Source organism: Phacochoerus africanus, chromosome 1 (assembly GCF_016906955.1).
Source record: "Phacochoerus africanus isolate WHEZ1 chromosome 1, ROS_Pafr_v1, whole genome shotgun sequence".
NCBI lineage: Eukaryota > Metazoa > Chordata > Mammalia > Artiodactyla > Suidae > Phacochoerus > Phacochoerus africanus.
In genome coordinates, this window is record NC_062544.1 from 9,253,122 (window position 1) to 9,325,210 (window position 72,089).

The following is a 72,089-nucleotide window of genomic DNA, read 5'->3' on the forward strand; positions in this document are numbered from 1 at the left end:
AGTCAGAGGTAATGTCTAAGCCAACCATGCTTTTGTAAAATTTTAATTATCTATTGTTGACAATCTGCATCATACCTTTGCAGCTATGTTCATGATTCTCCATTGCTTCCTACCCCATAGTTTGAGTTAGATTTACAGAAATTCTTTAAGGCCAGGCATGATAAGTATTTCACATCCCAGTGCCAGCCTATTCAAGAAATATTCCCTGAATGCCTATATTCCAGGCAGCATTCTAGTGCTGTGAATAGAGGAGTAAATGACAGAGTCTCTACCCTTATTTTCTATTGAGGCAGGTAGACCAACGAACTCAAAAATATGACATAATTAAGATGTGATAAGTATTTCAAATAAAACCAAAGCAAGATAAGGAGGATGGGTAATGAAGAGAGATTATTGGTCAGGGGAAGCTCTTCTAAAATGTGATATTTCAGTAGAGATCTGCATGAAGCAAAGATGTGAGCCAGCAAAACACCTGGGAGAAATATGTTACAGGGAGATAGGACAAGTACAAAGGCCATGAGATAGGAATGAGATGAAAGAAGGCCACTGTAATGTAGGTGCAGTATGACTGGGAGCAAGTGAGATAGCTGTTAGCATCACATTCTATGTAGGGCCTCTGTAAGCCATGCAGTAGTATTGAGTTTTGTTCTCAGTGTGTTGGAATGTCAGTAGATTTTGAACAGGTTGGGACTTTTTTAAAGCATCCAATCAACTAGCACTGAATCTCCTGTGTAGAATTGTCTATGGGAGACAAAATTGGAATCAAGCAAACCAGCTAAGAAGCTGTTTGATAAAGCAAGGGAGGAGGGCTTGGGTTAGAGTGGTAGTGAAGAAATGTTGGGGAGGTAGCTGGGAGGTGAGAATAGTGTCTAGGGAGCCAGTGAAGACAATATCTCAGTAAAGAGGAGAATCAAATCAGTCAGTGCTGTGGAAAAGAAGAGCAAAAGGATTCTTGGTAATTGACACCTGAAGTCATTGCTGAGTTTAATAAATGTGGTTTCCCTAGAGCAGTGGACAAAAAAGCTTGACTGGAGTGATTTCAAGAAAAAGTAAAGACAAAGCAGAGACAGAGCCTAAGGGAATGTAGATTCTGATGGAATTTTTCTGTGCAAGAGAAACAGATAAATGGAGGGAAAGTGTACAGGGTGCAAAAATGATTATTTAGTGAATCTAAAATTTGAAAAAACAACAAAGAGGGGCTGGATTTATTTATAATTACTGGTCACTTATGCTAATCTTAAATGGACCCTGGAGACTGTCTTTCCTCTCTATTCCTTTAACCTCTCACTATTCCCATGGGCGAGAAAGACCACCCCCATGGATCAGGGATGAACTGGACCCCAAGGAGCAGCCAGACCACCTTGGTAATTGGCAGAGGTTCTAGAAGGAAGCCTAAAGGAGAAACCGTAGCATCTGCGTGCTGGGCAAAGTCTCTCTTGTCCTCTCGTTTAGGGTCTCTTCCTCGTGTTCTCATCCTTTCTTGGCCATGATACTCCTTTCTCCTATTTTGGGTTTCTGCCCAGTGCTTTAGAATTTCACTTTTCAGAAAGCCAGTTGTCCTGACCAGAACTCTTAACTGCAGATAAAAAGAGAGAGAGACACACAGACACACACACACATACACACACACACACAGAGAGAGAGAGAGAGAGAGAGAAATCAAAACAATAAAATTCAAGCATAAACTAATCCCGATTGGTTTAGGTAAAAATGATGAATCAGTGTTTTCCTTTTCTTCCAATTTTTTTACCATCAAAGAAATGACCTTACAGTTCTGTTGTGGCTCAGTGGGTTAAGGATCTGGCATTGTCATTCTTGCACCTCAGGTTGCACTGTGGCGTGGGTTCAGTCTCTGGCCTGAACTTCCGCATGTCGTGGATATGGCCAAAAAGAAAAATAAGACATTAAAAAATAGGATTAACTCGTGGACCTAAGAGGAAATGTCCCTCCAAAATCCAGCTTATTACCTGCTTTTTTTTGTAATTTTTTTTTGTAAATAAAGTTTAATTGGATCACAGCTGTGCTAATTTATTTACCTGTTGTCAACAGTCCCTTTCATGCTCCCATGACAGCATTGATTGGTTGTGAAAGAAAGTGTATGGATGTAAAAGGCTAAAATCTTTGCCATATGGCCCTTGACAGAAAAAATTTGCTGATCCACTAGCCTATACTAATTTCCTAAACTGTGCCCTCAGTAATAGTACCATGGTGGGATACAATGACCACACAGACATGAAAACTCCAAATAAAACAAAGTTAAGCAAATCTCTTGAGTGTAGAACCCGAGAGACCCTTAAAATGTCACAATAAAGGTGAATCTCTAAAAGGGGAATAAAATGTACTTTGCTGGTTTAAGAATGGAATCTTACAGGACTTAGGAGGCCGTTATGGTTCTGATTCCTAAAAATGCCCAAATTCTGACCTGAAAGACACCTCTTTTTTCCATAAGTTCCTTTGACAAGTAAGTATCTATAAGGAAAAATGGAATAAGAACAAAATGCCACTTTATTAATAGCTGCTAATACTCCAGCGGAGGGCTGTCCTGTAAACGACCATAGTGAAGCATACGATTTACATCTTAAGGCACACAAGGGGCTTCCTATCCTCTGCCGATCTAAATCTTGGATTATTACCATCTCACGCCAGGCTCACGGATAAAGGAGGTTGAAGAGAAGGGGTAGGGAGCGGTATGCCGGATACTGCTGCAACCAAGTTACGTTTATTGCTGGGATCAGCAAAGAGTTGAAATGTGAGGTCCAACAACCATGGTGAGACACACAGCAGAAGAACACTTGGGGAAAAGGAACTTGTCAGGGCCAGGCCAAACAGAGGGTCCACTCTTCATTGGCTGAATTCTTTCCAGGAAAGAAGAGAGGTCTTTATTCTTACTGGGTTCTGCGGTCGTTATAGGGCATTAGAGCTCCCTCTTCTGATCTGTCAACTTTAAAGTTTTCATTTATTGTTTTACAGTCTCCATTTGAATCAAGATTTTTCTCTGAAAGCATCACTGGTCAAGAGTCAGATTTTTCAGTTCTAGAGGCCTTTTGTCCCTCAAGCCTAGTGGCTTTTCCTTGGTGTGATATCTCATGTTGGAGGGAAAGTGCACAGATTGGAGACCTACTGAGGTCCCATGTGAGTAACTAAGAGAGGTAGGAGGGAAAACTCCCAGATGCTTTTTATCTAAAGTTCTTCCTATGTTATTAAGGTCATAGATGTTGGTGATCATCTGCAGCATTATGTCATCATCAAAGATTTCCAATTAGCCTGGACTGGGTATCTTGGGTAAACGGTCCCATCAGAGGTTGTCTGCTTCTATTCTGGAAAATCTTTAATGCCAGGTCACTAGATAATGTGCAGTTTCAGCCAGGGTTGGGTGCTTTCTTTAGGTGCAAATCCAAGAGTCTCTTCCTTGGAGTTTGGCTGCCCAAGTATTGGTTAGCAATACCTGAGAGGGGCCTTCCCAGAAAGGATGAAGAGAGTTCTTCTGGAGGTGTCTTTTCCACTAGAAGAAATGTACAGGTTGGAAAGCGTGATGGCTCAGGTCTTTGTCTTCTAAGAGGACACCATGAGAAGATTGTCTTCCAAAATAGTTATTTTTAATAGAAGGAAATTAGTCCTTTGCTTATTGGAGTATCTCTCCTTTTCTCCGTTGTGGACCAAAAGAAATAGGAGGCAAGTGCATTGGGCCTCCTGTGACTATCTCAAAGGGTGAAAGATTATAAATTGCAAAAGGGGCGATTCTAAAACTTAGAAGGACCAAAGGCAGTGTTTTGGCCAAGATATTTGGAAGGTCACTGCAGATTTTGCTATTAAGTCTTAACAATGCTATTTACACATTTAACTAAACCAGAACTTTGAGGGTGGCAAATGCAGTGAAACTTTAAAACCAGCCAAACAGCACACACTTGTCAATGTACCTGACCTGTTAAGTGGGTTCTTGGTCACTATGAAGTTTGATAGGAGTTTCTCTAGCAGGGATAAACTTTCCCAAAAAGGCTTTAGCCACAGAAGAGGCAGTAGCCCATCTGTAAGGGAAGGCTTCATGCCAATGAGAAAACTTACAGCCCATGACTAAAACTTATTTATATTCATTAGATAGAAGAAGTTGTATGAAATCCATTTGCCAGACCTCGAATTTTTCATCAGGGAGTTTAAAATTTCCAAGAGCAGTAAGAACAGGTTTTTCCCTGGGTTGTATTTTGGATAAGTGGAACAAGTGCGGAGGGCACTTTCTGCAGCTTTTTGGTGTGTGTTTCCTCACCAGTACTGACTCATGAATGTGACCATTTTGTTAGTACACCAGTAAATTAATGCATGTATACTAGTGAGGGGTGGAAATCTTTGAGTTTCCAGTAGGACTGGGTTGCCTTTTGATCTAAACCAGAGATTTCTCTCTATAAAAACAACAATTGTTGCAGCTCCAATTTTATTTTTCCTTTTCTGAGGCCACTTGTGGGTTTCTTATGCCAGTTTTTTTCTAAATTACCATTTGGGAAAATATCCCTTTGGACCATGACAGAGGTTTGACCTGCCTTTGTTTCCTTTAAGGACAGGATGTCTTGTAGAAATATCAGCAAGAAGACTTCCTTTAGCTTCCAGAGAGTCGAGTTTAGATGGTCCCAAAATCTAATAACAGCTAAAGTGGCAGTAACATCATTGCACCCAGTAATTGCTGCACGTAGCGGTGATTTTATGGTTTATTTCTGCTGGAACTAAGGTAGCCATGTTGCCTTCACAGCATTCCAAAATTATGAGCTACTCTGAGAACATATCTACTATCACTAAAAGGTTGGCAATTTTGCCCTTGGCTGAAGTACAAGTCTGTGTAAGAGTATATAATTCAGCATGTTGGGCTGAAGCAGCCATAGTTAAAGATGCGGCCTCAACAACATCAAAAGCACTTGCAACAGCATACTCAGCACACTATTTGCCATTAGCACCTTTTAAATATGAATCATCATTGAATCATGAAAAGTCAGTGTTATCCAGGGGAATTTCCTTTCAGTCATCATGAGGAGTCAGGAAGTCGTGTGTTGCTGTTGACTGACATAAGGGACCTCCTCGGTGATGGCGGGCGAAAGAGTAGCAGGGCCATGGTTATCACAACACAGAGTTATGAGAGGAGCAGTTAACAAAAGGATTTCATAGGAGGTGAGGTGGTTGAATGAAAAATGTTGAGAATGATAAGAATTCAGGAGAGCTTCTACTGCATGAGGTACAGAAATTGTTAAAGGGAATCCCACAGCAAAATTTTTGGTGGTCTTAACCAAAAGAGCAGTGGCTATACTGCCTAAGCAAGAGGGGTATCCCCATGCCACAGGGTCTGGATACTGGTTATAATACCCCTGTGTGTCAACGTGGGCTCCCATGTTTTGGGGTGGGTACCACACCCTTGCTTTTCATAAACAAAAAGGAAAAGGGGAATATGATAATTGGGATGCCCACCGGCAGGTGAGTTCATCCAACATTCCTTTAAGGCCTTAGAAACTGTGCTGTCCTGATTTTCCCATAAAGTTGTGTTGAGGTGGTTATTATTTTCTAAAACAGAGAGAGATTTGGCCATGATAGATAGAGACATTTGGAACCTAAGTTCAGCAATAACCAACTGTCTGGAGAAAACTTCATGGTTGGTGCTTAGTTTTGGGTTTGGGATACCCAGGATACCATAAAGTTTTTCTGGATCTAGGTGTGGTCCTTGACCTTGTACCAGATGCCCTAAATATAAAACCTGGATTTGGGCAAACTGCTGTTTTTCTTTGCTTACCTTATATTCCTTTAAGACTGACAGCTTTAGGAAGTAGATGATGTCTTCTCTGAAGAGACTTGAGAAGGAGAGCAAAGAAGCAAGTCACTCACATATTGCAACAAAGTAGAGCCCAAGGGAACATGTCAACCAGATCAGCCTTCGGGATTTGTGAGAAATAAAGACTCTCCTTAAAATCCAGAAGCGTTACTGTCCAGGAGAATTTTTTTTTTCTTCCCAAGTGAAGGCAAAAAGTATTGGCTAGCTTCATCAACTGGAATACTAAAGAATGAACTATGTATGTCAATTATAATAATAAGGAATTTATATCTGATGGCAATGGATATTAGTAACCTGTGAAGGTTAGAAAAAAACAGGGTATGGAGGGAAAACAATGCTTGTTGAGTGGAGGTCCTGGACAAATCTCCACCTTCAGCGCTTAGGTTTTCTTGCAGCTAAAATGGGAGTGTTGTAGGGATTAATGCAGGGAAAAATATGAGGCCTTGTGCTTTGTAATATTCTGCTATGGGTTTTATAACTTAATGGGCTTTTTTAACCTATAGGGTGCTGATTAATTCTGGAAAGACGTTGGGAGATCCATCTGAATCTTGATGGGAGGTGCACTGTGAGTTTTGCTCCATTGGAGCTTTTGCCCATAAGGAGGATAGTAGCTGATTCATCAGGAACAAATGATCAGTGCTTCCAGAATCAGCTATAGTGCTATCAGAGGTAGAACACATAAAAGATGTCAGAGGTCATTTAATTCACCTGGTTTGTTACTTTGATGACTACTGTCAGTTTCTAAAATGATTCCCCCCTTTCGTAAGAAATTCTAGCATGATGTTTCTCCAAGAAGTCTTAGACAAATCAATGGATGGGGTGGCACAACTAAGAAGAAAAGGGTGTATCTTTCTCAAAAGGGCTAAAAAAAAAGGGGGGGGGAACTAGATTCAGAGACAGAAATCTCTTGGAGTTCATGAAAGCATCACTGTGTGAACTGTTTGAATATTCTGACCAGAGACTGGTTTGTATTAGTGGAGTTGAGTGTGGCTCCAGTACCAATTAGGACTGGAATATTTTCTTTGAAATATGGAAATATGTTTTTCAAGATGATTAGTAGGGAGGAATGGGAAGAGCCCCTGTAATTCCTTGGAGCCCTGTCATTGGGAATTGAGGGGATGTTGTAAAGGCTAGTTAGAGGGCTGAAGCCACCTGAAGTGCCTAAATTTGTAACCATATCATCACCAGTGTCCCAACTCTGTGCAATAACAGCAGAAACTAGATGGTTTTGTTTTTGTTTAGGGGTCTTTTTTGCCAGGGTTGAAGACTAAGAATGTTGGCTCTCTTCCTTTGAGGTGACTCATCTCCAGCAGAGAAAGCAGGTTTGCCAGACTGACTAAATCTGGAATGAACACAGTTCCCCATTCCATCCTGGTCCTTCTTACTAGAAGGGAAAGATTTTAGTTCAGTATACTAATAAAGAAAGTGTTCAAAGCTACCTGAGTGGAGTCAACATCTGAAGGGAGACTAGACTTTTGTTTTAAAATAATCTAAAGTAAATTGTAATAGTCATGAACAGGTTAATCAGATTTTTATGTGCAAATCTGAATTTTGTTCCAATGCACAGGCTTTGGAAAAGCCCTAGGGATTGCTCTATGAAGTTGCCTGGTGATTATAAGCCTGATCATATAATCAGTTAGTGGGCTGGTTTCCCCACTGTAATTCTAGAGACAGTTTAGGATTTTTCCAATCAGCCGTTTCCTGATCCAATGCCGGGCTGGCTTTCCCTGACAGGCATATAAACTAGCTGATAGAAGTCAGAGAAACCACGTTGGTAAGTTTGAGTGACTATATTCAATTTCCCAGCCCATCTGGAGGATCTTCGGTTCCTTTGAGAAGAAATTTGACTACGGCTCACAGCTCAGCTTTAGTCCAGGAAGGGTAAGAAATTAAGGGTTTAGCCTCTGGATCCTTAGAAAGCTTAATTTGAAAGGGACAATTTCTGACCATTCAGAGGAAAAGGGAGTGGGAGAGTTCCAGAGGAAAGGGGGAATTCAAAAGAGAGTGAGTATGAAGGAATTGAGGGCCTAGAGGAGGCATAGGTGGCATAGAAGGGAAAGGCGAATGTGGCACCAGGATGGAGTATGAGCTTGAGGAGCCAAAGGAGCAGGGCAAGACAGCACGGAGGGCAAGCCTGAGACAGAGACTTCCAGATCTATTTTATCTTTCTTGAATCATTTGTGTGTCTCAGTTACTCTGAAAATCTGCATTTGCAGAGAGGTAATTTTAGATTCCTGATAAGGTTGGAAAGCCTCAAAATAGCAGTTGAAATAGGTATTCCATTCAGTGCTAGAAATTTTTGAGCTATTGTAATCTAACTCAGTTTGAAGAAAATTAAGCTTGAGAATTTAGAAATTTCCCTATAATGGCCATGGCTAGTTTAAATTGTCTTTGGTCAGGTTGGGTCCATTTAGTTAGAAATGCACATGAGGAAAGGATATGATTTTTAAACATGAAATCTGCCAGACTCCTTGCAGGGGAAACCCTCAAACTACTGAGATAACTGATTCCATTTCTCAGAGTTTTTTCTCTTGAGTAAAAGAGCAATTTTCAGAGGGCTCAAAGAGCTCAATTCAAACAACTTGCAATGCATGCATTCTTCAGGCCTAATACCAGCACGTTCTAAGTTAACAGTTTAGTCTCAGGCAGCTCCTATTCCAAAGGAATGGGCCGATGGCTGAACTGGCCCATCTTCACCAAAGCAGCCCTTGCTCCTGAAGGAATAGCCTGAAGGCATCTCAACCAGCTTCACTGAACCAGACACATCTCAAAATCAGACTGAAATGTCAGTTTAGTACTTGCATACAAAAGAAAACCTTAATCAGAAAGATGAAACCTTAAAGCAGATGCCTAATAAAGCCTGGAGAGCTTCAAAGGCAGAGAGGGTGTGAGCTTGGATCCAGGAGAAAGATGTAGCTTTAAACTCCAGGGATCAGCAAGAAAACTAACGAGCTCAGTGGATTCAAGTCGGGGTACCAAACCTGTTTGCTCATCAGCCCTGGAGCCTTCAAGGGATCTTATCTAGTCCCTGTACAGGTCATCAAAATGTTGGCCTAAAACAAAGAGACTGTCAGATATTTCTCTAGCCAAGATGAGTTTATCCAGGATCAGCAGGGAATTGCAATTCAGGGTCTTCAACCATGGCAAACCACATGCAAGTCTTCACAGAGCACCAGAAGGAGAATACTTTCATAGAGGAGAAAAGAAAGTTGGGACTGCTATAGTTAACATGGCTTTTCATTTTAACAGTTAACATGGCTGCGTCCTTGCCCGTAAAGAAGACTAGAACCCTTCCTCCTCTGGGATTCTAATATCATTGGAGCATATGAGAGCTCCCCCTTTGCTATCCCAACTCTACGTAATTAAGATTACTACTTATTAATTTTTTACAAGGTTTCTTTGTATATTAGGATCAGCAGGGTCATTTTCACAAAGGAAAAAAATACTCGGAAAGGTTTTTAGGGTAGACTCCAGAAATGTCAAAATTCAGTTCTCTGCATTATTTGAATAGACTTTTAGGAGAGTTGTAGCATCTCCTTTTCTGGAAATCACTAGGAACATTAAGGGTCATGTAAGTGACAGAGATCTTGCATGGTTTGCAGACAGGTCGCAAGAGAAATGAAGGCTTACTGGAATAACTAAATGGAGCTGTCTGCAAAGAGAATGAGCTTTCTTGGTGGGTGGCAAACTTACAGAACTAAAAATGTACCAGTGTATGATAAATTGTAGAGGGAGTTAAAATATCTCAACTGTCCTAGGATTCTAAATTTTTAAGTTCTAAAGTGCTAACCAGCTCTTAGATTCTGAGTCTGATATATAATCATTGCATACCATTTTGTTTTGCTGTTTTTCAAAGACAAGGCCGATTTTACATTTTATGTCTATAAAAATAATGTCTATGTCCACTTGGGGGTAGTAAAGTTTTTTTTTTTTTTTTAATATATCCAGGGAGTTTTCAGTATTTCTTCTGCAAATGCATTGGATGTGAGTGAAAATAGTATCAATTAAATGTGATATTTCTTTTATTTTGTTAAGTGACAGTTTCTTCTAGTGCATAAATATATACCATAGGGATTGTGGGCAAACATAGATTTCATTTCCTTTTTTTTCTTTCCTATAATGCCCGGAGGTTTAAAAACCTACAAGTTAAAATTTTATCAGCAATAAATATGCCCAGAAGCTGAATGGTATTTGAGTTAGTTCTATAATGGTGGTCTCACTATTGGTCTCATTATATTCAATTCAATTCAATTCAATTCAATAAGATAGTCTCAAGATGGTTTGAAAATTCCCGAGTTGTAAAGATAAGCTAACACTTGAATTACTCTCCTCCTCTTAAACTATTTCAGGATTTTTATTATTACTATAATAACATAACAAATTACTACAGAATAATGGATGCAAATCAGCTGAGTACCCCTGGCTCAGGATTTGGCAGGAGGCTGTGGTCAAAGTGTCTACAGGCCTGCCGTCATTTTGGGCTTGACTGGGAGTGAATCTGCTTGCAATACCCCTGGCAGCCAGCTTCTCCAGAGAAAGCTAGCTGAGAGAGAAGGAGAACATGCCAGGAGAGAAGCCCGAGTCTTTTCTGTAACCTAATCTTAAAAGTGACACTCTTTCCTATTCCGTTAGTTAGAAGCAAGCCTGTCAAGCCCCACCCACACTCAAGGAGAGGGGGTTACAAAGTCCTCAGGGATGGGGATCCTTCTAGGGTCCGTTTTACAAACTGCCCAACACAGATGAAGATTTTACAAGTGAAAAATTAATGAAGAAAGCCTGCAGTACTTAATCAGATTTCCATTTGATGAGTGTAGTAACCAGAACGTCTTGCCCTGGTGTCGGTAGACAGGGGTTCTGTGCTGACCAGCTGCAGCACGCAGACCCTTAAGTCCTGAATCTTGGTTTCCTCGTCATCAAAGAGAGGCAGTTTGATGATACTCTTTAATTTCCCTTCCCATTTGGATATTCTTTCCCAACAAACAAAATTCTGTTCTCAGGGTGTCCAACTCTCATTGCTTTAGACAAGAGTTTCTCAGCCTCAGACTGTCGACTTTTAGGTCTGATAATTCTTTGTTGCTGTGGGAGGGGGATGCTGTCTTGGACATTGTAGGATGGTGAACAGCATTCCTGGCCTCTGCTCACTAGATGTCAGGAGCAACCTGTTATTTGTGACACTAAAAATGTCTCTGGACAAGGAGGACCCAGATCTAGGCAGGGCTATAACTAAATCCAACATGCAGAAAAGCCCCTTTCCTTTTCTGTAATATTTTCATTTTTTTTTTCCATTAAGAAAAAGAATCTATAAATTAATTAATACTTGAGTGTGACTAACTTACAAGTATTTACAATTTAAAGAAGGGATCTTTTAAGATAGAAATTCAAGGCCTAGAGATGAGAGGGTGTTTCTAGGGACTCTAAGGGGATGGGGTGGAGGGGGGGGACACTATTTGAACTGTATTCTGGGTGTTTTCATGAGCGTATTCGTGGATGATAGTAACAGTTGAATTAGTTTCCTGAGTAAGCAAATTGTCCTCTCTAATGTGAGTGGGCCTCATTCAATCAATTGAAAACCTGAATAGAACAAAAAGGCTGAGTAAGAGGGAAGTTGCCTGCTTGTCTGAAGGAGCTGGTCCACTGGTCTTTTCTTGCCTTTGGGCCAGACTCTCCTGGTTCTCAGGCCTTGAGACCCAGAATCTGTGACTACACAATCGGGGCTCTTGGGTCTCCAGATGGTTTGTTACAGATCCTGAGTCTCTTCAGCCTTCATAATCACATGAACCTCCTTAGGATAAGTCACTTTCTGTCTCTCTTGCTCTTTCTTTCTTTCCTTTTCCTCCCTTCCTTCCTTCCCTCCTTTCTAGCATGGATAGGAGAATTTCACACAATCACAACTTTTCTAAGCATCATATTCTAGGGCTGAGCCCTATGCTGCCCCAGGGCCCTCCCATGGCCATTCTTAACTCCTAAGAACCATTGCCAAGGAGGTTCTCCTTGCCCAAACATTGTCAGGCTCCTTCGAGCTCTCTTTTTGATGAAGCCTCTCTTTGGACCCCATCTTTGTTAGAGTCTAGTTGTAGTAAAGAATCCTGCAAAGTCCGTTTATCCTTCCTACCATTGATATCCAATTAAGCTCTTTCCCTCTATTGTTTATCTAATCAAGTTCCCCTTCCCCTCCCCAACCCTTGATACCTAAGTATGTTCCTCTTAGTAATTTTTTTTGGTCTTTTTTTGTTTGTTTGTTTTTAGGGCCATACCTGCTGCACATGGAAGGCTAGGGGTCGAATCAGAGCTGTAGCTGCTGGCCTATATCAAAGACACAGCAACGCAGATCTGAGCCATGTCTGTGACCTACACCACGGCTCATGGCAATGCCAATCCTTAACCCACTGAGCAAGGCCAGGGATAGAACCCATGTCCTCATGGATACTAGTTGGGTTCATTAACCACTGAGCCATGGTGGGAACTCCCCTCTTAGTAATTTAAATCTACTTCCTCATCCTTACCATTGTCCATAAGTCTCAACATGGTCCTCTTGTAGATGAGCTGAATTCAGTCTCTCCCTTCCACTGCAATAACCTCTATCCCTTATTACAGTGGTCCTGAAAAAAATCTTCCTTACCATTTTAAATAAATATCTGGTGCAACGTTTGGCTTTATTTTATACTACAGTGCAATAATAGCTGCAGTAAATAAAAAATCACAGGGGCTGGATTAAATCTAGATGCTTAGACATTTCTTCAATTTGGGTCCAAGTGTGATTTAGATTCTTTTTTTTTTTCAACTTTTAATATGAACCATGTAACAGTCACCTAGTCATGTTTTAAAGCTACTACCTTCTGTAAGAATAAGTCTGTAATGGAGAATGTAAACTAATTTTACAGCTAATCAAATAGACATAAACCTATTGATGAAATCCTCTTTAATAGGGTTCAAAGACTAATATTACAGGTTTAAGGATTATGCTGTTTTTAGATTATACTTTATTTTCTGAATTAGCCAGGCTGTATGTGCTCCCCATTCTTTCAAATGTAGTGAGATACAGGAGGGGTCATAGGCAAGAGTGTGGGGCAGTTGGTCCTGATACCACTACTGCTACTCACTGTGTTATCTTAGACACTATTTTATTTTGTGCTTTAGGCAGATTGTATAGATTTGTACCTCAGAGCTGGAGGTGTAGACTTAGAACTAGTTAAACCTCACCTTTAACAATTATTAGCTGTGTGACCTTGGACATGTCACTTACCTATTTTATTTCAGTGTATTTTTCTTCTATGAAATGAAGATTGTAATTATGCTCATTTTTTAGGATTGTTCGGAAAGTTAAATCAGATGATAAATATGAAGCTCTTAATACAGTAGCTAGGAAATCGCAGTAAATATGGATACATGAAAGAAACATTAGGTTAGATAATCTTGAAACTCCATTTTCTAAATTTATCTAAATTTCATTAAGTTATATAGGAGTTTAAAACAACCTATATGTCTCCATTCAGCCAGGGTCAAAGTTAAGAATACATAATGTAACATGAATGTAAAGTTCTGTTCAGTCAGTAAACTTGAATAATCATAGATTCTATAGATGAGGACAAGGAGTTATTTGTTACTCAGTCTCTGTGTTTGTAGATCTAACACAATGTGTGCCACTTGATATATATTTAGTACTTACCAGGTTGGGACATTGAATAGAGTATCAATGTAGAACATTTAGTAACAGTTTCCAGGTCATTATTTGTATGAATGGCAGTTTAGTTGTCCTTGTCAAGCCTTAGTTATCTCTTCTGTCAAATGGGGCTTGTTAAAAGGTTTACTTGATGAATATGTAAAGCATGTGGCCCAGTACATGCCTCATAGTAAGCATTCAATAAAACAGCCATATGCAATGTAAATTTGATATCGAGGTTCAGGGATGCAGCTAAACCTCTTTTTCTACATGTACCAGAAATAGTGGAACAATTAATACCCCAGTGGCTTGTCTTATTATTCACCCTTGAGCTTGGTATTGATGCTAGAATGATCACATTAGTTAGATCCTAGGCCTTGTCTTCTAATTCTGAAAGCCAAAAACCAGACATTTAATTCCCCAGATGAAGACTGGCCGAAAGACCTTCAGAAATAATTAATATGCGTGGCCATTTTTAGAAGCCTGGGTACCTTGTGGTTTTTCTGACTGCCCTATCATAATATTGATTAATCTTTCATGTAACAGGGAAACAATCTCTAGTGTATATTTTTGCCTTCATTATTAATGAAATCTTAACCATTGGTGGTAGACTCTTGGGCAGCTTATCTGGAAACAACTGAAAAAAAAATCCTGACACATTTCTTGGGGTAGAGCTCATTTAAATCATCTTACATGTGAATACTGCCAACGAGAGGAACAGTGTCTAAAAACTGTAAACAAAATGAAATGATGTTAAAAAATAGGTCTTCATGAAGCAAATACTCCCATTCCTCTGTGTCATTTTCTGACACTTATTCTAGCACTTCCTAGGTGTCCAACACTGTCTCAAGGGTGTTACAAATAGTATATTAACTTATTTAATCCTCATGTCACCCCTCGGATATATGTCCATTTTATAGGCAGGGAAACTGGGCCACAGAGAGATTAGGTGACCTGCCCAAGGTCACACAGCTAAGCCTGTTACCCCCAGCATTTGAACTCGGGCATCTGGCACCAGTGCTGATGCTCTTGACTTAATGTGTTTGCTTTCCCATCTGCTTTAATGATTTAGTCTAAGTCATAAAGAGTAATCTTTGGAGATCTTAAACTGAGAAGCTTTTTAAAAGATGTCAGTGAAATATAGCCACATGTGGAATCAATGTAGTGTAATGGGGGAACTCAGACTTTGGAGTCAGATGGTTCTGGGTTCTGATTTGCTGTGTTATTTATTAAATGTGTGTCCTTAATCCCAACATTTCAGTTCCTCTGGTAGTGTTACGCCCTACATCCTTTGTGGGGCCAGGGCCTCATGGTGACTGCAGTGTATTTCTGGGCCCCTTAACTTTGGGATTGGCTTTGGACCTACTTGCCATGAGGAGCCCCTACTCCTTGTGGCCACTGTCTCCATCTGCCCCAGTCTGGGTTGAAGAGGAACCAGCCCAGCTAACCTGCAGATATCAGTGAGACGTAAAGACTTAATGCTCTGTGTTGCACTCAGACTTTGTGCTTGCTTGTCCATTTTTCCAAGTGTCAAGTTATTGGTTAAATCTTTTTCAACCACAAAGGGGGAGTAATAGCAACACCTCCCTCTCAGTAAAGCTATGAGAACTTACCAAGCTAAGAGTATAAATGAATGTTATGTGGTAAAACTTATTTCAGTTTCTAAAGAATTGGTAATAAAGTTAGGGTCAATGTTAAAATTTTCAGAGTTCCCATTGTGGCTCAGCGGTAATGAACCCAACTAGTATCCATGGGGATGTGGGTTCAATCCCTGGCCTTACTTTGTGGGTTAAAAATCTGGTGTTGCCATGAGAGGTATATGTCGCAGATGGGGGTCAGATGCTGTGTTGCTGCAGCTGTGGTGTAGGCCAGCCACTACACCTCTGATTCGACACCTAGGCTGGGAACTTCCATATGCCACAGGTGTGGCCCTAAAAAGACCAAAAAAAATCAAATTGTCGCTGTTTACAGACAGAAGCCTGAAATTATGATATTCCTTTTATTGGTATAATATTCAAATAGGCAAGCTTACCCAAGCTTGATTAAGACATATTTTCAAAATATCTATTTTGTAACAAAACACCCGTATCTATGCATTAATGTGGGGTTTTTAACATACAAGTAATTTCATGTTTTTGAAAGGAATGAAGTGCTTTTTTTAAAATTTTTTTAAAAAGAAGCTCAGTGTAACCATTCTAGCCTATTGAATTCTGATATATATTTTTTGCAATGTACATATTTGACTGGCAATAGTATAAGCTGGGTATATCCAACAATTTCTAGGCCATGTTAGGTGAGTGAAAACTTTCAAATACTGACATTATCTAGAACAGTTTTCCAAAGTGTAACACACACACACACACACACACACACAGACACTCACACACACACACACACACACACACATATATATATATATATATATATACATATATATATATATATATATATATAAAACATCGAATTCACATGTGATTTAATGATCTAAAGGGATAAAAAAAAGGAAGGGATTGAAGTTCTCTTCTGGCAGAGCTGGTTAAAGATCTGGGATTGCCACGGCTGTGGCTCAAGTTACTGCTGTGGTGTGGGTTTGATCCTTGGCCTGAGAACTTTAGCCGCAGGCACAACAAAAAGAGAGAGAGAGGAAGTAGATTAGTTAGATGAGCTGGACTTTTGCTTGGCTTGCCTGAACCTATATAACCTCAAGCTTCTTTAAAATGTTTATATTGTACATTTCCACATATTTAAAAGATGATATCTCCAGCCCTGTAGAGAGGATGTGAAAATGTTCCATCATTTTTCAGTGACTCCTGTGGGATATTTAAAAACAGATGTACAGGGAAGATGGGTAGATCTGTTGCTATTTTCTGCATGAGAATTAATGGACAACAGCAAGAGTAATTTTTCTATTCTAGGTTAATTATAAAATGCTGATGAGGCTTTCATGTCATAATTAGTATGCTTTAGCTTATTTGATCTCATACCTCTGGGTCAAAATCTGGTTCACTGATTATTTTTTCAATGAGTTAACCATAGCTTTAAGTGGTCTGTAGTTTTAATGGTGCTGTTGGGAATCTAGTCTACAAACAAATCACATGCATTCCAGTGACATGGCAGATGGCCAGCATATTGATAGTATCGTGTTGATAAGCCAGCTCTCTGATGTGCAGTGTTTGCCAGTTTCTATGGTGTAAATATTTCCACTGTGGCTGATTTCAAGCTAAAAATTGTTTGACAATAGCCTCTCAAATATCCTAAATATGTAACAGTAAACTTTTGCGAGCCAGTGAGGACCAGCAATAGCACACTACTAAATAGCTAATTCTTATACATACTGGACTATTATGTTGAAATAATGAAGTTTTTAATGATCCTGCAGTGCCTTCATTCAGCTACAATTCATTTATTAAGAGAGTATCTTTATGTAAGGCTGTTTAGAATAGTGATTATAATTAAGTGATAGACTACTTTGAAGAGCTAATCAAAGCTTTAAACCTTTTCTACAAGAAAAAAAAGTATATGCTAAGAATTATGAATACAATTTCTTGTACTCCTGAAATTTGTCCATGGCTCTCAGATTAATAATTTCTACAATCTCTCTGGGCCCAGACAAACTAATTTGGCAAGCAACATTTTGAATTCTTTGCTTCAGATCACGGTTTATGAATTACTAGAGAGATCAAAAGCCACTATTTCATTGTGGAAGAGTTAAATTACCAATACTTTATTAATCATGTTTACTATCTGGATTCTTCTATCATTATTCTAAAATTCAAGGATCAGAAAGAATTCATGAGATCATGAGGTCCACTGTTAGCTCAGGGCAATGCCAGATCCTTACCCCACTGAGCGAGGCCAGGGATTGAACCCACAACCTCAAGGTTCCTGGTTGGATTCATTTCCATTGCACCACAACAGGAATTCCCTTTTCCTCCATTTTAATTCTAGGCTTAATTAAACCTATTGCTCTCTAATTTGGTCAGAAACTTTTTTTTAATGTATAGTCCTATAGTACACATATTTGGATTTTTGTGGCACGCTTCACAAATAGATTTAAACAATTCTGTAATGATTTTCAAAAATAATAATTTCTTCTACTAATATATATTTTAAAGGCCAGGTGATACCACAGTGCACATCACAAAATAGGTAGGGAAGATTTGTTGAATGAAATAATTAAATGCTAATTTTTATATATTCATTTTTAAGAGAAAAAAGGTAAATGAAGAGAAAACAAAGAGGCCAAAGTTTTAATCAAATAACCAAATTCCTAGCTTCAATTTTAGTATTACTTCATTTTCTATCCATCTACCTACAACAGAAACATTTTTAGTCCAGGTCATTGGGAGTTGGTGTTAAACATGATGATCCTACTAGACCTTCATTCAAAAGGCGAGAAGGGGACATTTCCCTCATATGTGAGATTTTGTTTCACTGAGCCTTTTCAACTTAATCCTCAAATGACGAGAGAATTATGCTCACCGACATAAACCATCACTAAGAATTCAAATTCATTAAAGCTGGCTTATAACTGACTAGGAGATTTAAAAATATATTGACTCCGAAGATGACTGTTCGGTTAGGTAATGATGGTGTGAGAGACCAGCACTCCCATCTGTAAAAATGGTTCATTAAATGTGAGGAAAATCCGCAGACTAAGTGGTAGAACTTGCATGTTTTAGTGTCAGGAAAGCCGGGGGCTGGGAAGGGCTTTCTCACACCACCTGCGCAGCAGGCATGCCGTTATAATCACCGCTGATTAAACAACAGACTGAAGGTCGTATGTCCCTGTCGGAAACCAAAGCTTAGGTTTTTGGCTCTTTAACATGCTTTCATTTGGAGTTGTTTGGCTCAGCACATTGAAATGTGAAGTCCACTCGCTTACCATATGTTTATTGAACATCTAGCATTGTGGTCAATACATTGTTAGGATTCTAGTAACAGCAGAAAGGAACACAGGATACTTTGTGCTCTTGACAAATTTACATTCTAGCAAAGCAAGAATATAAACTATGGAAATAGAAAGCAGAGTGAAGAAAGCTTAAGGAGATGTAAGCTGATAGGAAAGTCAAATACCACTTCTATTTGAATAAATCAAGCAAGGTTTCATGGAGGAGGTACCACGTTGAGCTGGACGTTGACAGATGTATAGGACAGCAATGGATGGAGATTAGAGCTATAGAGGGCTTTGTGTAAGCAAATATATGCAGCTGGGGAAACTGGGTGGTTTTTCACAAGAGAAAATATTCAATTTGTATAGAATGTATATTATATGTGATTATACAGTGGAAGATAAGTCTAGAAAGTATATTTTACCCATATTATAGGAGTGACAAGTGTTATAAGGGTAACAAAGGATTGAGTAGGGGGAAGTCATGGGTTTGAGACCAGTAGTTACCATTTGACTTGTCTTTGCTCCCAAGCAGAAGACATACCTCTGTCTATTTAAGATATTAGGTCATTAGAAATCCAAGTCTAGGTGAAATTATGAAAACAGCTGAGTTTTTGTTTGGTATGGTTTGACTCTTTGGACCTTCCACCACAGTCTTCTCCCGCTTCCCATTCTTTTCTAAGTGCAACTTGCATCTGATTCCATTCTTGGTGAAGCATGATTGATAATGATTTTGGGATTAGAATGGTAGGAATAATAATTCTGAGGAGCAGTCCTATGTTACCAGGAGGCTCTTAAAATCAAAAGCTTCCAGACTCCAAATAATCATATTATAATGGCACAATATGTGGCAGTTGGCTGAATAGTTTGCTGTGGAAGAACACTGGCAAGAGCCCCTCAAATCATATAAAGTAGAATAGCGTCTCCATGCCTCCCTCTGTGTTACACAGGGACCACTGGTTGTAAGAATGACAGTCTAGCTCAGAATGTGGATAACCAGGGCAAACCATTCCCAGTGGTAGAAATGATTCAAAGTATAGGGGCCATACTTTGCTAGTCATGTTTTTTTTTTCCATAAATAAGTGAAGGGACATGGGGCAGGTATGATAGGGGAAAGATAACTAAAACTCAGGAGGTTCTAGGTTTTAGATTTAGGTTTCAGGTTTAAGTAGCAGTTTTCCCAGCTACTGAAAACAAAACAAAACAAAACAAAAAAAACAAACCTAAATGTGGGTATATAAGTTCTAAGAGTCATTTTTCTGCCTTAATATGATATAAATAGACACAAATTATGAGATATTCCTGCCTGGAGTGTGGATCCATGGGGCAATGTCAACTCCTTGAGAGTTCCTTTCTCAGTGCCTGTCTAGTGCAGACGGCTGTGGGGACGTGAGAGTTGCAGGTGGATGGCCTCCAAGGGAACTGGGGGCCTGCATCTTCAGTCAGCTCCACAAGGTGACATTCTGTCAGGAAGATGTTCCGCTGTGTAGATGGCCCCTGTGGGTTGTCCTGGGAGTGCCGCCGTTGGCAGGAAGGAGAGATCACCATCTGGAAAGCTGCTCGGAAGCGGCGAGAGAATAGGTTGTAGATAATGGGGTTGACAGCTGAGCTCAGGTAGAAGAAGACACCTGGATATGCCCAGGAGGAGAAGCTGAGTGAGAGGCACAACTGGGAAAAGCATAACTATTTAACACAGGTTTCAAATTCCTTTGATTGCCTCTTTTGGAAGTGGTAATTCATACAAGAGTCTAATGGAGAATACAAAATGCTCTGAACACATCCACCACCTGTGTACTGAGGAATCAAACCCAGAAAGATTAAAGTGTCTTGGAAAAATTTAAGCTGGCAAGGAATCTCTGAGATATTCAGCAATTTCCTTTGATCCCCACTTGTTTAATTAAAGAATGTGTTCTCATAGCATTAATGAGAGATGCGTAACTATCAGAGGATATAGAGATGTGTATATCCATTGTAGGTTTTCTTAAATCTATAATTCGAAACTGCAACTAATGGAGGAGGAGTAAATCAATCAAGGCATAGTCTCTTATGAGACTCCTTATAACGGAAATATCTCTTCAAAGAAATGTTCACAATATCCTTCCACACCTAGTCTTTTCCCTCGAGGGCTCTCTTCCCACCTCGTTCCCAAAGTTACGAATATTTGTATTTTGGCATTTGTTTTCTCCACCAAATGCCTTGCACACTGCCCTTTTCTTCATTGCTATACACCTTTCCTTTATTACCATATCCTATTTTATTTCTATGAGGCTAAGATGAACCCAAGGTTGAAAATCAGGGGACTTAGTTTCCGATCTTGGCCTCATCTAGTCTGTGACCTGAGACAGAACTTGCACTTCAACTTATCTTTCTCTGTAAAATGGGTATGAAAATACCATTTGAATCCACCTCCCTAGAGTGTTGTAAGGTTAATGTTGAGATAATATCCACAGAAGGGCCAAGAATAACTAAGAATATAAAATAAGTGATAGGTACTGTGTTCAGTATAGTCATTGTTGTTCTCATTTCTATAGAAAAAAATTGGGCAGGGAGAAGTGCAGGAAGGGGATATTTCTACAGACAGTTAATTTGTTCGATAATTCATTTGAGGTACATTGGAAAGTAGTGGACGAAGACTTTGTTCTCCAAGGACTTGGAACAGTATTATAGAGACAAGGTTGATGCCTAACTTGAGTGAATAAGAAAAGGATAATACTGAACAATACCTGTTAAGGGAGCAAAATATGTGATCTCAACAGCCATGTTCTGGAAATTCACATAAACAGAAGAACTATGATGGTCATGAAAAATTTAATGGGAGTTATTAGATTCTAGCCAGGCCCTGAAGAGGGTAGAAGATACTGGGGAAGAGAGGAGAGAATATTGCAGATAGAAGGCATTGCATGAGCAAATGTGCCGAGGTGGGAGTATTTATCGTGCAAGGGTAATTAATGCATAATGTGCAGAAATTTTTAATTCACCAGTTTGACAAGCATATGGTTTATGAATGAAAATACTATAACTTGAGGGTCAAAAGGCAAGTTGGGGGCATTTTAGGGGTAGTATTTAAGAGGTGTAGACATCATCTGGTATGCAAGGGTGAGGAAGGAGAAGTTATATGTCAACAGGAAAATGTTACTGTAAATGCTATAACTTGGAAATCTTAAAATGGTTGCCTTGCTGCCTTTGGAAAAGTATAGTCAAGTAGTCAGGGCTCATGACCTTGTTTGTTTTCCAATTTATTTAAATACTCCCATTTTTCTCATGACCACAGAGATAAAAGCTATAAACTTTTTTGAGGTTTTGCCCAGAATAATAAATAGTTTAACATGGGGGAAACTCCTAATATCCAGGTATAAGTGGTGCACAAGCCTTGCTGAGTACAAAAAAAAAAAAAGAGATGGTGATAGAAAATAGATAATATATGGTCATCAATAAACAAATGAATACTATTGATTTTGCTCTGTGCACATGTATAGCTTACCTTGCACAGATTGATCTTATCTTTCCTCTCTAATGATGTATTTTGATAACTTAAACAGCCAACAGAACTAGCCAGTTCTATGGCAGAGGGACAGAAGTGGTCTGACTGAGAAAGAGAGACTCCTGTGGCCATTCTCTGCTCCATTTTAGGGGAAAGATTTTGAACCTGAAGTTAGATAACTCAGGCCTGGACCTTGTCTTTACTATCTGCCAACTGAGTGTCTGGACAAGTCAGTTCTCCTTTGTGGAACTGTGATTTTAATCATAAAATGTTGGTGATACCTACTTACAAACTTGTGATGGTTGTCGAAAGATAACCTATAGCATTTTACAGCTTAAAAAGCTCTTTAATAGATAGTATTTTATTTGCTTCTCGCTTTTAGTCCATGGTATGTACGGAGCAGGCATTGCTGTCATTTTACAGCTGAGGAAACTTTGTCAGGAAGGCAGCTATATTTGCATATCACTCAGAAAATTAAGGGTAGGATTGAGATGCAAATCTAGGACCTCTGATTTAGCAGCCTTTCCACCACTATCCACCCTCTTCTGTGGTGTTCTTAACCAACTACATTAAAGTAGCCTAAAAACAGACCTTGATGCCTCATGAATACCTTTTGGCTGGATTTCATGAGGATCTAACACTTGCTGAAGACAATACGAGACTTCAGGGACATGGATGTTTAATAAGAGAACCAATTAAATCACGTGGTCATTGGATGGAAGACCAAAGGAGTCATTCCTCAGACCATTTTCATCATGCTTAAAGTTGAGGTCTTTCATAAAGTAGTATCTAAAATAGTAACATGGTGTATACCTTTTGAACCATTAACAGACCTAATTAATATTGAAATAAAATAAAAATCAAGTGTCTTCATTTTGGCAAGTCCCCATGATAAACACCGATAGAACCTGCTGTGCTAGGCGAGATGAAGAAGCTGCAGTTACATGGACACTTGTGATACAACCAAACAAGCTAAAGTTTTACCTGATACCACATGGATGAGATTGAACACAGCAGCCAGGGATTCTGTCCACTCCTTCACAAAGCTGAAGAACAGCCGATCAACATGGAATGGGGCCCAACAGATAGCAAATACTAAGACCAAGACATCTGAAAAAGGATGATGAATGGGAGAGCAAAAGGCAGTCAAAGCAAGACTGGGTATACAGTCCGTCCATTCTGTCTAATGTTTTCCCCTTCATCTTTGTTAAGTTAAAATTGTTAGGTGCCAACTAGATCTTAAAGAGCCTCTACATAGAATAAGTAAAAATAAGAATGAAGTTTATAGGATACAGCAGTTTTCCATGGGATTGCACAAGATTTCTTATTTAATGTAAGTTTCCCTTAGAATAATTAAAATGGTGTTGAATATATTCCAAGTTCTGAAAACATTCTACTGTGGAGAATAAATTATGTTGCTTGTAGACTGTTGTAAGCACATAAACTGGTTATATGAATAAAATAATTGGGTTCAAACAATTTATAATTCTTTAAAGTTTTAAATTCATACTACAGGTCATAGTTTGTTATTTAGCTTATTTGAGAAAAAATTAGAAGCTTCTATGATTTTAATCATTTAAAATTCTGTAAAGGAACAGGGGAAAGAGAGAAATATCAAACAATCATGAGCGTAATACTGTTTTACAAGCATCTGTAGATTGGGCTGGACATGTGTCTTCTTTAAGCAGCCATAGTACAATATCCCTTTTGGTTTCTTTATGTTTATTTTGACTTGTTATTTTGAAATAATTACAGATTTTCAGGAACTTGCACCTTCCAGTTTTTCACTTTCAGCACCTGAGACAGAGTTGGTGCTACCATAGTTTCTCTATGGGACATTTCATGTCTATAAATATGAATATGTATGTTTTTTTTCATTCCTGAAGTTAAGTTGTACTTTGTTTTCCCGAGACACAGGGCTTGAGATTTGCCTCAAAATAATCTTATAGGGGCTAAGGGAAAGATAGGGATATAGATGAAACACAATCAGCTATGACTTGATCACTTTTGAAGCTGGGCGATAGGTACTTTGGTGTTAATTTTATAGTTCTATGTACTCATGAATAATTTGATGTTTTCTACAGTAAATAGTACATATATTTCATGTACATTAACCATATTCAACTTAAGTTGTTGGCTTGCATAATGCGGTTTCAGGCATATCTGGAAGATTCTTCTGAATTTACCCCCTAAGAAAAAGTCCCTAATCTGTTCAATACTACCTACAATTCCCATTGGATAAAAATGAATTCCTTTTAAAATTAAACCCTCTGTCCCCAAAGGCGAATACTTTACAGTATGTTTATCATTGTGGTTTTAATATTTGTGCACTTCAAGTCTTTTTTTGAGAGATTATGATCAAGGAGAAAGGGGGAGAAATAATAAAGATCCTAGATTTCTTAGTAGGGAAAGCCAGGTGCTAAGAAAGGCTAAGAAATTCCCAGAATATGACTAGGAGAGTCAAAAAGATAAACTTCAGTGACTTCAGGTTTTTTTTTGTTTGTTTTTAGACACCATATAATTACAATATTTCATATGCTCATTAGCCTGGGGGATGTGTTTCTTCCAAACCTCAGGTTTGACAAAGCTCCTTTCTTTCATTGTTCAGTATTTCATTAAATCAGTGCTGGATCACATGTTTTTATAATGTTCTTTTGGGAGAGTGTGGTGCAGTTCCTGGATATTTTTAAAACACCTTATCTGTACAAAGGAATGTTTTATATAAAACCACACAATGTCTAGGTAGAATGACTACTTAAAAGTTTTCCTAACCAGATGTTCTCAATCTGGAATTAAAAGATCCCATGGGATCCAAGCATTGGTATCAGGGGTGCATGGTACTCTGAAATAGATTGTAAGCCATTTGATGTATGTTCATTTGCACATTTTCTGAGTGGAGAATTCAAGGTTTTCATAACAATTTTGAAGAAGACCATAACACAAAATAGGAGGAGGAAAAAAGAGGAGGAAAAAGATAATCAAAAGCTCAGAGTGTGAATGTGATTTACCAAACACAGCACAGGGTGTATTACAATGGATGCACTTTAGTGTGTGATTTTGAGGTTTAAAAACTGAAATTGAAATTGACAAGTCTTAAAAGGTTGAGTAAGCCAAGGAAAAGCCAGAGCATGATATTATGTTTGAGGAGAATTTTGATTCTTATCCCAGAAGAACTTGGTCAATACCAACTGCAACTCCTTTGCTGTAACAAACAAATAAGAAAAAAAAAAAAAAAGAACTCACACATCATTTTAGAGACTGATCTTCTGGATGCTATTTGAATATTTGCAGTTGCTTTATCTGCCTCAAGAGGTTGGTCTTTCTTCAGCTGCAAGGGAAGTAAAAAAGATATTAAGAAATGTAAACATTTTTTTTCTCCTGTTAAGATCTGAGAAGTGTGACTAAGACTCATTTTACATATGAAAAACTAGACTTAAATAAATGTAAGAATTTGGAGTTCCCTTTGTGGCTCAGAAGGTTAAGAGTCCCCCTAGTATCCATGAGGATGTGGGTTTGATCCCTGGCCTTGCTCAGGGGGTTTAGGATATGATGTTGCCATGAGCTGCTGGTGTAGGCCAGCAGCTGCAGCTCAGATTCAACCCCTAGCCTGGGGACTTCCATATGCCTCAGGTGCGGCCCTAAAAAAAGGAAAAAGGAAAAAAAAAAGAGTTTGTAAAATGTATAACAAGTTGGAGGTGGATTTGTATCCAGCTTACCTAAATTAACTGGGTAGATAGTTGTGGCCAAGTTGCAAGTAACCATTTATTATAGACTATTCTGTAGAACCCTAATTCTGAAGTGTATTAATAGATAGTACATGAAAAATGAGAAATGCTGAATTAAAACATTTTATATAGGCTTATTCATTCAGTAAATATTAGATATTTATTCGACTGGTATCTTTCTGCCATGTGGTATGTGGGTGAGTAGAAAGCAAAACTTGTACTCTTTCAACTTCCTGAAGTTTATAGTCGTTATTGTGTCTCTTTTCAGCATCATAAAATGCTAATGGCAATTACAAACCTCACTGGGGCACAGTGTATTACTATCCTGCACTTCCATCTTCCACATCCCACATCTCCCACCCGAGTCTCAAAGGGGGGAGAGCCTCTTTGACGAAAGAACACCCTTCCCAGTCCTTTTCAGGGGAAGACCTGAGCCCACCTTACGAAACACAACTTGGGAAACCCTTCTTTACAAATATTATCCCTAAGGATGCCTATGTTTCTGAGTTGAGATGTTAAAATATACTCAACCTTGTTGGAAGATAATCCTTAAGGCAGCATCTGAAAAGTTCGAGTATCATTATTTCCTGTACCTGCAGTCTTTCTTGTCCAGTTCAAGTCCCACCTACTCAGTCCTGGAAGGCCTTTGTGGCCACAGTAGCCCCCTTTCTTCTTCTTCCTCTGAACTTCCACAGCATTGGAGAGCTACATCATTCATCAAATGGTGGAATTTCTTTCTTTTTTTCTTTTTCTCTCTCTCTCTCTCTTTTTTTTTTTTAATTTAGGGCCACACCTGTGACATGTGGAGGTTCCCAGGCTAGGGGTTGAATTGGAGCTACAGCTGCCGGCCTACACTACAGCCACAGCAACATCAGATCCAAGCCCTGTCTGCTGTGGTGTAGGGCACAGACGTGGCTTGGATCTGGCATGGCTGTGGCTGTGGCTGTGGCCGTCAGCTACAGCTCCGATTTGACTCCTAGCCTGGGAACCTCCATATGCTGCTAGTGAGGCCCTAAAAATTAAAAAAAAAAAATTGACAAGCTGAGGCCATTGGTGGAAGGAAAATTCAAAATTCACCTGTTTCATATAGTCTTGGGGTAGATTAGGATCAGTCTATTGAGGTATAAGGAGACATACTTCAACTTACGCTAAAGAAGAAATTAATGTAGTTATGTGCAATCACGAAATAGACTGCTCTAGTAACCAGTGAGCTTCCTGGACCAGGCTGCATTTTTACAGGATATTTTAGAGAAGGTATTAAAAGTAAAATAACACTTGAAAGAAAGGATCATTAAAAGTTGCCTCCAAAGTTCAACCAACCAATGTCCTGTCTCCCTAAAAACATGTGAACCCCTAAATGTCATGTGGCTTTCAGCATTCCACTGCCCTGAAGTATCCATGTGGATGATGAACAAACCTGACCATCTGTCTCTTGACTATATTGGTGCTCTCTACATATTCCCGTGTCTTCAGAAAATTGAAGGATTAAAGTTCCATGAGATTTGACCCTTCAGAATCACTAGAACTTGGGAAGAAATAGCGGGAAATATTATGCAGTTATTAGGAATAAATAGGATGGAATTAAAGGTGATATTGTTACTATAACAGTAGGACAAAATTATGCAGGTAGAGCACTTAACTCAATGACTGGCACATGATACTCAAAAGCTACCTATTATTGTTTTTAAGGGGATTCTGATTTTAGTCCTGAGTCTACTTGAAAGACATGATAAAACCTGATTTTTCATGAAATAGTTACTTATTTGTATCTGTAGGCCCACTCATGTGGATTACTGAATCTAGAACATCTCATGGTATCATTCACCCACAAGCTGTACTGGTGCTGGTACAGTGAAGCATCCAGATACTCCAAGAAGAAAAACTCTGGTGTTTAAGGTTAGAGCAAGACATCAAACTACAAATCTTCCTAACTCATCTTCAATTAAGTCTACTAAAGTTTCTAATTATTTAAACCATTTTAAAAATTGTCCTTATTTAGAAGATAGTTATTCCATTATTTGATTCTAGTCCATAATGAAGAACAATGAAAGATTATTAAAATCTATCGGTCACTTACTTGGTTGGGTTTAACAGTTCTCATTGGTAATTTCTCCACCCAAAGGGACAGCTTCCTTAAGTAAAATATCAAGCAAATTGTTCACACAATCCTTTTATGAACAGGATTTTTGTGCTTTGTAGTTTGCACTGAAAAGAAAAACCACTACTTGGATTTCAGCTTCCTTAGGTTATAGCGAAACAATTAGCCAACTAGAGGAGGGTAAAAAACAGAAACAGAATATTTATGTATGTTATACATTGTTACAACAGAATTTGAAGGGGTTGAAATAATAGAATGGAATCCAGACAATTTGTCTGGCCAATATTAAATGCTGCCTTAGGAGTTCCCATTGTGCAGCAGAAATGAATATGACTAGTATCCATGATGATGTGGGTTAGATTCCTGGCCTCTTTCACTGGGTTAAGAATCCAGCGTTGCTGTGAGCTGTGGTGTAGGTCACAGATGTGGCTCAGAACCTATGTGGCTGTGGTATAGGGTGGCAGCTGTAGCTCTGATTTGACCCATAGCCTGGGAATCTTGGAACTTCCATATGGCATGATTGTGGCCCTAAAAAAGCCAAAAAAAAAATGCTGCTTTATTTCTTGTTGAATAATTTAATTTCCCTTCAGATATTTTCCAAAGTAGGTATTTATCTGTTAATGACTCCCACCCACCCCTAAACATTTATTCTAAAAGTCAACTTACAAAAAGAAGAGAGAAATTGTCATCACTCCATAGAAAGTCTATAGGAAGTGCAGAAGCCTTCCTACCCCACTCATTTTATCTATGTAAGATAAATGGTGAAGGGGAGAGATGGGGTTGATTACCATTCAGATTGGTACATCATCCTGACCAGTTTTTTATATTGATTAAAATATTCTATCAGCTCTTCATTGATATAATTTGTGGTTCACTTGTATGGCTTTAGAATACCAAGATATAATCATAACTTGGTGTAAATATCTCTACAGCCTAAAAATCTATTTATTAAAAAAAAATCAGTCCAACCCTGTTTGGTATGGCTGAATTCTGCTATGATTCATAATCCATCCTCTTCAGCTCATGCATTAATGCTGCATGGAGGAGGTACAAGGACTAGGTGAGAGCTGCCCAGATGGGAAGGAGCTTGCCCTGGGATTGGCATGTTCAAATCCTGGAGAGCTGCTCAGTGGAGCCTTGTGTCCTGGAATGACGAAGCAGTTCTGAATGCTCAGCTTTGAGCACACACATGGCTCCCCTCCTTCTTCCCTGGTCCTGGGACATCATCAGTCTTGGTTTTCTGCCTTCTGAAGGCAGTGGGTCCCAGATTCAATTTTAGTTTTAGACTTGGCAAGGGAGTCAATAACTTCATACTGATCAGAGTTGCTTGAATCTCTTAAAATTCTTTAGATCAAAAAGGCCCTTTGAAACAATGTTTTCAAGTCTCCTAGGAAGCTGAAGTCTGGCAATAAAGGAACTAAGTTTGACTCATTTATTCATTCATTGAGCTTGTAGTCTAGTTGAAGAGGAGGGGAATTAAGAAACCTATAAGTATAGGATTATAAATTGTGATAAATGCAATGAAAGGAAATAAGTAGGAATGATGAGTATCTACAGAGGGACCAGGTACTTAGAGAATCAGGAGGAGCTTCCTGGAGGATGTATGAGTGAAACATGATTTAAAGGATAAGTGAGAGTGAGAGAGGTAAAAGAGATTGTGGTGGTAGACAGTGGGAGTGTTTCTGGCAAAGATACAGGAAGAGGTGCAAAGCCTTTGAGACCAATGGCACAGACCAATGCCCACTTCTGACTCATAATCTAGAGATCTTTAAATTTCTCTAAGAGTGACATTCTAATCAGATAGTTCCTTTCTTGGTATCCTCTGTGTAATACGTCATTCTTCCTGAGATGGAGATACTATTAGTTGCATTACACACACAAAGCAAACTCAGGTGGTGTCTAAACCACTGTCACTTAGCTTCTGATACAAAGTAACTATAGACTCATGACAACAAAACAAAGTGACACTAAAAGTAATTGCTTGGAAGGGAAACACATGTTTCCCATTGAAAGTTAAATATTTCCTCCCAGTTGACCCCAGAAAAGTGGTTGCTATTGGAAGAGATGATATCGATAAGTTTTATGTGGATTTTTCTCATAGGGCTCATGACATTTGGAATCACACGGAAGCCCTTTTCCTCCAGTGGGATGAACAGAGATTTCTAAAGATACGAGGATTGTGAGCTCATCTAGGGTGACACATGCCTCTGGAAATTACAGGGCCAGCCTTCCAGGAGGAGACTGGTACAATTCTCTGCCTGATTAGATTTACTCCTCTGACCAAACATCTGTGGTACTTAGAACCTACTCTCCCTCCTTAGATTTTGCCACTCACTTTAGGCACAGTGTTTATTTGAAAGGACCGCCTGTGGGACACTTCATTTCTTACACTCACCTTTCTCAGAGATGCACTGAGATATGAATATATTAATTATCACACAGCACATAATATCAGAGTCATCGGCACAGATGATGTGAATGAGATGTCTGCTTTGTTTTTTCCTTTCATTGGTAATTCAAAGTGCTCCCACTCACAGATTTCTTTTTCCCTTTTTAAAGGAACCATAGATTGTTAGAGCTATTAGGAGATTTAGATATGATTTCACGTAACTTTTTCATTTTATAAATGTAAAAACTAATTCAGGGGAGAATCATGTGGCTTGCCTAAAGGCATGTTATATGTGAGCTTCACACTTGGGAGTCTAAATGGTCTCAGGATTATTTTCTATACAAGCTACCTCCTTAAATGGGTATAAAACTGTCACAGAGTTCAGCTCTATGAATTGGGATGCAAAATATACCAGGGAAGAAATTATATAGACTCACTACCATTCTCATCAAAAACAAACAAAAATAACAGCTTCTCTCACATAATTTAGACTCAGAAAAAAGTTTTTTTTTTAAAGAAAGAAATAATTTCGCCACCATGAGCCTAAGAAAGGAATCTCTAATTATAATACATTGCAAACTCTGAGATAAATTTCTAATAATTCCAGCTATTTTTTAATTCACACTCTATTCTACTCTATCTCACATGCTCTGCTCACCTCCCCCTCCTTCAGTCTCCACCTGTTGAAGAGAAGGTCAGGTTGATCTCATTCAAGTCATATTTCTGCATTTTAACCTGATATTTCAACCAAAGGATTGGAGCAACCCCAAGGAAGGGTCTGATTTAAAACTGTTCATCTGTCTTGAAGGATAAAATAGGGAAGGATAGTTTTATACACAGATCAAGTTGGTGAGGAGGGAAATTTCAGTGCAGGCAATAGGAGAGGGCAGGAAAGAGAGAGCAGGGTGTGAATCAGTCTCCCCAGGGGTGTCGACTTTGTGTTGTTTGAAACAGGCTCCACTTCAAAGCTACTGAGTAAGATTTTCCTGGAGGAGGGACCTGCACATCTGTATCCCTAGTAAGGTTTCCAGGTGATTCAGAGGGACACCTAGGTTTGAGAACCCCAAGTATAGAGGGAAAAATAAGAAGGTGAGTTAAAGGAAATGATTTGTCCAATCATTGTTCGTCCAATTTTAAGCCAGTCCTTCAACTTTTCGTTTCCCTCTGAGCACATCTTATTTTTCTCTATGCTCCTTTCCAACACTGAATTTATCTAGTTTTTTTTTTCTTCTGAACTTTGAGTCAGAGAAAAAAAAAAAAGAAGGGGTGCTGCCCTAAGGGTTGCAGCCAGCTTAGATACTCACTTTGAGTCCCATGAGGTAGTAGAGGACAGCGATGACCGTCAGGGGAAGAATGTAGAAGAGGAAGGAGGTGATCTGGATAATGAAACTGTAGATCCACATGGGCTTGATGACTGTACAGGTAGCAGAGCCTGGGATGAAGGACCCGTTGAGGAAGTAGTGGAACTTGATGCCGTGGAGGCTGGTGTTGGGCAGAGAGAAGAGAACAGAGAAGCCCCAGACGAAGCCAAGGATCCTGAGGGCCCGCCGCCGGGTGCTCTCCAGCTTGGCGCGGAACGGGTGGAGGATCGCCACATAGCGCTCCACACTGACTGTGGTGACGCTGAGGATGGAGGCGAAGCACACCGTCTCAAAGAGCGCAGTCTTGAAGTAGCAGCCCACGGACCCAAACAGGAAGGGGTAGTTGCGCCACATCTCATAGACCTCCAGGGGCATGCCAAGAAGCAGGACCAGGAGGTCAGAGACGGCCAAGCTGAAGAGGTAGTAGTTGGTGGGTGTCTTCATAGTCTGGTGCCGAAGAATCACCAGGCACACCAGGATATTGCCAGCGACTCCCACCATAAAAATCAGTGCATACACCACCGTCACCGGGAGGAAGAGGTGGCTGCGCCGAGGCCCACAGAGCAAAGCTAGGTAGTCATCGGTGTTGTTCATATATTCTTTTAAAGGATATTCCAGGTCTTGGTGGTAGATCAAGGAAACATTTGCATGTTTTTCCATCACTGCCATTAAAATACAAGACCTGAGCCTCCTCTGAAATGAGCCTCTAGCCCAAGATGATCCTAAAAGGAAAGAGAAAGCAGGCAGGAAATCACAAGCTCCGTGAAAGAGGCCAGGAGGGGGCTCGGGTTTCTGCAAGTTGGGCTGCTCAGACCTCAGATCCTTTTTGAAGAGCCCCCGAGACAGAAGCTCCGCCTCTCTGCAGGCTGTGGGCCAATGTCTGTGTCAGACTCTCGGCAAGAGGACAGCTGGGTGCCGCGGTGCTGGCTTCCTGTGCTGGGAGCAGGAGAGGCAGGGGAGACGTTTCTCTGAAGTAGAAAGAGCTGGGAAAGCAGAGCTGTCACTAACAGTGACACAAAGTTAAATAAGGTGTAGATACTCTGAGCAGTGCATTTTGCAAAGTTGGGGGAATCTGGGTGGAAATACAGGTTTACGTTGCAGGGTCATGTTTAGAAAAGTACAAATCTCCATTGATCCTTGTCACCTATGTAGTGTGACAAAAATGAGAGATCAATAGATTTCTCAAGTTGATCTTGTTCCATTGGAAATTCAGGACTCCCTGGGGAAAGTGTGATCAATACGCCTTTTTGGTTTTGATTGCATCCAGGATAGAATCCAAAACCTGGAAGAATACTTGCACACGATCTAGCCCTGCCTGCTGTCCGACATGTCCATCTCTTGACAGTGACTTGCTATAGCAAAAGACCTTAGGATTTAGAATCAGGCACATGTGTAGAAATCCTATAAGGCTTTGGGGAAGTTACTCAAACTCTCAAATCCACATTTCCTTATCTGTAAATAGGAGATTCATTTAATTTTATTCAACTGATACTTCTTGAGGATTTACTCTGTGCCTGACAGTGTTTGTTCTAAGCTTTGTGGAAACATCAGTTAATAAGCGAAACAAAGTTTCTGCCTGTATGGAACTTTTCTTGTAGTAGGAAATTTTGAAAATGTACAAACTAATGAATTAATACAATTTCAGATAATTTGTGCTATAAAGAAAAAGGATAAGAGACAATACAAACATAATGTTGGAGACATTTGTTTATCAAGAATGGTCAAAGAAGACATCTCAGGAGATGTCCTTTGGACTGAGTTCTGACTGGTGAAAAAGCAATAAAAAATAGATAAGGGAGTATATTTCCAGCAAAAGTAATAGCAAGTGCAAAGATCCTGAGGCAGTGGAAAGCTCGATGTGTTTCAGAAACATCAAGAAGGCCTGTATAGTTGGAACTGGATGAGTGAACAGGAGGAGAGTGTGAGTGTTTAGAGAGAAAGGACTAGAAGGGACCAAATTATGTAAATTTTTCTAAGATTTGCTGAAGAGTTTGAATCTTATTCTAACTGTGGAAACTTTGGATCTGATTCAAGTTACAGAGAAATCTTTAGAGGGTTTTGAGCAGGAGGTTGCTCCTGGAGGCCATCAGTCTCCTCTGTCTATGGACTGCTCTTGCCTTTGGGTTGGGCAGGCTTCCATATTAATGGGTAGAAAACAGAAATGCGGCATGAACTCATGGTGCACCTTTGTCAGGATAGGTAACTCTGAGCAAGCAAGGGGGTCTCTGTAGCTGTGGCTGAAGTCAGATGACCGAAGGGGTTATGATGTGAGGGTGCTGTCAGCATTTATGAAAATATTTAAAGAAACAATAGCTAATATTTATTGAACACTTATTCTTCCTAGGCACTATTGTAAACATTTTACATATGTTAGCATATGCAGTCTTTAAAGTAATCCTCTGGGTAAGTTCTTTTTTTGAAATCTGTATCACAGGTGAGGAAACAGGCACAAGCTTATGGGGATGGTTGAAGCTTACATAGTGTATCAGTTATTTGGGTTAAGCTTTGTTTGAGTAACACACATTCCCAAAATTTAGTGTGTTTAAATAAATGTTTATTTCTTGCTCATTTGACCTAGGCATTGAGGATTGCCCAGTAGCCTATGTTATACATTGTTCTCACCCTGGGATGCAGGCTCCAACCTATGCTTTCACAGTCCCCAAGGTAAAATTCCCAAGTGGGATTTTGACTCTTAAATTTTCTGTCTAGAGATGACAAACATCTCTTCCATTCACATTTCATGGGCCAAATCCAATTATGTGGCCACTCCTAACCAAGAGGATAAGCAGATTTTTACCATGTGCTTAGGAAGAGAAAAAAAAAAAACAAAATAATTTGGTGAACAGAATTAGTATCTATATATTCTGCCCCTCCAGATACCAAATATTTGGCTTATCTTTCTTGCAGGAAAAATACAGTTCTCCCTGCCCCATTAGAGATCCCTCAATGCTCCTATCCAGGCATAGCTTCAAGTTAAAAGTCCAGGAGCTCTGGGTGGTACATGGTATTCTCTCCATCAAATCTACATGTGGCTCCTCCTACTCTAGAAACCTAGAAACTAAAGGATAAGTTGTCAGCTCCCCATATGGATTGTTCCAGCCTCTAATAATACTAACAGTATTAGTAATAGTAATGGTAATAAAAACAGTTCTCTTATTGCTCACCATCTCACCCCTCGACAAATGCCGTGCATTTTAGAGTTTTTCTTGCAGCAGTACTCACTTCTATTTCCAGCTTTGGGTCAATATATTGGACTACATTATGCTGCAGTAACAAACAAGAGCAAATTTTCAGTGACTTTAAATAACAAAAGCTTATTTCCTTTTTGTGCTCTGTATTGATTGTTACTGGGGAGAGAAAAATTTGTACAACACTATCTTTACTCAGGGTAAATGGAAAATTCTACCATTCAAAATATAGTGATAAAACTTTTGGGAAGGTGTGGCTGTAGGGGTGTGGTTTCTCAAGCCCATCCTTCTGGGAGACTTTGAACACCCTAGACCTGTTCTGGGTATTGAGAATGTACTCAATAAATGGATCATAAATAAAGACACATTGTAGAAACGACTGACTATAAAACAGTCATATTTGTTGAAGGTGCAATTAAAATTGTTACCATCCTGCAAGAAGGTGAAGAATCCGAACGTATTTCCCAGAAACTAAGGAGTAGGAACAGAAGCTTGGTTAAGAGGCATAACACTCCCATTTTCAACTTTGACCTTCTAGGGAGTCAGGAAATGGTCATGTGACCTTGGATAACATCCACAAAACTATAATGTCCAAAACAAGGAGGGTTATCTTCAGGCCTGTTATGCACTATTTAGACCAGACCAAGAGTATTGGCTCTGGTCTTGAGTTCGGCACTTAAAGAGGGACTGGATCAGCTGACATAGTCTACTGAGGACAACTAGGATGGCAGAGAGAGTTGGAGTTACTGTCCTTGCAAAGAGGAAACTTGACCTAGCCATGATTCCTGCCTTCACCTCTTTGAGAGTATATCTTAAAAATTACTCTAGTTAACTTCCTAGGGAAGAGCTGAGAGGAATGGGTTGTCAATATAAGGAGGAATATTTTGAGTATTCAGAACAGACTAAAATAGAAATAGGCCACCCATGTCACTAAAGGCACTTAGTTAAGGCTGAGTGGCCATTTGTTAATATTTTATCAGGTTATGAAAATTAGGATTAGTTTACCTTTGAAATTCCTGCTAAAATTGATTCTTTCATTGCATATATTCCTACTGCTTACTCAGTGTCACCTCTTGGCATCCAATGTGCATCTCAAAGGTAACATGACTAAAGCCAAGTTCATGCATTGCCTTTCCCCTAAAGCTGCACTTACCTTTTTTCTATCAATGGTTTTTATTTTTCCATTATAGCTGATTTACAGTGTCCTGTCAATTTTCTACTGCACAGCAAGGTGACCCAGTCACACATACACGTATACATTCTTTTTTCTCACATTATCATGCTCCATCACAAGTGACCAGACATAGTTCCCAGTGCTGTATGGGACGATCTCACTGCTTATCCTTTCCAAAGGCTATAGTTTGCACATGTCTTATAGTGTCTGTTTAGTGACTGATTGCCATGTGCTTAGTTGCCCACGCTGGAGGGCTGTGTATCATCATTCTTCACCTTTTTCTTTACCCACTATCATCTGATCAATATCCCAATGTTGTCCATTATATCATTATGTCTCAAATCTATGTATATTTTATCCATTATTCCCTATCCTCATGGCTACTTCCTTCTTCCAGGCCACCGTCATCTCTCCACTGGACTTATAGCTGGTGCTCCACTTGTACTACTCCGCTCCCTTTCTAATCCCATCTTACCTCATAGCTAGAATAACGTTTCTAAAATGCATGTGTGATCATGTGTATCTTCCACTTCAAGTCCTTCAAGGGTCTCAGTTACCTTAATGTGACTTACAACGTGATTCATGATCTGTTTCTTTCTATAACTCCTATTCCACACTCTCCTTTTTATCTTGTGCTCTTGCTGGACTATGTTGCTGGCATTTCACCCAGAAAGGTGATCGGGCCTCTATCTGTGTTGTTTCCTCTACTTGAGGTAGCCTTCCCTCCTCTTCCATCTCCCCTCACTCTGTTAGCATGTGTTAGTCATCCAGAATTCAGTTTACTCAACACATTTATGAGAAAATATCACCTATATAGCCAGACGAAGTGAGGTGTCCCTCTTTTGTGCTACTCTTAGCTTCATTGTGCCTTCATCACCATTTTATAGCAGGGGTTAGCGAAAAAGTCCATAAGCCAAATTAATCCTGCCATGTGTTTTGGTAAATAAAGTATTATTAGAGCACCCAATTTATTTTTGTTTTGCCTTTGGCTGCTTTGATGTTACAGTGGCAGAGTTGAGTAGTTGTGACAGGGACCAAATGGCCCACCAAACCTAAAATACTCATTCTTGGGCTTCATATTAGTTGGCCAGGGCTACCATACCAGACTTTACGGCTTCAGCAACAGAAATTTATTGTCTCCCAATTCTGGATGCTAGAAGTCCAAGATCAGGGTAATGTCAGGGTTTGTTTCTTTTGAGGGCTGTAATAATGATTCTGTTCCATGCCTTTCTCCTCTTCTGATGGTTGGCCAGCAGTCTCCAGCATCCATTGGCTTGTAGACACATCACCCTAATCTCTGCCTTGATGGTCACATGGTGTTTTTCCTATGTCCATGTCTGTCTCCAAATGTCCCCTTTTTATAAGGACACCAGTCATACTGGGTTAGAGCCCACCCTTTTGACCTCTTTTTAAAGTGGATAACTTCTATAATCACCTTATCTCTAAATAAATAAGATGACATTGAGAGGTATGAGGGGTTAGGAATTCAACATGAGAATTTTTGAAGGGACAAATTTCAACCCATAACAGGCTCTTTACCCTAAACCCCTGGTGTACAGTATTATACTCAACTATGTATCCCAAAGGGCAAGACCTAGGTCTTGCTAATGATATTATTGCCTGTATTCACCATGATGCTTTGGACAGACTATCACTCAATAAATACACAGTTAATACCTGATTGGAGATACTACCTCGTGACCTAACATCTCATTTTTTACCATATCCTGCTTTATATAATTATTATAATCTGTTTCATGATTCTCATGGGAACTACTGGGCCATGCATTTCAGGGCTGTTTGCCTTCAAGCAGAGTATTCCTATGAACACAACATACTCACCCATAGCTGACAAGCAGTCAGTTCTGGGATTTACATTTTAAAGGACCTCTTGATTTAATTAAAAAAGTAAAATTCCCCACATTCAAGTTATTTGAAGCTGTCAAATTGCTTTCACACAGAAGCACATCCTGATTGTTCTTTTATATAAATTGGCCTGAAGAACAAAGTAAATGGCAATTTTCCACACTAGTGCTATTCACGTAACAAGGTTGCTTAGAGATAACATCATGCAGTGTGCCAGCCACCATGGATGGTATTTTCCATAAAAGTAGACAGGGTTTTTTTTTTGTGTGTGTGTGGGGTTCAGCTGAAGAGACAGACTGATCAACTAATCTCATAAATAATATAAAATTATAGGAAGGTTACACAAGAAAGCTGCTTTAATAACTTAACTACAAGATGTACTCTAGGTCTTAAGATCTGAGAGATGAGAAGAAACTAAAGGGAAGTATTGGGGGGTGGGGGTTGAGAGGAGAGCATTCCAAGTAAAGAAGAGAACATGTGCAAATGTCCTGTGGTGGGAGGGGGCAGCCTAGTACATGAGGAGGAGGTGTGGGAGCCACTGACAGGGGGCTGTGCTGTGAGATGGGGACCATGCAGGGACATATAAGCCATGCCAAGGGCTTTCATCAGTTTTGTTTCAGTTTGCTGTTAAAGAAGCCTTGAGTCATGTCGAGCAGGTGAATGGTATAATCTTCAGAAAAATCTCTTTTGGGTATAGCAAGGAAATTAATGGAGATGGGGGGATGAGGGGTTGCATAGGTTATCCCAGTAGTCCAAATGAGAGATGATGGTCATTTGAACTTAGATGGTATCAGTGGAGATGATGAGAGGAGATAGAGAAAATTAATGTCAACTTGACTGTTAAGTGCCCAAGCCCTCCATTTCCTGACTGTGTGACCTTGAGAAAATGCTTAACCTCTGTGAGTCACTGTTTCCACTTCTGTGGAACTTGGAATCATAACAGAATCTACCTCAAGGTTATTGTGAGTTTACATATGTACCTGGCACATACTAAGTGCTAAGTGTTAGGTATTGTTCAGATTATTTATAGAAGTCGTCATTGTAGTAGTAATAGCTATATTACCAAATTCAGGATGAAGGAAAGTTGGCTCGGATGAAAACATTTCTAATTACTGGATTCATAAAGGGAATTCCTGGGTCAAAAAACAGGATTAAAAATAACTAACCCTAAATAGACTTCTTTGTAACTTCCTTTTGAAACTTTGTAAAGCCTGTATTAGAGAATGAAAAAAAAAAAAGTTAAATTCATCCTTCACATTTTAGTGCTCAAAAAATGCTGTTTAAATTTATAGTTCCCGGAGTTCCCATTGTGATGCAGTGATTAACGAATCTGACCAGGAACCATGAGGTTGCGGGTTCGGTCCCTGGCCTTGCTCAGTGGGTTAAGGATACTGCTTTGCTGTGGCTCTTGTATAGGCTGGTGGCTACAGCTCTGATTAGACCCCTCGCCTGGGAACCTCCATATGCCGCAGGAGAGGCCGTAGGAAAGGCAAAAATAAATAAATAAATAAATAAATAAGTTTATTTATAGTTCCTTAGTAGGTGAGTGAAAGTCCATATGCTCCTCAAACCTTGCCGATAGTTGATATCACAAAACTTTCCTTTCAGGGGTACAATATTGTTTTATATGTGGTTTAAAGTTGACTATTTTTTAATGTTTAATGGCCAGTCTTCATTTTGTCCTTTGAAATGCCTTTTCACACAGTTTGCCAGAGGTAGGTAATAAACAGCAAACCAGACTTTTGCAAACACCATAGAAATAGAGGCTAAAAGTGAACATTTCAGTTAATAGTTAGAGTTTTGAGAAGAGTCAGATGAGGGCAACCAAGACAGTCGGGAGATGAGAAACCGTAAGAATGATGGTACGAAGCCCCAGGGGTGATCAGCCTGGACAAGAGAGCACTTTGGCAGGGTGCAGTGGTGAGAACACCTCTAAAAGACGACCATGGGGAAGACGAAATGAACATTTCCCGTGCTACTTCTTTCACCCAAATAATGATGCTACAAACAGGCAGTGTTAAGTTAAAACAGGGAAGATATTTCTAAGGGTTTTCTGATGCCTCTGAATACAAATAAGGGAAGGTCTTTGAGAGGCAGGGATTTTCTCAGCAGGGAAGTTACTCAAGGGAGAGAGACTGGAGACTGCTCAGAGCGGAAGGAAAGGATTATAAATCAGCCAAGGATGAATGAGCTTCTTCTCAAAGTATCCTCCAGATTAAGAGCATGAACATCACGTGGGAGCTTATTTGAAATGCCGAATTCGGGGTCCAGCTCAGACTTCCTGAATCAGAGTGTACATTTTAACAGGACTCCCAAGAGGTTTGTTGGTATGTTAAGGTGTGAAGAATGCTGGGCTAAATAAACTATAGTTCTTCCTTAATTGGGATGATCCTGTGAGTTTAGGTATTATCTCTAGTGAAGGGGACTTAGGCTTGACGTGAGGATGTTGGAGGAGGTCCCGTGGAGCTGGCAAGTCTTGTAGGTTTTTTCAAACTTCACTCATCACCATACCAAGTTCTCTGCAGTGCCCGATACAGGAAGTGATACAGGAAGAAGTGGGTATTTTTTTTTTAGAGAGTAAATTTTGAACTGTTCACTCTTAGAGTGGAGGAAACCCAGAGATGATCTGATTTGCAACTTTATACAGAAATAACTGAAGATCAGAATGGAGTGCTGGCTTGTCTGTGTTAAAATAAAAATCGATAGTGGTTTTTTTTTTTCATTTTTAGAACTTTATTGAAATATAGTTGATTTACAGTGTTTTGATAATTTCTGCTATGCAAAATATGATTCAGTTATGCACATATCCACTCTTTTTCAGATTCTTTTCCCACATAGCTTATCACAGAATATTGGGTAGTTTTCCCTGTGCTATATAGCAAGTCCCTGTTGGCCAGTCAGCATGCACATGCCAATCCCAAACCTCCAGTCCATCCCTCCCCTGACCCGTCGCCTTAGTAACCATAAATTTCTTTTCAAAGTCTGTGAGTCTGTTTCTGTTGTGCAACTACATTAATCTGTATCCTTTTTGAGGGTTAAAATAAATATTGACAGTTTCTTTACACTTTCATTTCTAACCAAGTTTGTCCTCTCCCTAGCTTGCTATCTATCTCTCTGCTGCTCCTTCTCTTTCTCCTTATCCTCACCTCTAAGACACACACACACACACACACACACACACACACACACACACACACACACTTCTTAAGTTAAACGATTTAATTTCAAATAAATCTGATGGCTGGCTTCAGGGCCGAGAACCAAAACCAAGGTAAGAGGAGACTGTAGTGCCTCAGAAGGAGTCTTTTCCAGGTGCAGTGAAGCAGACTGGAGAGCAGTATGAACAGTCATCGAAGAGGAAAGGAATATAAACCAAGAATGCCAGCGCTTTTCAGCAGAATAGATGCTTTTCATGAGTTCGCCCTCAGGCACTCCAACTGAGCTTAGTCCTTGGTTTCAATAAAGAGTCTAGCATCGTGATTTAGACGAGAGAAGAAAAGGGGGAAGAGCTGAGTAGCAGTCCTAATCTCAGCAGTCGGAGGACCTGTATAACCGGTATATAAACCCCAGTTCCATCATCTAAGGGGTGTTTAGCCTAATAACTTCCTTGGCCAAGTTATTTTTTACATATGTACTCCTTATGCTTCAAAATGTGGATTGTTCTTTTACCACCTATTCACAGGGTTATTTTGAGTTCCACAAATATGTTGGGAAAAAACTTTGTAGCTTCAAAAGATTTTTGCAGTTTCATGGTTCAGCTGTCAGTCTTCTCAATAAAGTCATCAAGAGTGATAATGCAGGGCACTCCTTACTTGAGTCACTATTCTGCTTCCATGGTGAGGTCAGTGATGCCACATAAAGAGCACTCAATCAAGTATGGTTAAATGAATAGATAAACTGTGAAGGGAAGAACAAGGAAGATAGAAGGGCAGCAGCCTAGGAGCCTGTGTGGCATTAGAGTCTTATAACATCAGAGTCTTAGGATAGTCAGGTTTTCTACAGGTTTCTTTCCATCTTGGCATCTGATGTGTCCTTCATAGGTTTTGCTTTTTAGTTAATGACACTAAACTCATCAGTGATGTAGTGAGAAGACCGAGGGCTCTGTGGTCAGGAAGGCCTGGTTTAATTTTGCTGCTTGAAACTATATTACCTTAGGCAAGTTACATACTCTGTCTAAACCTCAAATTTCTCATCAGTAAAGTGGGATTAACAATTCCTAATTCATTAGGATTATTATGAAGATTAAATGGCAAAATGGGTATCAGTAGTTAAGCATAGTGTGTGGAATACAGTAAGCATTCAGTAAATGCTATTTACTACACTAACAAGTCAAGGAGATTGATCTACCAGTACAAATATTTGATCAGTGGCCATTACATTGGTACATGGTCGGCATTCAATAAATGGTTTTAAGTAGAATGCTTAAAAATAATATTGATTTTTGTCTTCAGTCACATGTTAGTTGAAAGCAATGTATAAGTATGTGATTTTCTTACATGGTTGAATTCGGTTTTTTCACTTTTTGTGTTAAAATGTTGATTCAACTTCTGCCTTTGGAAATTACTGAGATTTTTCATTTGTTCTGATCTGTGATTCATTTTTGTAGATGTTATATGAAAATGTGGAAAACTATATATTTTTACATGAGAAAAGTCTGATCTCTGTTAATTTCATCTTGTGAACCACATCAGGTAATTTTCTTTGATGGAGAGCACTAATAATGCTGTAGAAGCAAACACACATGCAGCTTGTTGAGTCGAAGCCTACTGGGCAAGTCACAAAATTGAAGGTAATTCACAGACTTAAACATCCTAGCCTCAAGCAGCAAGGGTACCAGGTCAGCTCTGAAGAGCCAGGCAGTAGAGGCTCATGAACAGCATCTGTGGCACACTGTCATCTGATGCTTAATTCCAACTCTATTGTCTCCCTTTGGATATCTGCTGGAGAGTCACAGTTCCCAAAGAATGAATGAAATTGGCTTAGCATTGATTTCTTGCCTAATTCCGTGATTTACTAGTAGCTGGGCAGAGGGAACCAAACAGGCATTAGTGACAGAGGATGACTCTGACCTGGGAAGGTCACATCTTTATGTCTTTATCTCGTGGTTTCTCTTTGATCTGCCAGATTAAACCATGGGCGTCTCTGGGACTCAGAACAATGAGAACATGGTTAGCTACAGAAGAGAAAATGGCTGGGTTTGGATTCAGGGTATTCTCTTTCCCTAGACTCACTTGTCTACATAAAGGGGGGCCTGAAACCACTCTTAAAATCATTATGTGACCATCACCACTCTTCACTGAGTATTTTATTTAATAATTATTTAAGCTGTTTCTCAAACACTATGCTAGGTAAACTTCTGTCACCATGGAGCTTAGAATCAAGTAGCAGGGCAGTAATTTAAGGAGATAAATAAATTAATGTATGATTGCATTTCGAGTAAATGTGATGAAAGAGAAAGACATTGAGCAGAGAGAACTATGGAGATGTGGTCTTAACTAGCAGGACAAAGAAGTCTCCGATGAGGTACGGATATTGCAGGGTATATAGGAACTGACCAGGTAAAGGATAGTCGGGGCTAAAATTTTAGGCTGAGATGAATATTGAAAGAGCCCATGCCTAGCAGAAGCATGATTTATTTGAGAAACCAAATGAAGGGTCATATGCCTGGAATGCAGAGAGCAAATGAAAGTTGAGTATGAAAAGAGCCTGGGGAGGGCGGTGCAGCCATGCAGGACTTAATGAGTCAGTACAAGTATTCTGGTGTTTAGCTTAAGAGCAGGAAGAATTTATTAGATCATAAAAATGGGAGTGATATGACCAAGTTTACATTTTGAAATAATACCTGCAGTTGCTGTTTGAATGGTTTGAAGGATTAAGAGTGGACGTAGGATGTATCATGAAACAATTACAGGAGTCATTGAGACAAACGAGGTAAGTTAGATTGGTGGAGTAGAAGTAAAGAGAATTGGACAGATTTGGAAGATATTTAAGAAGTAAAACAGACAAACTTGGTGGTTTGGACATAGAGCGTGTAAGAGAAGAGAGTGATCACTGTTGTTCTGAGGTTGGGCTAGTACAATTGAATAGATCACCAGTCAAAATACAGATCCACTGACATTAATAAAGAACAAGAGAATAGGTCTGAATTTAAGGGGAAAATTATGCTTAATTTTAGACATGCTGGCTTTGACAAGCCTTGATGATAGCTGTGTGTAAAAACCCAGAAGGAGTTGGATATAGGTATGTAGAACTCATAAGGATAATCTTAACTACAAATGTCAATGTGTGAGATTTTGTTGGTAGAGGATAATTAAAGCTGTTGGTGTGGGTGAGTTTGCCTAGGGCAAGAGTGCAGATTAGATGGGAATCTAGGTTGGAACTTTGGGAAATTTCAACATGTAATAATAGCAAGATGGAAGATGAGTGTAAAAGATCCTCTAAGGAGTCAAGACACAAACAATCATGACTTTAAGAATATAATCATAATCTGACATAAGGAGTCAGAGGGTAGTAAGGAAATGAGGAATTACTAATAGGCAGTAGTTGTGGAAGGTATTTTGAGAAGTTTAGCTATGAAGGGCAAGGAGAGAGATGAGATCAAGACTACAGGGTAATTCTGAGTTATGGGAATTGTTGCTAGTTCTAATGGAAGTGAACTAGAACAGAAGGGGTCACTTTGAAGGAGCGTGAAGTGGAAGAAAGATGAGAGGGAATATAAAAAGAGCAAAGGAACACTGTGCATGTGATTTCTAAGGAGGTGGGGAGCACACAAATTGTAATTGGGATATTTGATCTTGGCTAAGAGGAAAAGACAGCTCCTCTGTTGTGAGAGAAGGGGAGATGGTTTTCTAGATTTTTTAGCAGAAAGTTGAGGGGCTCTGCCATGCTCTGGTGGCTTCTAGTTTCTTTGTAAAGTACAAATAAATGGTTTTTGCTAAGGAGTCATCAAAGAGGTGACCAGGAGAAGGAGTAGGGTGGAGGAAAGATCAGAGGTCAAGTGGAAGGGGAGGGTGGAGAAGAGCTCAGTTAGGCTTATGGGCAAGTAGGGAACTGAGTTCATAAGTAAAAGTTGAAAGGTTGCTGCGTTAATGAAGGCCAACTTTAGGCTAGTCAGTTAGTCAAATCAACACACTTTTGTTGAGCCACACACGGTGGCTCTCAGGAAAGAGTCATTAGTAAGAAGGAAGACTCTACTACTACTTAGCAGTAGTAGTGACTGGGTGGTAAGTGATGAGGGCTTTTTGGTTCCACAAGAGAACTGTTTTTTTCTCGAAGGCATGGATGTCTTATTAAACTACTCTTTCCTTTATTATGATTTTAACCAATTACACTTGGCTGTTGGATTATAGTTGTAGAGACAGTAGATAAAGTTTGACAAATGAAGATAGAGATTTATCTGAAACGTAATAAAAAACAAACAATGGTGTTTGAATATCATTAAGGGTATTTTAAATCACTGATCATGGAGACTGAAAAAATGAGGGAAATAAATAGAAAAAGGGGGAGTAATGAAAAATTAACGAACTGGTGGTTGTATTGGGAATAGTTGAAGAGGAAAACTGGAAAAACAGGAGATTATGGTTCGAGTGGGATACATAGACGATTTTGGAAATGGAATAGTTATGGTTAAAGGAAAAATCTACAGTATGGTACAAGACATACTTGTACCATGTGGCGTGGAGGTGGTCAACAGAGAAGAGATGGTCATGAAAGAGAATTGTCAGGGTTTTGAGTGAAGGGATACTCTAAATCAGTTACCAAAGTCTTTGAGGAATGAAAGATATGCCTGGAATATCAGCAAAGAGTAGAGGGAAAAATGGTGGATATGACTGCTTGGTTTTCAGCTGGGCTTTTTTTTTTTTTCCTTCTAGGAGTGTCAATCATTCCTAAGCATTTTATATATAATTTATTCTTTAAAAGATTCCCATTAGAGCCATCCATTTTGCAAGAAGGGCAAGTAATGCTCAGAGATTTTGTTACTTTAGGCACAAAACTAATAATTGACAGAACTGAGATGAAAACCCAGGTCTGTCTGGTGGGAATTTTTAAAAATTCAGTTTTCAGTTTTTCAGTTTAGGAAGTAGTAATTTTTGAATTATCTTACTGACTATTCATGAAGAGACAATACAATAGAAACATTGCAACATGTCCATGTAGAGTGGACCCAAGGTAAGGCAAATCAGGAGACATGGAAGCTTCTTCTTTCTGCTGCAAGGCTCCTGACAGTTTTAGAGGTACAGGCTCTGAGATGACTGAGTGTGGTCACACCCAGTGGAATGAGACATAGACTGTGATGGTTTTCTGACAAATTCTTGTCTGGCAGGCATACATTCTGCTGAAAGAAGAGGACAGCAAGTTGAAGTGCCATCAAGGGATTGGTGTAAAGGTTTAAATAAGGAGTAGTATGTTGTATCCAGCTATGGAAACGATGGAGCAGCCACTCCTACAGTTCAGGCAGAAATCAGCAATAGGGAAACTAGGCACCACAGAGCTGTTATTTAGTGTTAGAAGACTCTGGTTATATTAATCTAATGGCTAAATTGTGTCCTAAGTCCTAGAAGTGCTGTCTGAGGAGTCAAAAATGGAGAAACTAGGCAATGCTTACTTATTAGGATTGGCACAAAAGGACATATTAGGCAAAGCAGCAAAGGAAACTTAATGCTTATCATCTGCTCATATGTCAGTCTGTCTGTCTATCCATCCATCTATGCATTTGATGAACACTGGTCTTTGTCTACCAAGTGCAAGGCATTTTGCTGCATGATGGGATAGAAAGATGAAGTAAGAACATTGGGTTTGCCCAGTTGGTACTCCTTTCTCCCATCCCCAGAAGATTTTCTGCTCTTTGATTCCTTTTTGTTTACTGCAAGTGAAGAAATGATAGACTTGCACCCGGCAGAAAAATAAAGCTCCATATACCAACAAATGGTTTCCCGCACACTGGCATATTTAAAATATCAGTGGGAAATGCATATCCCACTCTTAACAAGACACAATTTATAGTAGACTGCAGAGGCCAAGCCTGATGAGAATGCCACAAATCAGCAACAAAAATGGAACATTCAGCTCCTAGTCTTGACATTAGAACTGCACATAATCCATTTACCTCTCCCAGGGAAACCCTTCTAGTAAAGCCAAAGATATAAGCACATTTTCCTTCCCCTTTGCCCTTTAGAACCTCTGCCCTTGTTTATGCCTGGCTCATTATACAACAGCTATCTTCATTACCATCTTATTTTTTTTTACTAATGGGAAATGTTTCCATGGTGATGCTGGAATATAGGCCTGAATGCACACCAACATGAATTTATCTCAGCTTGGAGGCAGTGGATCTGTAATGGGTCATAAATTCTTCTCTCTTCTTCATGTATGAGTATTCAATGAAGGGCTATTGGCATGACTGCAGGTAAGACCTTAGTAGCAAATAGGATGGTTGCAGGTCTTCACATAGCTCTTTCATGAAACTCCCAGATTATCAAAGTCATAGCTCAACTCCTTGAAGAACTGACAATCTTTTGCTCTCTATTGTATAGGAATAGGCTATACTCCAAGTGTCAGACATGCACTGCTGGTAACAAAAGGAGCTGGGAGTATGTGGATAGCTTCCTATAAACACTTTACTGACTCTAAATTTTCAGATTCATAACCTATTCAGAATAGTTAATTGAGCTGTTTGCGTAGAAGATCAAGGGTCATTAGAGCAGGAGAACCCTCAGATATAATGCAAAAACTGATTTTTTTCACTTGTAGATGCGGAAACAAGACCTAGAGATGGAAAGACCCCCTTTAAGGGACCCAGGAACCAAGAAAAAGATAGATTAATGTAGAATGGGAAGCATTTTTTTTTTTCAATCTCTGTCTGATATGCTCTTCCACTAAATTTTTTTCACCAAAGGCTTTGAGAGAACAAACCATTTCTTCCTTGGTCAGAATAAAATTGATGGAGGTGAAAATAAATCCAGAAATCCTCCCCAACATTAAGCTTGATTTAGTCATTAAAGTCACTGACCTAAGCCTTCTAATAGAGTCTGGTTCCCTTTGAAGTGATTACTAATGGACCGGAAGCCTTGAAGAGATGAGTAGTACCAGTGCTCGGAGCAGGCTTCTTAGCACATGTCCCAGTCAAGCTGACAGCAAGATCTCTTACCCTGTTTCTCTTGCTTCTTAGTCTCCAAACCCATTAGCATAGGCATCATTTGATATATTTCTGTCTGTCCCTTCTAGAGCTCAAAGGCTTCTTATAATAAGTCTTGGTGATATCACATCATAGGATGACATCAGAGTATGACTGTAATGATTACAATTTAAACAAAGCCTTATGGGTCCCCTGGGAACACTGGCAAATTTTCTTAATATTCAGGTTGGTTTGGGACTTCGCATTGCCTTTTTACCCACAATCAAATGCTGAAGATCTTAAGAGCTTTCTGCTTAATAAGAAACATAGTGAATATATTTAATTGGGAGTTGGGCTAGAAACCAAGAGTCTTACAAAGAAATGCTAACTCCCTATTGATGAAAATGTTATTTTAACCTCGCTCTGCCTCATTTTCCTCATCTTTGAATCTGGCTCAGAATTGTATGTCCTTTCAGAATTATTATAAGGAAGTGATGAGAAAATGCAGGAGAACGGGTTAGAGGCTTTCATGTTCTCCAGCCTTTACTCCACACCCTGTGTGTGCTGAGACAGTGTGGGGAAAGATATGAGGGACCTTTTTACTGTTGGGGGCGGTTCAGACTGCATCTTCAAAGGGATTTTACATCCCTCTTAAATGTTCCCATTAGTGATTTGAGGTGAACATACAAAAAAACTAGCTTGTTTGTTACCATGCACAGAGTTGGTTTTCTTGAGTTTTAGCCCTGGCTGGCTTTTAAGGGCGTCTGTCTGATCTTGAAGAAGTGATCTTCATAAAATGCAAGAAGAATCATGTCCTTCCCCAACTTGAAATCCTCCGTTAGCTTCCTTTGGCTGTTGGAGTAAATCCTTACCTCTTCCGGTACCACTCGGCCCCTCCTTGCTTCTACATCTTTCTGGGTTCTCATTTTTATTCGGGGCAGTTCAGCAATAAGACTTTTCGAGTTCCCCCAACTTACCTTCCTTTCCTGCCTCCCGGACTTTGCACAGGCAGCTACTTCAGCTTCTAAAATTCTTTCCCCTAAGGACTTGCAAAACTGCCTTTCTCCTATTTCAGTTCTCAGCCTAAATGTCCCTTGCTCAGAGATTTTTTCCTGAACATCCTTCCTAAAAGCAAGTGTATACTACATAATTTTCTGTGACAGTCTTTGGCTTGATACCTTCACAGCGATCTCAATGTGCAGTTTTTTTTTTGTAATAATCACTTTCTTTGTTGTATTTACTTGATTTATCTCACTTTGTCTCCTCTTTGGGGATGTTAAGTTTCATGAAATTAGGAACTATATTTTGTCATCTAGCACAATGACTGGCACCTGACACACATCCAATAAAATTTGCTACTGAACAAATCAGTCAGTAACTCTGAGTCTTAGGTTCATTACAGATGAAAATACACTATATCAGTACCTCTCCTAGTTTTTTTTTTTTTTAATCTACAAATGTGAGAAGATATCCAGCTCTTCCTTTCTGGATATCTCTATCAGACATTTCTTTGTTTTTTCCTTTACATTTTTTTTCTGCTTGCTTGAGCCATGTGTTCAGTTGAGTCTGTAGAATTTACTAAACCAAAAGTTCTAGTGATGAGAACATGCCTGGAAGTGAGGAAATCTGAGTTCCAAACTTAGGGCTTTGCTCTTGATATAATCTTGGGCAAGTTAAATGCCTACTTTTGCATTTCAGTTTTTTTCTATGTGTATAATGAGGAAATTAGAGCAGATAGGCCAAAGAGATCTCTTCCACCTAGAGTATCTTTTTTTTTTTTTTTTTTTTGCCATTTCTTGGGCCGCTCCTGCGGCATATGGAGGTTCCCAGGCTAGGGGTCCAATCGGAGCTGCAGCTGCCGGCCTACGCCAGAGCCACAGCAACTTGGGATTTGAGGCACGTCTGAAACCTACACCACAGCTCACGGCAATGCCAGATCCTTAACCCACTGAGCAAGGGCAAGGACCGAACCCTCAACCTCATGGTTCCTAGTTGGATTCGTTAACCACTGCACCACGATGGGAACTCCCACCTAGAGTATCTTTTATCCTAGGTCGTTGGTTTCCCTTCTGTCAGTTAATCTGGATAGCCTCATAGGCCAATTACTTTTAAAATAGCAATGGTCATCTGAAGTCATGTTTGGGTATATTGGTTAAAAATAGAATTCCTGTTAACAAATTATATTCAGGCTATAAAATTTACAATCCCCGAAGAAGAAGCCAAGCTTCAAAATGTCTTGCCAATGAACAAAATACTCTATGTCCTTGATGCATGCTAGATACTTTCAGGAGTACAATGGGAGCCAAGTGTGCTGGGAAAACAGACGGGAACAGTATTATGTCCTCACCTTACTCTCCATCTGCTATAATTTGTAGCTCTGCCAGAATTGTCTCAGTGTGGTTCCTCCAAATTTCCCATTTTTATCCCAGGTTACACACATCTCAGCCCTGGCAAGAAGATCCTTGTTTAGAGCCAGTATTGGAAATAGTGGAAATGTTTGACATATATTCAGTTTTTAGTATTCATCACCTTGCATCCAATGGCAAGATAGAGAAACTCCAGTCTTGTGTTAAGAGTTTAGGCTATGGAACAAGAAACCTTGGATTTGAATTTGGTAAGACTTGGCATAAGGACTTGATCATTCTAAGATGAGTAACATCGTCTATGAGAGAAGCATAATAATAGTAACAAAGTCATTAGTTGTTGATAGGGTTTAATGAAATAATCATATAAAATATTTAACCTATCTCTGGGCTGTGGTAAGCAATCAATATGCATTACTTGCATATTTTTTTTGATTTTTAATCTTTTAAAATTTCAATCACTTATTTAAATATTTTAAAACTCCCAAGTGATGTATATGGTGATGATTTTGAAATAAAATTATGTAAATGAGGAAATTCATTTTTTCAAGAGTTACAAGTATAAAAATAATCAAGTCACCCGAAATTAGAAAACTTCCATGGACATCAGCGAAATAAATAGTGTATGTAAATCAAAACATAAAAGGATTAATTGATTACTTAGCTAAAACATCCTAGTGGAAATAGCCATGTCATCTTTTCTAATTATAATAATACTCTAAACTTTTAAGAAAATTAAGAAAATAAATATCATCCATTTTTCTTTACCTGGAGATAGCTACTAATACTATTTTAGCTATGCATCCATAAAAATAGTCATTACTTACAATTTTTATTTCTTTTATTGCTTGAGCGAAAACTAGAGAATTCAAACCTAGATCAAGAGCCTTTGTTTTTCCTATTTCTGATACATTGGCCTTTTGTGTCATCATCTCTAAAGTTGATGTTTAGACTGTGATCCTTAAAATCCCTCCCTGCTCTGAAATGCTAAAGGGAATAGAATAAGGCATATTTGGCATTATGAGAAGATTAGTAACTTTTTCCTTGCCTTATCTAAGACCTCTTGCATGCTGAGCACCACATATTATATAAAGATACATGTGACCTTTTTATGGAAGTTAGTTAATTTACGATGCTGTGTTAGACGTAGATGTACAGCAAAGTGACTCCATTATATGCATTCTTCTTCGGATCCTTTTTCCTTACAGATCGTTACAAAATATTGTTCCCGTGGTATACAGCACATCTCTGTTGATTCTCTAGTTTATACACAGTAGTGTATACATGCTAATGCTATGATTTTCTCAGTTGTGCTGTAGAAGCCAGAAAGTGGGTGGGTGCTAACATCAGGAGGTAGATGGTGTTTTGGGGAAAAGTGGACCTTCCTAGTTTTCTTCCCTCCTGAGATGTCTCCCCTGCGCACCCCAGCCTTCCTCTTGAGCTCTCCTTTTCCTTCCTCCTACTTGCCTGGATCCCAGAATTATATGCCTCATTTATAAGTATAAAATGACAGCTCTTGTTTCCTATTAAATAAATTTCATGCTCTGAGAAGTAAGGAGGGTGCATGTTCCAGTGCAGTTCTGTGACTAGATCATGCTTTCCAGGGCCCTGACATAAACTGAAATTGATGGCTACTATGTTTTCATCATTGACATCTGACCGGTTCTTTAATCTTTACACATTACTGGTTCTGGCTTTAGCCACTGACTAATAATACGTCCCATACTCAGGGATACTTAGACTTTCTCACACTTAAATGAACTATCTTACACTTTTTCTGACTCTAACATTCTCATTTTACCAATGGATTAAAAGAGGCCCTAAGAGATGACACAATTTTCTTTATGTCTCTGCAGTGAAGACATAACAAATCTTTCTGTAATAATACCTGGAATGTCATTATGTGATGCATTCCTTAGAGTGTGACTGCTTTTAGATTGTTTTTGTTTTTAATAAGAAACTGTTATTAAATTTGCCTCTTTCTGGGATAAGGGGCATGCTAAGCTGAAATTAGTTGAGAAGCAGCTGTTAATGAGGTCAGACAAGGACCCAACAGAACTCCTGAGACATGGGGGTTGGGGGCAGAAAGGGAGGGATGGAGTGCAGAGTGCAGACTGGAGTAGAGAACTAGCCCTGGACTTGAGAAGATGGGGTTTGATGGTGACTCTTACTACAGCAGCTTCTGAGTGATAGTGGAGGGAAAACCTGTCCAAAGTGGGTTAAAAAGAAGAGAGTATGGGAGAGTGAAAAGACACGACTATGTCATAGAATTTTTCCCTATGGGAAGTAGAGAAAGAACATACCTGGAGAGAGACATGAGGCCAATGGAGGAATCTTTCCAAACAGAGATGAAATTGCAGTATATTTGTATGTTGTTGGGAATGAGCCATTATTTAGGGGGAAATGAACAATAAGGAGAAAAAAATACGGGCCACAAGTGAAGTCCTGCCTTGGTGAGAGAGGATGTGATCTAGCGCATAGAAGGTTGGGTTTTATATAGCTATGAAAATAGCGTATGGGTGAAGAAGCAGGCACGAGATATTTGATGGTGGAAAGGTGCAGTGGTTCTCTTTTGGTTTCTTTGATTCTCTCAATGAAATAAAGAAGTAAGTCAAAAGGTAAGAGGGAGAGGGTGTTGAAGATTTCATAAGAGAAGGGAATGTGTGAATATCCATCTCAGATGCCAAGCTGGGGATCAAACCTGCATCCCACTGCTCTCAAGATGCTGCCAATTGTGTTGTGCCACAGCAGGAACTCCAAGACCTTGAATTTGAGATTAGGTCTTCAGTGATTAAGAAGCTAATGAGAGTGGCATGTGACTACAAGAAGTCATGATAATTGATCGTAGTACTTGATGGCGTATGCTTCCAAAATGGCAGGGTTTTTGAAGGAGAAAGGAGGAAGTAAGTGAGCAACATGGAGAATGCGCAGCCTCCCCTCCAGGCTCTGTGCAATGCAGGATGTAGAAGGAAAAACAGCCTTCACTTGAGAGGCCTGCAGGGGGAGCATGTTCCATAGGAAGGAGCCTGATTTCATAAGGAGCACACAACTCATCATGCGATGGAGAAACTGATAGGAAGTTTGAATATACAGGTTTTTTTGTTTGTTTGTTTTTTTCTAGTGTAGCCCATAAGTTTTAAGGCACTAAAGCAGAAAAGCTCAGATGGGTGGTGGTGATGAAAAATGACCATGAAATCCTATTAGAGGATGCACATCTTGTCTGAGTAAGGATACATGATCCAAAGGAGTACTTCTCAGACTTTAAGTTACTTGGGATATTGTAAAAATTGAGATTCAATAGGACTTAGTGGGAGGAGGAGGCAGGGGTCTGAGACAGTGCATTTCTAATGTGTGGCAAGGTAATGCTGATACAGCAGATTTGAGAATCACATTTTGAAGGCTCTGTAGAGAGTGTCAAGGTTGGGAGGGGATGTCAGAGATGCATTTGATCAAGGATGTTTGGAGCTCTGGAGCCTCCGTCATTACAGAAATATTTAATCATTGTCACCACTTGGGGAAGATCAGTTTTTACACCTTCTCTCCTCCTCTTCTCTTTTCTGAATCTGAAGCACCTGTGTTAATATATATTCGTTCCACCAAATGTATTGTCTTCGTTGCATAGGTGTGTGTGAATGAGGCCACGGGATCTTTTGTTTTTTTAGAGCCAGAGACTATGGGGAATGGTGGAAAATTTTTGGATAATGAGTTACAACTGATTTTAATTCCCATTGCTACCATTAACTAGCTATGAAAAACAGTGGAAAAAATAATTTATCTTTCTTATCACTTTTATTTGTGAAGTGGGGATAATCATGCCTAGCTACCTTTTATGAAATTCAAATAAGATACGTGATTTGAAAATGTTTTATAACCTGAAAAACAATATAACCATATGATAATATTTATTACAGGGCTAGTATTTCTTCAGTACATATGAGCATAACATTCTAGCAGGCAACTGGTCTGGTTGATGAGTTTCCATGTCATACCAGTGTTTAAATATTTTTAACAGAACCCTTAAATTTTATGTTTCACAATTGTTACTATATATTTGTATCTTGTTACCATGCTAGCAGAAAAATAGGTAAGATATGTTGTAGAATTAAAGAGTTGAAATAACAAGGTGGGTAAAAGATAGGAACATCTATGCCATGGCACACTGAGTAAAAATGGAAGTAATTTTAGAAGTCTGTGGAATGAGTTGTTTCTAAGGACAATTACGTCACTTTTACCAGGAAGTATTAAGATGTCAGTTTTGTTCCCTTAACACATTTTAAAGTGCCCTTACCGCAATTTCTTGCGTCATCTTTCTCTTGAGATTATACATTTCACAGTGCTGTAAATTGATGGTTGATTCATGCAGGTGTACTCAGCTAAGGGAAGAATGATAAACATGACCAAGCTGTGGTTAACCCTGTTCTGTAACAAGACTCTCTGATCCAACATTAGTTATGGGCACTCAAGTCAGGACTTCTTTGAAGACTTCCAAGGTATGTTAGGAAAATATTTCCTAGGCATATGGAAGAATAGTTTTACAAATGCAGTTTGTTCTCTGACAGTAAAATTGGAAGAAGGCCTAAATAGACACTTTTCCAAAGAAATACAGATGGCCAGTAGGCACATGAAAAAATGCTCAATATCACTAATTATTAGAGAAAAGCAAATTAAAACTATAGTGAGGTACCACCTCGCACCAGTGAGAATGGCCATCATTAATAATTCTACAATAAAAAAATGCTGGAGAGGGTGTGGAGAAAAGGGAACTCTCCTTCACTGTTGGTGGGAATGTAAATTGGCACAGCCACTATGGAAAACAGTATGGAGGTACCTCAGAAAACTAAATATAGAACTACCAAATGATCTAGCGATCCCTTTCCTGAGCATATATCCACACAAAACTTTCCTTGAAAAAGATAGATGTACCCCTGTGTTCATAGCAGCTCTATTCACAATATCCAAGACAAGGAAACAACCTACATGTCCATTAACCAATTAATGGATCAAGAAGAAGTGGTACATATACACAATGGAATACTACTCATCCATAAAAAAGAACTAAATAATGCCATTTGCAGCAACATGGTTGCAATTAGAAGCTCTAATACTAAGTGAAAGGAGTCAGAAAGAGAAAGACAAATACAATATAATATCACTTATATGTGGAATCTAAAATATGACACAAAAGAACCTATCTACAAAATAGAAACAGACTCGCAGACATGGAGAACAGACTTGTGGTTGCCAAAGGGGAGGGCAGAAGAAGTGGATAGCTGGGGGGTTTGAGGTTGGTAGATGCAAACTCTTAGGTTTAGAATGGATAAGCAATGAGGTTTTATCGTATCGCACAAGGAACTACATCCAGTCTCTTGAGATAGACCATAATGGAAGATAATATGAGAAAGAGAATGTGTACATATGTATGACTAGGTCGCCATGCTGTGCAACGAAAATTGTCTGAACACTGTAAATCAACTATACCCTAATAAAAACTAATTTAATTTTAAACTAATAAAAAGAGAAGTCTTAAAGCTGGAAAATAAGGGTTGGTGAGCTTCCATGTTTATAGTCTTCATTGCTTAATAAAAGTGAAGATCTTTCACATTAAAAAAGAGAAGGTATTTTCTTAAAAAGCTAAACCTACCACTACCATATGATCTACATTTGCTTATCCTAAGTATTTATCCAAAAGAAATATAATTTATGTCCATATAGTGCTTTGTATACAAATGTTCATATGTTCATTGATAACAGCCAAACACTGGAGACAATCCAAATTTCCATCAAGAGTTAAATGGATAAACACATTTTGGAATATCCATACAATGCAGTATCAATATCACTCAATAACAAAAAATAATTTAATTACTGATAGAAATACCAGTATGGAGTTCCCGTCGTGGTGCAGTGCTTAATGAATCCGACAAGGAACCATGAGACTGCGGGTTCGGTCCCTGCCCTTGCTCAGTGGCTTAACGATCCAGCGTTGCCGTGATCTGTGGTATAGGTTGCAGACACGGCTCGGATCCCGCGTGGCTGTGGCTCTGGAATAGCCTGGGAACCTCCATATGCCATGGGAGCGGCGCTAGAAAAATGCAAAAAGACCGAAAAAAAAAATACCAGTATCGATGCATCTCAGCATAGCTGTGCTGGGTAAAAGAAGCCAGACAAAAAGAGCATTTACTGTATATTCCATTTTATAAAAACCTATAAACAGTGCAAAATTTTAGTGACCAAAAGTAGATCAGTTGTTGTCTGGGGGTGTAGTAGGAGGGAATGAGGGAAGGCAGAAAAGAGGAATCATAGAGGGATGTGGGGAAACTTTCAGGGGAATGAATATATTATCTTGCTTGTGTTATCATAGTGATGGTTTTACAGGTATACACTTTTTTTTTTCAAATTTAACAAATTTATACTTTAAACATAGTGATCAAAAATACCCCCCAAAATCTGTTAACAAAAAACATACGGTGCCTCCCACCTCACCTCCATGACCTTTCCATGCTTCTAAGCCTGGAAGGAATGCCTAGATCTGACCCCATACTACTGCTTAGGCTCATCTGTGACAAAACCTTCCGTGCACTGAGACCACTTTCTTCATCCCTCTCCTATAAATTGTCTGCCTTTCTGCTTCTCTCTTCATGGTATTTCCCCTATGTAGAAAGCCTACTTCTTTCTTATCCTGATAAATATACCCCTTTATAGAAATCACTCCCCCCCAATTTTCTTTTGTTCATTAAACATGTTTATTGGGTACCTGTTATGACACAGATCTTTTATGATTATTACTTTTCCATTATAGTTGATTTATAGTTCTTTCAATTTCTACTGTACAGCAAAGTGATGCAGACATACACACACACACATACATATTTTTTCTCACATTATCCTCCATCATGTTCCATTACAAGTGACTAGATATAATTCCCTGTGCTATACAGCAGGATCTCATTGCTTATCCATTTCAAAGGCAATGGTTTGCATCTATGAACCCCAGGCTCCCAGTTCATCCCACTCTCTTCCCCTCCCCCTTGGCAACCACAAGCCTGTTCTCTAAGTCTATGATTTTCTTTTCTGTGGAAAGGTTCATTTGTGCCATATGTTAGATTCCAGTTATAAGTGATATCATGTAATATTTGTCTTTCTGACTCATTTCATTTAGTATAAGAGTTTCCAATTCCATCCATGTTGCTGCAAATGGCATTATTTCATTCTTTTTTATGGCTGAGTAGTATTCCATTGTGTATATATACCACTTCTTCTTAATCCATTCATCTGTCTATGGACATTTAGATTGTTTCCATGTCTTGGCTATTGTGAATAGCGCTGCGATGAACATATGGCTGCTTTTGTCAAGGCAAGTTTTGCCTGTATATATACACAGGAGAGGGATTGCTAGATCATATGGTAGTTCTATATTTAGTTTGCTGAAGTATCTCCATACTGTTTTCCATAGCGGTTGTGCCAATTTACATTCCCACCAACAGTGAAGGAGAGTTCCCTTTTCTGCACACTGTCTCCATCATTTGTTATTTGTTGACATTAATGATGGCCATTCTGACTGGTGTGAGGTGGTACCTCATAGTAGTTTTGATTTGCATTTCTCTAATAATCAGTGATGTTGAGCTTTTTTTCTTGTGCTTGTCATCCATCTGCATATATTTTTAGAGAAATGTCTATTCAAGACTTTTGCCCATTTTTTAATTGGGTTGTAGTTTTTTTTGCTGTTGATTTGTATAAATTGTATATTTTAGAGAATAAGCCCTTGTCAGCTGCATCATTTGAAATTATTTTCTCCCATTCCATAGGTGGTCTTTTTTTTTTCTTATGGTTTCCTCTGGTGTGCAAAAACTTTAAGTTTTATTAGGTCCCCTGGTTTATTTTTGCTTTTATTTCTGTTGCCTTGAGACATTGGCCTAAGAACACATTTGTATGGCTGATACTGGAGAATGTTTTGCCTATGTTTTCTTCTAGGAGTTTTATGATTTTTTTCTTACATTTAAGTCATTAAACCATTTTGAGTTTATTTTTGTGCCTGGCGTGAAGGTGTGTTCTAGTTTCATTGATGTTCATGTGACTGTCCAGATTTCCCAGCACCACTTGCTGAAAGATTGCCTTTTTCCCATTTTATATTCTTGCCTCCTTTGTCAAAGATTAATTGAAGTAGGCATCTGGGTTAATTTCTGGGTTATCTATTCTGTTCCATTGGTCTATACGTCTTTTTTGCTACCTGTACCACAGTGTCTTGATTACTGTAGCTTTGTAATATTGCCTAAAGTCTGGGAGAAATTTGCCTCCTGCTTGGTTTTTGTTTCTCAGGATTGTTTTGTCAATTCTGGGTCTTTTGTAGTTCCATATAAACTTTTGGATTGTTTGTTCTAGTTCTGTGAAAAATGTCCTGGGTAATTTGATAGGGTTTGCATTGAATCTGTAGATTGCTTTGGGTAACATTTTTACAATGTTAATTTTTCCAACCCAAGAGCATGGGCTATCTTTCCATTTCTTCGAATCCTCTTTAATTTCCTTGATTAATGTTTGATAGTTCTCAGCATATGTCTTTCACCTTCTTGGTCAGATGTATTCCCAGGTATTTGATTTTTTGAGGGTGCAATTTTAAAAGGTATTTTATTTTTTGTATTCCTTTTCTAATATTTCATTGTTAGTATACAGAAATGCGACTGATTTCTGAATGTTAATCTTATATCCTGCTACTTTGCTAATTTGTTTATAAGTTTCAGTAGTTTTTGTGTGGAGTCCTTAGGCTTTTCTGTATATAGGATCATGTCATCTGCATACAGTTACAATTTTACCTCTTCTCTTCCTATTTGGATACCTTTTATTTCTTTTGTTGTCTGATTGCTGTGGTCAGGACTTCCAGTACTATATTGAATAAAAGTGGTGAGAGTGGGCATCCTTGTCTTGGTCCAGATTTTAGCTGGAAGGCATTCAGCTTTCATCCATTGAGTATTATAATGGCTCTTGGTTTGTTATAAATGGCTTGGAGTATGTTATGTTCCCTCTATACCCACTTTGGTAAGAGTTTTTATCATGAGTAAATGTTGGACATTGTCAAATGCTTTTTCTACATCAGTTGATAAGATCATGTGGTTTTTGACTTTTCTTTTGTTAATGTGGTGTATGATGTTGATTGATTTTTTGTATGCTGAATCATTCTTGTGAACCTGGGATGAATTCCACTTGGTTGTGGTGTACGACCTTTTTTATGTATTGTTGGCTTCAGTTGGCTAAAGTTTTGTTGAGAATTTTTGCATCTATATTCATCAAAGATACTGGCCTATAATTTCCTTTTTTGTTAGTACCTTTGTCTGGTTTTGGTTTTAGAGTGATGGTGACTTCATAGAATGTCTTTGGGAGTGTTCCTTCTCCTCAAACTTTTGGAAAAGATTAAGGATGATAGGTATAAGTTTTTCTTTGTATGTTTCATAGAATTCACCTGTAGCCATCTGGTCCTGGACTTTTGTTTGTAGGGAGTGTTTCTACTACATATTCAGTTTCATTTCTAGTGATCACTCTGTTCAATTGGTCTATATCTTCTTGATTCAATTTTGGTGGGCTGGATGTCCCTAGAAAGTTGTCCATTTCTTCTAGGTTGTCAAATTTGTTGGCATATAATTGCTCATAGTATTCTCTTATTTTTTTTTTTTTTTGTACTTCTGCTGTATCTGCTGAGATTTCTCCTTTTTCATTTCTTATTTTGAGTTCTTTCTCTCTTCTTGGTGGGTCTGGTCAGAGGTTTGTCAATTTTGTTAACCCTTTCAAAGAACCAGTTCTTGTTTTATTGATTTTTTTCTATGGTTTTTTGAATCTCTGTTTTATCCATTTCCTCTCTGATCTTTATGATTTCCTTCCTTCTGCTGACTTTGGGTTTTGTTTGTTCTTTTTCTAATTCTTTAAGTGGTAGATTAAGTTGTTGATTTGAGATTTTTCTTCATCTGATGAAGGCATGCATGCATTGCTATGAAATCCCCTCTAAGTACTGCTTGTGTGGCATCCCATAGATTTTGAATGGCTGTGTTTTCATTGTCATTTGTTGCGAGGTATTTTCTACTTTACCATTTGATTTCCTCACTGACCTATTAGTTTTTTAGTAGGCCATTGTTTAGTCTCCATGCAGTCAGTTTTTTTCTCATTTTATTTCCTGTGATTGATTTCTAGTTTCACGCCGTTGTGGTCAGAGATGATACTTGAAATAATTACTATACTAAATTTGTTGAGGTTAGTTTTGTGCTCCAGCATGTGGCCAGTCTTTGAGAATGTTCCATGTGCACTTGAAAAAAATGTATGTTATGATTTTTTGATGTATTTTCCTGAAAATACCATTTAAGTCTAACTTTCCTATTGTGTAATTTAAGATCTCTTTTGCCTTACTGACTTTCTTCCTGGAGGTTCGGTCCGTTGATGTGAGTGTCATGTTAAAGTCTCCCACTATCATTGTATTCCCAGCAATTTCTCCTTTTATGTCTATTAGTATTTGTCGTATGTATCTGGGTGCTCCTATACTAGGGGCCTATATTGACGATTGGAATATCCTCTTCTTGAATGAATCCTTTTTATCATTAATAGTGTCCTTCTTTGTTTTTCTTTATGGCCTTCATTTTAAAGTCTGTTTTGTTAGATAAGAGTATTGCAACTCCTGCTTTCTTGTCTCTTCCATTGGCATGAAATAACTTTTCCCATGCCCTCACTTTGAATTTACATGTGTCCTTTGCCCTAAGGTCTCTTGTAGAGAGAATGTTGTAGGCTCTGACATTTTATCCAATCTGCCAGGATGTGTCTTTTGATTAGAACATGCAGTCCATTGACATTTAAGGCAATTATTGATAAATGTGTATTTATTGCCATTTTAAAACTTGTTTTCCAGTAGATTCTACCTTTCTCCTTTGCTCCTTTCTTTCTTTGGTCGAGATACTTCTTTTTATTTTATGCTTGTGTACTTTTCTTTCTAGTTTTTGTGAATGTAATGTTTGGTTTTGATTTGTGGTTGACCTGTTTTTCAAGTGTGTTAACCCCTTCCCATATCTGCTTGTTTTAGACTGTCCTATAGGCACAAACACATTCTAAAAAAAAAAAAAGAGAGAGTCTAGATTTTCTTACTTTCCTTCCTCACATGTTATGATTTTTTGAGCTCTTTTTTTAGCATTTTCATGTTTGTCCTTTTGCTAATCCTTGTGTTTATTGTCACTTTTACAGTAGTTTTTTCCCCTTTTAGATCTGAATACTGGCTTATTTAACTGATTGCTTTCCAATTATGATATCCTCAATCCTGTTTCTTCCTAATTCTCTTTTATTTAGATAATCCCTTTCAATATTTCTTTTAAAATGGGTTTACTATTGCTGCACTCTTTCAGCTTTTGTTTTTTGGAGAAATTCTTCATTTCTCTATTTAAAATGATATTCTTGCTTGGTAGAGTATTCTAGGCTGTAAATTTTTCCCTTTTAGAACTCTGAGTATATCTTGCCACTCTCTTCTGGGCTGTAGTTTCTGTACAGAAATCAGCTGATAGCCTTATGGAAGTTGCCTTATAATTAACGCTTTGTTTTCCTCTTGCTGCTTTTAGAATCCTTTCCTTATCTTTAACTTTTGCCATTTTGATTATGAGATGTTTTGGTGTGGTCCTGTTTGGGTTCAGCTTGTTTGGGGCCCTCTGTTCTTCCTGTATCTTGATATCTGTTTCCTTTAGATTGGGAAATTTTTCAGGCATAATTTCTTCAAATATATTTCCAATCCCCTTTTCTTTTACTTCTTCAGGAATCCCTATTACGTGTAGATTTGCCATAGGGCTCTTATATTACTTTCATGCTTTTTTCATTGGGTTTTCTGTCTGCTCTCCTGATTGGATGATTTCCATCATTCTATCTTCCAAGTCGCTAACTCATTCCTCTGAGCTATTCATTCTGGTCTTTAGTGCCTTTAACTCAGTTTGTGTCTCTGCAGATGAATATTCTAATTTTTCTTGGCTCCTCCTTATATTTTCTAGTTTCTTTATAAAGTTAATCTGCATTACTGTTTATATCCATTCTTAATTCCTTCACATTCACCCTTAATTTCTTCAATATTTTCACTATCTCCTTTTTGAACTCAGTGTCTATTAGACTGCAAAAGTCTGTTTCATTGTTTGCTGCTCCATTTGAATTCTCCTGTTCATTTAACTGGGTATGGTTCCTGAGCTTCTCCATTTCACTTGTATTTTTCTTTTTCTGTGAGCTTAGGGAAACCAACTGCTGTAGTCTTAGAGGGCTATTTCTATGACAGAGCACCCTTTTGTATTTTGTGGGGGGTTAATATTTATTTTTGACATGAGAGTTTGAATATTTGCTGTCTCTTTCTTCCATCTGAGCAGGTTGTTATCCCCCTGATAGGGTGCTGAGTATGTTTCCAGGGAGAAGGAGGCAATGGGCATGGCTAGTAGTCAGTGCCCGGTTGCTGGGCTCTTGACAGTAACAAGGACCTGCAGGAAAGTGGAGTAGGCTACTTGTAGTTGGAGGGCCCTGGGAAGTGGTAATAAGCCTGAGGCAGATTTAAACAGTACCTAGATCATTTGGTAGTAGCAGGGTGTGTAAGTTCCCAGGGTAACAAGAGGAACAACGGATGGTGTTTGGTTGCATTGCCTTCTTCTGTGATGCCCCCCGAGGTGACTGGGGCTGCAAATGTTGCCTGTTCACAGACCCCAAGTGGTGCCAGGCCACACCCACCTCTGGAGTCAGAGATAACTGCAGTTGTTTGCTCCCTGCCACCTGTAGACCATGCAAGAAGCTCCCTGTCTTGCTTAGCCCACACAGAAGGTGCTGCACAGGCTGCTTCTAGTTTCAGGGTCCTGGGAAATGATCAGGCATATGTGGGCAATGCCTGGAGCATTTGGCAGTGGCAGCAACAGGGCGGCTGTGTTCCCAGGCAAGTAAGAGCAACAACAGGTGGTGCTCGGTTGTAGTGCGTGGTTGTAGTCACCTCTGAGATGACTGCGGCCACAGGTGGAGTCTGTTCACAGACCCCTAGTGGTGGCCGGCCACACCTCCCCCTGGTTTCTGGGATGACTGCTGTGTTTTGTCCCCACCACCTGTAGATGATGCAAGAGGCACCACATTGTGCTTAGCCCCCTGCTTCCCTTAGCCCACACAAGAGGTGCCTGGTCTCCGTAGCCCAAGCAAGTGGCCTCTGTCCACCCATAGACTGTGCCAGTGGTGCCCAACCCTCTGAGAGCCAGGCATGTTCAGGGAAGGAGATTCCTATGGTAGTCCACCCTTCCTCTTCTCGCCCTCCCCAACAATGGAGCCTTGCTTCTCTTGGGGGCCACACCTCCTCCCCAGTTCCCTAGGCTGTGGCATTCCACTCCCCAGCCCATAGTGCATGGCTCCCCAGCCCCTCAGTCTGTCCCCACGCAGCCACCCTAGTCCTCTCCCGAGAACTAAGCCCCGGAACTAACCTCCAGAGTCTCATCACTCAGTCCCTGCCTGAGCATCTCAGGCTATGGTGTCCAGGTGGGTGGTGCAGATGCTCTGTGTGGCTCTCAGTTTGCTTTGCCCTCCTCATTTCAGCTCTGTGCTTCTCTCGGCGACTTTGAGGTCCCTTCATCTTGGCTGATCTCCCCGTCAATAAGGTGGCTTCCCAGGTTGTGGGTTCCTTTTCTCTTTAACAGCTCCCTCTCAGGAATGCTAGTCCTGTCCTGATCGCCCCCCACCCACTTCTTTTGTTCTATACAGTTATGCAGAGGGTTCCTTGCATTTTTGGAGGTTTAAGTTCTTCTGCCAGTGTTCAGTAGACATTCTGTGCAAATAGTTCTATATGTGGATGCACCTTTTTAAATGCGTTTGTGGGAGAAGGTGAGCATGACATCTTACTCCTCCGGCATCTTGATCATTCTTAGGCACAGAATTTTAGATTAGAAGTAAGGCATCCTTCAGAGACCAAGACACCCAGCTCCTGCTCTCCTGAGGCTCACAGTCTTCACAGAGACAGTCAAGTCACTTGGTGTACAATTATGTATACAGTTATTATTTGTGGCTACTCAGCTTTTGGACACCCTTGATGTGATAGATGTTATGGGAAAATTCACCTTTGGGGATTATTGGTGGGAAGTAGGGCCTGTTTGTTCCTAAAGCTGTTAGGACTGTTCCCCATTCCCTGAGAAAAGTCATAGTATTTAAACATTGCTAGCTAAATTATCCTGCCTACTTTGAAATTTTGAGAGCATAAAACAGAGGCACAGGTACAATTTGTGTGGTGGCAGAATCAGAAGTTAGTTCACTAGTACCTAGCGATGCTTTTGCCAGTATTAATGTCTCAAAGAGACCATGCCTATAGGGAACAGTTTGGTTCCTGCTCATCTTCAGATCCTGGCTCTCAAGACTTTCTTTAGAAAGTCTTAAGTCTGTTCAGGCTGCCTCTCTGTTCATGAGTATTAACAAGTAGCACAGACTGGTTGACTTATAAATATTAGAAATTTATTTGTGTTATTCTGGAGTCTGGAAATCCAAAACCAGGCTGCCAGCACTGCTAGGTTCTGGTGAAGGCTAGCTTCCAAGTTGAAGACTACTAGCTTCTCATGGTGTCTTCACATGGTAAAAAGGGTTAAGGAGCTCCGTGGGGCCTCTTTTTAACTCTGTTAATCCCATTCATGGGGACTCCACCTTCACAACTTAAACATCCCCCTCTGTCACTTGCTGGTCTACTCAACCTCTTTTGTTTTAGCTTCCGGGGCACAGTGATGGTGCCTCCTCCATCTGGTTGTTGTAAGGTTTCATGATGCAATCCAAGTAAAATGCTCTGCACAGTGCTTGGCATGTAGAGATGCGTAATGAGTCTTAGCTGTTACTGTGATTCTGGCTTCCTAAGGGGCCTTGGTGAATGTATAAAAACCACTCCAGCCAAATGTAGTCAGCTAACGACAATTGGAAAGCAGCACTGATCTAGAACCTTTGAGGGTGACTTGATTGCCAAGGCAAATGTTGTGCAGATTGCATTATCATACAACACAGAGACAGAAGTTCAGAGGATCAAGCAGGTGAGGCAAAAATACCTAGACAAAAATGCCTGGAACAAGAAGCAGAACAGGAATTTAGACAGTCAAAGTTCAGTCAAAGAACAGGTAAGAAAAGCAAGCTGGAATTCCTTTATAGGACAATTAACCATGCTTCTTTGGGTGATCATTATACAGGAAAGCTGGCCCCACAGCAACATCAATTCAAATGGTAAAAGGGCTATTCAATTCTGAGATCTGTGTTCACCCCTCACCCTGTATAGCTCTCAGCTGGGTAGAAGTGAATATTGTGAGGTGCAAGCAGAATGAGAAAATGCCTCTCACAGCTGAGAAGGGCATGAGAGTTGTGACCCATAGGCTGAAACTCACAGAAAGTACAACTTTGCATATTTGTCTCTTTTACTCTCTCTTTGTTAACTCATGCTTATCTTAAAACTTGGGATCCGATGGAAATTTAGATAGAAAAGTAGTGACTGAAACAGAATCACTTGTTCTCTGAAAACATTAACTTGGTTGGTCATTTAATGGAAATAAAATGTGGAAAGGGCTTATTCGCAGAGATGTTATACATAGTACAGTGGTGATGCTTTTAAAGCTGTCACATAAAACATTCAATGCTTAAGAAATGTAAGAATAATGGAAAATCACTGTTCCTCATAATGAGCCAGAGAAGACCCTCTGTCTTCATGCAGATTATCATCTGGGCAGCATTGTCCCCACATGCTTAATGGCACAGCAGGCATCTTTGCACAGAGCCCTTTCAGTGTCCCAGTGGTGAACAGGGGAAGTGAAGGGAGGGAGGTGGAGTCTTAGATGCAGCAGTTTTTAACTGCAATTACAAACGTCACTGCTTGGCAGATCCCAACTAGTGCTCTCTGTGTCAGAATCTCCCTATTCCCAAGCGTCTGCTGAGAGGTTGGATAGCAGCTGACAGCACTAAAGAGGAGCAGAGCTGCTGCAGCTTGGAGGAGAAAGTCATTAGTGCTGACATTAGAACAAAATTGGGAAGTTCACTGTGATGGCAGGTGCTCCAAGTAGACCATGGACTCCTCTAGGGGAGCTTCTCTTCCTGCCTTTGATTCTCCTTCCTTCATTTATTTACTTATTTATTTTTTGTCTTTTTGCCATTTCTTGGGCCACTCCCGTGGCATATGTAGGTTCCCAGGCTAGGGGTTGTATCGGAGCTGTAGCTGCCGGCCTACACCAGAGCCACAGCAACACGGGATCCCAGCTGTGTCTGCAACCTACACCACAGCTCACGGCAATGCCGGATCCTTAACCCACTGAGCAAGGCCAGGGATTGAACCCACAACCTCATGGCTCCTAGTCAGATTCTTTAACCACTGTGCCACGATGGGAACTCTGGATTCTCCTTCCTTTTAAAAAAAATTGAAGTATAGTTGATTTACCATGTTGTGTTAATTTCTGCTGTACAGCAAAGTGATTCAGTTACATGTATACCCATAACCATTCCCATATACGTTATAACAGAATATTGGGTAGGGTTCCCTGTGCTATACTGCAGGTCCCTGTTGACCATCCATCCATAGCCATAGTGAGCATATGCCATCCCTAGCTCCCAATCCTCCCCCACAGCCCCACCCTTCCCATTAGGTAACTATAGGTTTGCTTTTGAAGACTGTGAGTCTATTTCTATTCATTTACTCTGTGTATTCATCCTTTCCTTCATTTCCTCTCCTGTATTTCTGGAGCACTAGGCGCTTGAGAGACTGAAGAATAAGTCGGACTCAGTTCCTGCCACTAAGGAACACTGGACTGGGATTAAAACAACGCCTTCTGATGATCTAGATGACGTGGAGCAAAGCTTTTTACTTCTTGTTCCTCTAGATTTATCTCATTAAAAATTTAGGAACTGGATTTCCTGTTGTGGCTCAGCAGGTTAAGGATCCAACATAGCCTCTGTGAGGATGTATATTCGGTCCCTGGCCTCACCCAGTGGGTTAAGGGTCCAGCATTGCCACAAGCTGTGTTGAAGGTGTGACTCTGATCTGGTGTTGCTGTGCTTGTGGTGTGGGCCTCAGCTGCAGCCCTGTTTAGGCCCCTAGCCTGGGAACTTCCATATTCCATAGGTGCAGCAGTAAAAAGAGAAAAAAGTCTAGGAACTAGAGATGGTTTTTAAGGTTTTCCTAGCTCTGAAACTTTACTTGCTTCGGCATATTATCACTTCTTATGGGCTAAAAATCTTATTTGATTCTCATGAAAATGAAACAGATAAGTACTATTATTATGTCTCACATTTTACACATGAGAAAAGCAAGGCTTAACAAGGCTAAATAAATTGAAGAAGATATCTCAGAAAGCTAATAGGTGGAAAACTTAGAATGTTAACCTAGGAGGTCTGACTCCACACATAGCCCCTATGCTGTATTGCCTTTTTTGAAGCCAGTGGGTTTGTTTTACAGCTGGCTTAGCTAGAACTAACAGAGATTGCATAGGTGCCTAGGCTCTGGTGTCAGAATTCCCTATGTTCCAATTCAAGCTCCGTTATACTATGAGTGTCTTCGGGCAAATTACTTAACCCCTTTCAGACCATCAGTGAATTAATAACAAACTTTTTAATAGAAGTTATAGCCATACTAAGCTTTGCTTTTCAATCAATAGCCATTGATTCCCTGACTCCCAAAATACTGCTCCCTTCCTTATTTCAGTGCCTGAAATGTCACCATTATAATGTGGGTTCCTTCAATTAAAGTGTTATCTTTTTTAGCAAGTTCCTCTTATTAATAAAAAGAATTTTTTATTTTAAATTTATTTTTTGTTGTTATTTCCTCCAACACAGTTTTTTTCCCCTACTGTACAGCATAGCTGGTACAACCACTGTGGAGAACAGTATGGAGGTACCTTATAGATTTCATAGAACTACCATATGATCCAGCAATCTCATTCTTGGGCATATATCCAGACAAAACTTTCCTTAATAATAGGAATTTGGACTGAGGGATTACACTATACCAGAGAAGATAACAAAGCACTTTATGTCCATTATTTCACTAATTCCTCACAAAAACCACATAAGATATTCACACACAGAATATGTACAATAGTTATTCCCATGTTACACATGGGGGTACAAGGTTCAGATATATGGCCAAGATCATTCAACTTGTAACTAGTGGAACTGTGATTTGATCCAGACTTCTCTGATTCTAGAATTAAGCATTCTGCCATCCTATCACCAATAGCTATGCCTGGAAGAATTAAGACGGAGTCCTTATTACATAAATATGGATTCATTTGTTTCTCCTATCATCTCCTCCGTAAGAGGAGGGACCAGCACAGCATAAGAGCATAGTTGTATCAGAGGAGTTTCCAATTAAAAGGACAGAGAAAAGCTTTGAAAGCCAACTTTGCTGGGATGAGGAGGGCTGGTTGTGGAGATTAACTTCCCTTTCCTTGTTTGGCTTTGTCGTCTTGCTGGGTTTGCTGCTGGGAGACAAGGAAACCCTGATTCCAACTAGAAGTGCAGAGACTTAGGGCTGGAAAAGAATTTGGAGACTGTAGCCTTCACCCCTCCTCTGTTGAAGACACACACTCTGTAACAACATAAGCTATTAATATTCTTCCCACTGTCTGTGCTGTTCCCTCTCCTGGACCATGAAATCACTACATCTCTCAGGTTGGCTCTGTGTTTCAAAGCTCCTTCCTTATCTCAAGTTAAACTTGCCTTTGTTTTGTTCTTTTTTTTTGGATCAACAAGGAACACATGTACTTGTTTTTCTGTATGATTATGATCATATAATCATACAGAAATATATACAACTATAATTGTATATATTTTAGGAAGCAACAATCACAACTCATATATTCTGCTTCCCAGTCTTGTTCCCATCCATTGACCTTGTTGCTCCTACTTGTTCCTCTGGTGTTGGGTCACACATCACTTTCCTGGAAGACCTCTGACACCTCAGACAAGGTCAGTTTCCCCTGTTTAATGTGTCCACAACATCCATGCCAACAATTACCTAATGATACATTGAATGTTCCTGTTTCCTCCAAGACCATAACTCTATTAAGGGCAAGAACTTACTGGATTTGTTTGTATATGTATCCCAGGCACTGTGCTTATTCATTCCATTCAAAACATGTTACAGATAAGCTCTCAGGTACCAACTACTGCACTTTTGAACTGAGAGATTCAAGCCTCCACCTGGTAGAATTTAGAGTCAAGTAGAGTTTTTCATCCTTTTTCCATCAACTTGTGTCTCTTATAGTGTTACCAAATGCACATTAGTGTGCCCAGTGTACAGTGAGGCCAAGCAAATCGAAGCATCAGAGTCTGGGACCGAGGAAGGTTTATTGTAGGGCCATGTAAGGAGAGAGGTGGCTCCTGACCCCCCCCCCCCAAAATTGTAAACTCCCCAAAGGATTTCAGCATTTTTAAAGGCCAGGTGAAGGAAGGGGGGGGGTTTACAGTATATGTAATAAGTTCATGCACAATTCTCTGATTGACAGTGAGGTAATAGGGCCGTATCATGGGGTTAACATTATCAATCCTTAGCCTCCACGAGGCCTGGGGACTATGTGCTCCTGGTCACCAACTAGTTAACATCTTCCATTTGGTGGGGTGATGCACTTGGGAAATGCGCACCAATTACTGTTAACTAAGTTCTTCAGAGAGGAGCTAAAGCAGAGGGTATGGGGGAGGGGCCTGTCCAAGGAAGGCCCCATAGGTTTCTGCTTAGTGACAACAACAATTAGTCATCAAAGAAATTTGCTGTGTGATCCCTCTGTACCAAAGTGTAAATTGGTTCGGAGTGATGGCGCCTACGTGTGCTCACTGCTTGATTTGCTTTTTTTTAAAATTTTTATGGCTGTACTTGCCACATATGGAAGTTCCTGGGCTAGGGGTCAAATCTGAGCTGCAGCTGCAACATTTGCCACAACTACAGCACTACAAGTTCCGAGCTGCATCTGCAACCTGTGCTGCAGCTTATGGCAATGCAGCATCCTTAACCCACTGAGCGAAGCCAGGGATCAAACCTGCATCCTCACAGAGACAGTATCAGGTCCTTAACCTACTGAGCCATGATGGGGATGCCTTGATTTACTGTTTGAACTTAATCGTCCTCATTTTTCAGATTCCAGAAACAGGTCAGGCAGTTTAACTGACAGTTGCACCGTAGGACTGTATCGATAGCATCATTCATTCATTTATTCCTTCTTTTTTTTTTTTTTCAGCTCTTGCTTCCTTTAGCAGTTATGGTTCCACTTGTCTCGGCACTTGTGCTCATGAAAACTTTGACCATAGTGTGGGTGTGGGCTTTGGCGTCAAAATGACTTTGGTTCTATAGTGCTGTGACCCTTCCTAGCTGTGTGACCTTGGGCTCATCAAACTCTCCAATTGTTTCTTGAGGAATATCAATTCATACTTCATAATTTTAAAAAAGAGCGCTCAATGAGAAGTAGTGGTGGTGGTAGTAATAATAGTAGTAGCAGCAGCAGCAGCAGCAGCAGTGGCACCACCCCCATTATGGCTATCAGCAGCATCTGACAATTATGTGATACTTCTTATGAGCTAGGAACTGTTCTCAGGACCTTATATACCTTAACTCATTTAGCCCACCTATGAGATAGATGCCAGTATTATCCCTATTTTGCAAAGGAGGTAAAGGAGACACATAGAGGTTGATCAACATGCCCAGTGTCATGTAGCTGGTGAGTACAGACCCAGGAGAGAAACCTCAGGATCAGGTCTGAGGCTCTGCAACTCATATGCTCAACAACCTGGCTATAACTCTCTCTAGGTAATGTATGCAGGGGTTTGGCACTGTGCTCAATACGAAGTGGCTCTATCTGGTTAATAACACATGTGTGACAACTCTGAATTGGTTTTCCCCACTTTTCCAGGAAGATCTCAGCAAATAAGAGAAACATCATGAACATGAAGCACCGATTATCCATTCTCTGGCTCAAATGAGCCCTAAACCCAGGCTTGTACCAGATCTAAGTGGTCAGATTGACAACATAAAAGGAATAAATAGGTAAAGAAAGAAATAAGGCATGGAATCTAATGAAGGGAAATGAGCTTCTGATGAGAAAACTGTCTGAAAGATAATAGAGTTGACTCCTGGGTCTTCCAGACAAATCCCTTGGCTCTGAAAGCTGCAGAATTATCCACCAGTGTCAGTGACGATACTCAGTAGTGCCCTCCTGGTGCCAGTCCTTCCAAGAGCTGAGGATTTTAATTCTCATGAAAATAGGGCAAACCAACGCTATGTTTAAAGGCTCCCACATGTTTTTTTTTTTTGAAGTGAAATGGAAGAATTTTCTGTGCAAACTTCAACTGCTGGTTCTCTTTCTTGGACAGAGGGTGAATCCCTTTGCTGCTTCCCTGTGTCATCTGGGTAACTCTGCCTCTTTCCTTTCTCAGACTCTTTCCAGCCTGCTCACGTTTCGTTTACGGGCCAGCCCAGGTGCCCAGGTTGCATTTTGCCTCATTCATTCAGTTACTCATTTATTTCTTCAACAACTATTTACCTATCTTGTGGTATGTCCTAGAGAGAGAACAAGAGAGAACAAACAAGCATGAACCCTGCCTTTGGGGTCACATTTAGGAATTTAGATGATAGGTTCAAGGAGGAGACTTGAAAGGGTGTTAGGTGGGGATGGTGATCAGATGTGCATTTTGAGAAGGTCACTCAGGGTGCAGTGGGAAGGGTCAAGAGTAGATGTTCCCCCTGCCCCTGGGCAGCCACAAGTCTGTTCTCCATGTCTGTGAGTCTGTTTCTGTTCTGTAGATAGGTTCATGTGTGCCATATTTGAGATTGCACATAAAAGTGATACCATATGGTATCTTTCTCTTTCTTATACCAGTAATGGACAGAACATTGTAAATCAGCTATACTGTGATAAAACAAAATAAAAAAACAGATGGTATTATAGTAACAGGCAAGAGGTGATAGAAATACACTATCTCCCAGCTTTGTTTTCTTTCTCTCATGAGGCCCTTGTCATCTTAAAAT

General features: G+C 39.6%; 1 protein-coding gene across 1 annotated transcript; it reads right to left on the minus strand.

Annotated features, from left to right (window-relative positions):
- Nucleotides 1–19,590: 19,590 nt before the first annotated feature.
- On the minus strand, nucleotides 19,591–32,160 carry NMUR2 (neuromedin U receptor 2). The gene is made up of 4 exons (XM_047753575.1): nucleotides 31,352–32,160; nucleotides 25,079–25,163; nucleotides 22,820–22,945; nucleotides 19,591–19,982 (listed from the first exon to the last, which is right to left on the minus strand). Exons 1-4 carry the CDS (start codon nucleotides 32,075–32,077, stop codon nucleotides 19,687–19,689), a joined length of 1,233 nt encoding a protein of 410 aa, XP_047609531.1. The 5' UTR covers nucleotides 32,078–32,160; the 3' UTR covers nucleotides 19,591–19,686.
- Between the last annotated feature and the right edge of the window lie 39,929 nt (nucleotides 32,161–72,089).

Coding starts and splice junctions, on each gene's coding strand:
- NMUR2 (XM_047753575.1), bottom strand. CDS start 32,077: ATGGCAGTGATGGAAAAACATGCAAATGTTTCCTTGATCTACCACCAA. Junction 22,946..25,078: donor ATCAGTCTCTAAAATGATGT/GTGAGTTCTTTT, acceptor ATCCTTTTTCAG/ATGTCTTGGTCTTAGTATTT. Junction 19,983..22,819: donor TCTCATCCATGTGGTATCAG/GTAAAACTTTAG, acceptor GGGCATATCCAG/GTGTCTTCTTCTACCTGAGC.